The 72089-nt window shown below is 29.4% G+C and overlaps 9 protein-coding genes across 9 annotated transcripts; 5 read left to right on the top strand and 4 right to left on the bottom strand.

The window, feature by feature from the left end:
* The first annotated feature begins 10078 nt into the window (after nucleotides 1–10078).
* Nucleotides 10079–11019, top strand: LOC119668542. The gene has a single exon (XM_038078082.1). The coding sequence runs from the start codon at nucleotides 10254–10256 to the stop codon at nucleotides 10899–10901; it is 648 nt and encodes a 215-aa protein (XP_037934010.1). The 5' UTR covers nucleotides 10079–10253; the 3' UTR covers nucleotides 10902–11019.
* A 4871-nt stretch (nucleotides 11020–15890) lies between these two features.
* Nucleotides 15891–16503, bottom strand: LOC119683900. Its single transcript, XM_038097789.1, has one exon. It carries the CDS (start codon nucleotides 16501–16503, stop codon nucleotides 15907–15909), a length of 597 nt encoding a protein of 198 aa, XP_037953717.1. The 3' UTR covers nucleotides 15891–15906.
* A 4699-nt stretch (nucleotides 16504–21202) lies between these two features.
* On the top strand, nucleotides 21203–22288 carry LOC119673054 (extensin-like). The gene has a single exon (XM_038084265.1). It carries the CDS (start codon nucleotides 21576–21578, stop codon nucleotides 22224–22226), a length of 651 nt encoding a protein of 216 aa, XP_037940193.1. The 5' UTR covers nucleotides 21203–21575; the 3' UTR covers nucleotides 22227–22288.
* A 15385-nt stretch (nucleotides 22289–37673) lies between these two features.
* Nucleotides 37674–38660, bottom strand: LOC119683898 (uncharacterized protein K02A2.6-like). Its single transcript, XM_038097776.1, has one exon. It carries the CDS (start codon nucleotides 38658–38660, stop codon nucleotides 37674–37676), a length of 987 nt encoding a protein of 328 aa, XP_037953704.1.
* Nucleotides 38661–38690: 30 nt separating this feature from the next.
* LOC119683887 (uncharacterized protein K02A2.6-like) lies at nucleotides 38691–41165 on the bottom strand. Its single transcript, XM_038097764.1, has 2 exons — nucleotides 39842–41165; nucleotides 38691–39775 (listed from the first exon to the last, which is right to left on the bottom strand). Exons 1-2 carry the CDS (start codon nucleotides 41163–41165, stop codon nucleotides 38691–38693), a joined length of 2409 nt encoding a protein of 802 aa, XP_037953692.1.
* A 10406-nt stretch (nucleotides 41166–51571) lies between these two features.
* Nucleotides 51572–53128, top strand: LOC119672034 (tubulin alpha-3 chain-like). Its single transcript, XM_038082983.1, has one exon. The coding sequence runs from the start codon at nucleotides 51722–51724 to the stop codon at nucleotides 53060–53062; it is 1341 nt and encodes a 446-aa protein (XP_037938911.1). The 5' UTR covers nucleotides 51572–51721; the 3' UTR covers nucleotides 53063–53128.
* Nucleotides 53129–56361: 3233 nt separating this feature from the next.
* Nucleotides 56362–58072, top strand: LOC119672033 (tubulin alpha-2/alpha-4 chain-like). Its single transcript, XM_038082982.1, has one exon. It carries the CDS (start codon nucleotides 56555–56557, stop codon nucleotides 57896–57898), a length of 1344 nt encoding a protein of 447 aa, XP_037938910.1. The 5' UTR covers nucleotides 56362–56554; the 3' UTR covers nucleotides 57899–58072.
* A 943-nt stretch (nucleotides 58073–59015) lies between these two features.
* LOC119683876 (titin) lies at nucleotides 59016–59998 on the top strand. Its single transcript, XM_038097753.1, has one exon. The coding sequence runs from the start codon at nucleotides 59318–59320 to the stop codon at nucleotides 59996–59998; it is 681 nt and encodes a 226-aa protein (XP_037953681.1). The 5' UTR covers nucleotides 59016–59317.
* A 9978-nt stretch (nucleotides 59999–69976) lies between these two features.
* Nucleotides 69977–70532, bottom strand: LOC119669041 (ELMO domain-containing protein C-like). Its single transcript, XM_038078767.1, has 2 exons — nucleotides 70115–70532; nucleotides 69977–70063 (listed from the first exon to the last, which is right to left on the bottom strand). Exon 1 carries the CDS (start codon nucleotides 70524–70526, stop codon nucleotides 70161–70163), a length of 366 nt encoding a protein of 121 aa, XP_037934695.1. The 5' UTR covers nucleotides 70527–70532; the 3' UTR covers nucleotides 69977–70063; nucleotides 70115–70160.
* Between the last annotated feature and the right edge of the window lie 1557 nt (nucleotides 70533–72089).

The following is a 72089-nucleotide window of genomic DNA, read 5'->3' as shown; positions in this document are numbered from 1 at the left end:
AAACATAAAAGTCAATAGTACTGTATTTAATTATCACATATTTAATAGACTTCTGCGAAACTCGAAAACATATAAAACACCATGTTATAAAAACCATAAATTATCAGATAAGATAATTCGTGTTATATTTGGTTTTAAAAACGAGACCGTGACGACTCTACATAGTCCACCTGCAAATGTCAGTTGCGTTACCGTACGGATTTCACGTTAAAATATTCCCCCTTATACTGATTTAGTTTTCTAGAGAGTTCCTATAATACGTTTACTCCTGAATCAAAAATTATCTGTATTATGTTAACCAATTTATTTTCTTTAAGAATTTCTTGTGATTTCCAATATTAATTTCTGATAACTCTTTGGGCTTCCACGATAAAAGGTTTTTAAAGCATTTTAACCATGTTCCTTTGCTTGACCCTGAAAACTTAACGATTCTTCATCTTCCATGAAGGTCATCAATTTACATTCTAAGTTATAATCCATGGCTGCCTATTTAATTTTTTTCCCAATTCAACTTAGCTAATTTTCTAGATTTAGAAGCCTGAGTTTAGGCAAGTTCAACCATATTTTTAAGTTTTGATACAATACTCACATGTATAATAGTCCTCTAAATCACACTGTCCATTGAAAATCAAAATTTAATAAATTTAATATTGATGCCCATAAGTAATTATTGATCAGGTAATGTATTAGAAACAATATTCTCTTCTAAAAATTTATTAATTGCGTAGTTGATGTTACACTAGGATTGTTATTAGAACAATTTATATTTGTTTTATATCTGTTTTTAAAGAATATTTCGATGTCGAAGAATTGTGCGCGATGGTAGTAGTTGATATAAGTCCAACTTCAATTCAAAATAGGGAGTAAAGTTTAATATACGATTTAATATACAATATATATTAAAAAAAGATTAATTTTCTGTAGTTGAATATATATGTAAGGGCTATCATTCTAAATACTGTGGGTTAGGACTCAAGTTATAAGTTGTTACGTTAAACTTGATGAGATACATGGTTTACATTTCTTGAGAAATTTGAGACCTTGGTTTATTGATAAATTTTCAATGACAAATATTTATTTATTTAATAATGTAATAAAAATCTATTTGATGAGAAATTTTTTTGTAACTTGGAATTTAAATACCATTAACCAATTCAGACAATTATTGCATACTATACTATAAGTCTGATTTAATATTTTCTTCTTCAAATACGATAAAATAAATTTTGTAAGCACCTTATGAGATTCTCCATGGTGTATTATAAATCTAAATTTTTTACTGCTGCTAATCTGCAAAATAGCTGTAAGTTAGTACACTAAAACAATAAACCAAAGGTATTTATTAAATATATAAAACAAATTATTCGTTGCTCATAATTTAATATTAATAATCGCTCATAATTTTTTCCAAGAACTACTACAATTGATCTACTTATTAAATAGGCACTGTCTCTAGTTTTCTATTTTCATTCATTTTTACTTTGTAACCGAAGAAAATCAAACAATTATTACAAACTATAAGTCTGATTTTAATATTTACTTCTTTAAACACGGAAAAGTAAGTTCTGTAAGAACTCCAGAGATTTCTCAACACCCATTTTTATATCTACAATACAAGTTATGGCAAAGATAACTATTGAGAATATAAATGTATTTATTAATTAAGTATAGTATATCTGCATATTAATTATCTTCACAAATCCTCTTCAGATATCTACTAAATATATATATTTTACGATATATTCCTATCGTAAAGCGTTGATTTGTAATAACGTATATTTTTGTAATAGCTGATTTCAACGTTGTAGCTTGAATTTTAATTTCTTAGAAACCATTGTCCAGGTGTAAGCGTGTAAAAAAAGTATTATAATCGTAAAATTACTCTTTTAGCACAAAACAATAAAGCAGGACATATTAATTAGCCCAATAACTGACAATAATTATATATGGTATATTACATATGTGAAGAGGTATAACATTAGTCGTACTCAGAGAGATATGTATACTTAATTAATATCTGTCTTCATTTAGATTACACTTCATTAACTTTTAAGTAACTATAGGCCTTTTCGGTGGCTCGCAAGTACGGCAAAAAATGCATGTTGGCCTATGTTGGCCACGCGAGTCATTGGCATCACTGTTGCAATCTGTCAAATGTTTTGTTTTGACAAACAGCAAATCTTATTTTTATAAAAATATTATAAAATTAAAATAAACAAGGAATTAAAAGGAATGGTAAGAATATTGGAAATTTAAAAATAAAACACTAAGATAAGTAAATTTTTGTAGGTACTGTCGATGTTGGGAGAAGAAAGCAACGTTTTACTTGCGTGTATTTCTATAAAAAAATATTTTATGCATGTAAACTACAAATTAAATGAAATAAAATAAATGTTACTTGGTAATAACTAACATAAAAAAAAAATTCAATGTGCTTAATACTTACGATTTCTACATTCTTATTATTTTTTCGTTACTTTTCAAGATTTTTCAAATTTTTGAATTCTGTTTGAATTTTTATTTCCTCAATTCTTGATATTTGATTGCACTATTCGTTGGAATTTGCAATGAAGGTTCACAATAGTTCGCTTATTGCGTTGGTAACATTTTTTTTTTTACTGGCCGATGTGGTTGGCCAGCATAGCTATGCTGGCCGAGGTAGAGAAAATAGTGTTGTTGTTTTGCGTACATTGCGGCCAGTATAGGCGTGCATAGGCCAGCAACTTGCTGTTTTTTGTCGTACTTGCGAGCCATCGAAAAGGCCTTATGTTATATGGAATTTTTTCATTGATTTAAATATCACTGTAAATGATTTTATTTCACAAGTGAAAGCGTTTACTTATATTTCAAAACTAAAATTAACACAAAAAATTTAAAAATATTACACAAATTTATTTACATATAAAAATGTATATTGTATAAATAATAAAAAAAATAAAAACTTTAATCGAAATTTGCAATTTCTAACAAATTTGCACAAATAAATTTACATATAAAGTATCTGTTAGGTGTTAAAAAATTATTAAAATTTTATTTTCATGGAAATAAAGTTCAAAATTTTTATTTTTTATTTTAAATGAAAGATTTTTGCAACAAATGATTTTGTTTTTAAAGTTATACATTTCACGCTTTGTGGAATAACATTTAAAAACATTTCCAATTTTAAATAAAATTTAATAAAATTTAAAATAAACATAAAATCAGTTTTTGTTAGAGAAAAATTTAAATGCATTTGGTTCGTAATAAATAACGAAAAAACCCATTCATAAATTTCCTATTTGCTATGAAACCATAAAAAAATACGCAAATCTATTGTTTTCATTGATAAAGCGAAATTTGTGTAAAAACTTAAACTGGTTAGGTCATTTATTAGAAAAAATAAATAAAATTTAAAAACATATATATACTAAAGTAGTGTTACTTAACTAGATTTATTACGGTAATAATTAATATACAGATAGCATATACTCTTAATATAATACCATTTCAGTTCTTTAAATCAATCATATATGAATCTTCTATCTCACAACTCAACCGCACAGACAAGTATGTTATACCTAAAGAACTGCTTATAAACCATTCCGCGATCTGTTGTATTGCTAACAAGAATATCATAAAGAAATTATACAATAAGTATTTGGAGAACATCAAACCCGTTAAGACCGATAAATCTGTAATTATTTGAAATTTTTACATATTGGGCTTTTACTAATAAAAATGGTAAATATTAGCATTGATAAGATACATATTTTGGCCATTTACCAAATATGTATTAGGATTTTCCGAAATATATTTTAAATAGGTTCATTTAAATAATTTCATCTGCATTGAAAAAACCGAATATTGAAATAAAAGTACTTCCAATGACGCATTTAAAGAGAAATACAGTAACAGTAAAGCTTCAGATAGTAGAAGATATTGTATTGAAGAACTCGCAAAATATGGTGACCAGATCGAATGCCTGCTAAACCAAACGACTCAAAAAGCAGCATAAAATGAGACAAAAAATGGATAGTAAAAAAAATGTATAGACCATAAGCTTAGACAACCGAAAGATTACATAGCGATGCAAGCGTTGGCATGGAATCTACAAGGTAATAGAAGATCTGGTATGCCAACGAAAACGTAGACGCCCTAATAATTTAATTTTAGACTTTTAATATTAACTATAACGAATTTTGAATATATGTATATATATACATATAAATATAAAAATTATATCTCTTATTGATATTTTTGCTATTTATTAAACTCAGACTGCATTGCTGTAATTGAAATCAAGTCTGGAAAATTATCTTAAACAATTATTCTCGAACTCGAAGAGCATATCTATATTTGATGATGTCCGGTAACGTTGTGTAAAACTAAAAACTACAATTTTTTATTTTTAGACTTATTATATAGACTCCAAAATTATAAATTTCAAAATAAATTTAAAAATATATAAACTTTAATATGTATATAATACGCATATGAGCAATGGAAATATCTGCTTCAATTTTTAACTACTAAATAAGAATATAGGTACAATAGGTTACATTTTAATCATATATTAATCATATTTATGTATATACATATTAGCAAACAAAATATAATCATATGTTATAAACTTTATAGGAAATAAAAATAAACATAAACAAAACACTTTGTATTTCATAGTAAACAAATTTTCCAAAAATGCATGTCTCAAAGAAGGATTCATTATTAAATTGTTTACGTATCTTGTAAGTATGAAACATTGGGAAATAACGCAAAATTTATTTTTCTTAATGCAGTTTGGAAATATTCACATACAAAATAACCACAAATGATTATTTTTAATATATTTTTTGTTTTGATTTTTATGACAAGATTAAGATTAAATAAAATAAATATGACGCGCCAAATTTATTGTTCATCATTTAACTTAAAAATATGCTAAATAAATTAAATAAACGTCATTAAAACTTTTTTGTAGTCTGTCTGATTCATATGGGAATAAATTTAAAAAAAAATCGCTTAAAACTTAACAGACAACGTCATCGATTGAGGTGTCATCATCTTGGAATAAACGGTAGGCGCACGCGTATCTGAAAAAAACTTAACATCGCTACACTTTGAAATATGAATTTCAAATTTTGTAATACAATGAGATAGATACATAAATTTAATATTAGATACATATATTGTATATTTTAATCTTCTTCATTAATTTTGAATTTTTAATCTAATATCACTCATTAAAACTGTTTTTCTAGATTATATGTGAATTAACTTCATCTGGTATGAACTAAATTGTGTTAGATTAATTGACTTTGATATTAAAATTGATTGTATCTGTTAAAACAAGTTTAATTGGAATAAGTATATAACATGTATGCATATAACAATAAGTACGTATATATGGTTTAAGATTTTTTTTTTTGTATTTTTGCAACAAAGTAAAATGAGTACATACCTACTGCTTACTCTAAGCCGATAAGCTAACTTAAAAGTACCCTACAATATGCACACAAATTAATACTACATAGATATAAATTATATATGCTTAATATTTTTCTTTTATTTATTACAATAATAACTATAGTATTACAGTCTTATCACTTTCGTATATTACATTTCATTTATATATATCTATATATCTATATACATATATCTATATTATTTTTATATCTGTATATGTCACTTTTTCAATAGAATTTGAATATAGTAATACAGTCGAATCACTTTCGTATATCACATTTCATTTTATATGTATGTATGTACCTATATATATATATATTTATATATTATATATATATATATATATATATATATATTATTTTTATACCTGTATATGTCACTTTTTTAAGAGAAGTTGAATATGAATAACTCTTCGATGAAATTAAAGCATATAAAAATATTTGATAATCATAAAAATTTGTTTTTTAAGATCATTCATCATGATAGTATTATGTTACAACAATATTATTAAGTTTATCGATTAAAACCTCTAGAGTTAATAAAATATATGACTTGAGTTGCAGTACATAGCATTTCTTACATGATAGTAAACATAATAATTTCACATTAGTAATTAAAAATTTTGTTAATATTTTTGAAGATATTACTTCTTATGAAATCAGACAGACGTAACAAAGAATTTAAAATCTTAGCAACTAAAGTTAGTTAAAATACGAGAAGTCATTGCTCCTAATATGGCAGATTAAAAGTTCTAACCCTGACAACAATTGTATATGGACTTATAAAAGGAATTTATATTTCAATAGATCGCCGATTGTCAATATAAAATAGCTGTATAGTCAACCAAAAATTTGAGCTAATAAAAATTGAATTATCTTGTTATAAATTACTATTATTGAAAAATACTTCTATTAGTAAGATAAGTGTCTTTTGCCATAATAAACTTTCCTTAAAAGTTATTTTAAAAGTGTTGATATTACTTAAAACACAGAATTTCAAGAAGAAACTTTTATAAGTCTTTTATAATATATTTGTATTTTTTTTTTCAAAATAATTGAATAAAGTAAAAGAAACACAATAACTATCAATACAAATCATCTCAAATAAGTATTATATATGGTATAATTTACCTAATTGAAATAATGAATATATTGTGATTATAATATTGTGTAGTTATATATTCAAATATTTAATTTTTGTAAAAATATTTATGTACATAAACAATTATAGGTAAATTCATCTTAATGTAGCGTTCCTAACATTCGCATTTGCCAATATATTTTGACATTAACAGTATTTTGCTTTTAGTTGAGCTCTCTTAACAATACAGAAAAATATTCATATTTGTGGGAATTCCAAAACCGCAACTAAAACCCAAACTAAACCAGTAAACAAAGCAGCCACACTCTGCCTCCGTATTTACTCTTCAGGCTTTAATGCCGCTATTGACTTAATTCTATCAACAAAGTACCTTGTCAAGCCGAACCGGTGGTAGATTTTCTCAAGTTTAATGTGTCATGGTTAAGCAAGCGAATAACTAAAATTACTATTAATTTGCTATTGTAGGCGTACTCACTGACCGCAATATTGTCTTCTTCCCTGGAATAAAAACACGAAATAAAAAGTTGCAAAGTTGGACTTCTCTGAGAATCTCTTTTTTTACTTCCCAACTAAAATGTTTAAATTTGCAAGTCACTTTAAGGTGTTGAAATGATGTTCCTAAACTTTGTCATCAGAATGTCTATAAAATGCTCATTTCGATTTGTTAATTAATTTGAATGTTAATTTAGCCATTATAATAATCTTTATAATTAAAAGTTTTCATATGTAAAAAAGATGCATTATATATAGTTAATAATAGAGGTGGAAGTGACAAACTAACTATATATCTTTTATTAAGTTCTTGTTAGTTCTTACCGGAACATATATAAAACGAAACTGAATTACAATAGATACTCGACCTTACTCAATTTGTTTGCCAAAGAAACTGTTGAATGAAAAATTTTAATAATAGATATTTTATTCTTTTCAATTAGAAATTGTCTTCATTATAAACAATATAAACAAATACAATGCAAATAAAATTAAGAAATAAATAAATTGTTAAGTTTTAAAGTTGAGGAACTTAAATATTAAATACATTGAACGTAGTTCCATTCCATTTATTCAAGTTTTACTCATTGGTCAAAGTTTATTTTAATTTTAAATTTTTATTAATAAAATGAGTATTTAGTTATTTAAATTTATCAAATTAATAATGATAGATAGGAAAAAAGATGCGATCTTAACAATTTCACGCTTTCAATATACAAAGTAATGCATATATATAACTGTAAGTCCCATAATCCACTGATATAAAGACCATTAGAAATTTCATAAGCTATAATACAATGTAATAGAATTTTAATATAAAATTCAAATTTAATTTGCATTACATTTTGCATAATAGTTTTTTTTCCAATCAAACGTTGATATACTTTAAATTAGTTTACGAAATTCCCCCATAAATGAGTCTCCGAATATGCCCCTGAGTTTTATTATATCCACTTAGAATTTCAAATTAAAGTAATTTCTATTAACAATAATTTACATAACAAATAAGCTGATTTCCATTCATTTATATTTTTATTTAGCTTGTTAGTAATATATAAATAGTAGTAAATCATTGAACATGTCTCTTCTCGATTACGAGCAGATGTCTTCCAACTATGCACTCCTCGATTCCGAACGTACTGACCTGCACTCTTTTTACAGCTCAGATATGGGCTGCCGTACTGCTGTTTCAAGTATTCTTTTCACCATTCTTCCAGTGCAAACATGGTATGTTGCGCTACTGCTTATAATATGTAGCATATAAACCACACGATTTCGCTTACAAGAATCTATCAATCAATCTCTGTAAGTTCGTTTGCTTCGATGTAGATTGGGTATACCTACATCGTGATTGTAGCGCCTTTAGAATAGCCGCTACTCCTGTATAGAGGAACGGCATAATCCCTTCATTCAACAGACTGCTTTTTACATAGCACACAAGCTTTGGATCCATATGTTAGTACTGGTAAGACTATTACAGCAATTGAGTAATAAGTTAGACATTATAATAAGGTTTCAGGATTTTTGCCTAACCGTAGTGGGTTTTATTGGATTTAAGTAACCGCGTATTTCTTTATCTATATTTTCTTCAGCTGCTACAATTGTTTCAAAGTTCCAATACTTTAAACATGCACCCTACTAATCTGATAGTTTCAGCAATGATTGTTGAATGAATGCTAATTCTTTAAATAATGATTCTTTCAAACATCCCAAAGATATTAATGTCGCAATATTAAACGTGTATGTCAATATCTGAGTGGAATTGAAGCCATAATCCGTTTTTTTATTAAAAACAATTATCAAAATTTATTACTTATAAGATATTTTAGTTTCGTACATAAAGGGTTAATGATAATAGTTAAGTGATAGTTACTAATCTGATAATTAGAGCAATTATCTGCTCTATACCTATTCTTTCAGCCGTCAGCTTTGATAGGACGAATGATTCTTGAATAAATACTGATGCTTTGAATAATGATTCTTTTGGACATCCCAAAGACATTAATGTCGTCCGCGCATGTCAATATTTGACTGGAATTGAGGCAATTTTTGTTAATAAAAACAATTATCAAAATTTATTATTGGAAAATATTTTAATTTCGCACATGAAGGGTTAATAATACTAGTTAACTGATAGTTACTAATCTGATAATTAGAGCAATTATCTGCTCTATACCTATTTTTTCAGCCGTCAGCTTTATTTGGACGAATGATGAATGCTGATTCTTTGAATAATGATTCTTTTGGACATCCCATAGATATTAATATCGTCCGCATATGTTAATATATGACTGAACTTGGGGACAATAGTGCCCAATAGTACAAAAAATTACCAAAACTTATTATTTATAAAATATTCTAGTTTCTTACATGAAGGGTTAATGGTAATAGTTAACTGAATTTATATAGCTGTGGTTTGCATGTTTTCTCTTATTGTATTATGCGTATTGTTGTTTAGATTAAAACAAGAATAATAATAAGTGTAAGTTGGGTTTATGATTTTAGGGAACTAAAACTTAAATGGAAGCACTTGATCGTTATCTAGTAATTACAATTTTTATCTTATAGTAGAATATATTAATTTACAGTTCTATTTATCAAAAATAATTCTTATTTATTAATTAACTATTGAAATAATAATTTTTTTTTATTCAATTTTTTTCATTTAATTTTTTTTATGGAATTCATTTATATTTGTTGTGAGTCTCTGTTTATAGTTTACAAATTTAAGTTGAACTTGACTTCTGTTTCATGAATTAAAAATAACAACAACAAAAAATAAGATTATAAAAAACTTTTCTGAGTATTCGCGAAAACAATAAAAAGTACAGAAATATGGGAACTCTTGAGCGTACGCGCTGATATGAGTAATTTCTGTCTGGGGAAAGATAATCTGCGACGTGAGTGAGTGTTTATATGAATGAGAATCTCTACGACAATGAATAATTTAGCCAACTATAGTGAGCAGCAGCGGCATTAAAAAAAAGGTTTGTTTTGTTAAAGCCCAAGTCTGGTTATTTTTATAAATAGAAATGCTTTTGGATGAGAAGTAAACAGTCGAAACTCAACCTCCGAGGTGAAAGCAAACGTGAAGTGAATATATTTTAATAATTAAAGACAAAACGTGAATATTAAGCATTTTGTATACAAACTAAGTATATAAAAAAAAGATTACTTTTATTAATTTAAAATAAAAAGCAAAAATTAATTTAAACGAAATGCATAAGCAAGCAAATACAATCGTTTTCGTCGCTATCGCGTTAATAATGTTAAATTCTGTACATGCACAACGTCCTTCTTTTGCGGGCTCTCGTCCTACAGGCGGATTAAATCAGAAAGACAAATATCATAGCACAACCGCTAGTAATGTTGATATTGTTGATCGTTTTGGTGCAGCTGAAACTACAACAGTTAATCAAATTCCATTTGGTGCATCACAACGTCCACCAATTGGCTATCCAGTGATTGTTCCACAAGCTACTTATGTACCTTTAGCAGCACCTGGACCAGTATTTAACATAGATAATCGCCTTGGTGAAATTGATGCACCAACAACTCCTCTGGTTGGTTTCTCAAATACAGCCACAAATACGTTTGCTGGTTCCACTATACCTTTCTCCACTACAACAACAACAGCGACAGCAGCAGCAGCAGCAGCAGCAGCGGGAGCATCATCGACCGCAACAACTCCACAACGTTTACCACATGATGCACTTGGCGATCAGTTACTCATCGAACAATTAAACCGTTTACCCTTGGATCAACGTCCATTCTGGTTTTTAAATTATCAAGCAATTGAGGCATCACGCAATGGCACTGGCACTGGTGCGGCTACGATAAATTCTCGTGGATCTTTCGCTGGTTAAATTTAAGTGACTTCAATTAATATATGCTTTTAGTATTATTTACTCGGTAATATTTACTGTTTAGTTTATAAATCTTAAAAATAACAAAAATAAAAATTAAATTATATGCAAAAACAAATTCATTTCGTTTCGACGATGATGTCAAAAAATAAATTTAATTTAATGTTTATGTGTTGATATAAAACTTGACTTCACCTCATTTTTTAGACAAAATTTTTGTTTTTAAAATTTTATTTTTAATAAAAAAATATTTAACTTGACCTTTGTTTATATAAAAATTTAATCGCCATAAAAAATACAAAATTTAAATGCAATTCACTTGTAAACTTAAAACTGCTTATCAGGCTTAGTAGCTTAATATATATTCTAATGCAAAAATTAATATATTTTATATATTAAATTTAATCGCAAGATTTTCTAGATTGCTTCAGCTTCAAAAGTTTTAAGATTTCAATGCCTTATCAGCAAAAAGTTTTCCTTACATTTAGTTCGTTCTTTTTTCTCTATCAATGAAGTATGTAGCATTCTTCTTTTTTGCCTATTGAAAAATCCAATTTAAAAGTGGTGTCCATCTGTTGACGACGATGATGCTGTTACTGCTCTGCTTGTTGATGCTCCTACAGATAATGTTGTTGGTGTAGTTGAATTGCTGAAATGCTGAAATGCTGATGCTGAACGTGATGCTTATGTTGACGTTGATGCTCATGATGAAGATGAGGACTTTAGTTTTTATCATTACGCTTTCAAGCACAAGCATTAAAAGTGTTTTCTGGAACATAAGTTTGATTTTTATGTTTGAAACCACAAAAGCTTTGCGAGCACACGACCGGCAACATCATCATAAACATCACCAGCAATGTTCCAAATAGCTTCCTTCGCACACTGTCGCCACTGTCCCCTCTGTCCTTTTTGATTTTTATTCGCTTGCCCTGAAGTTTTTGTTAGTGAGCGCTCATCGAGCGTGTAATCTAGCGCTTAAATGGCAAAACTTCAATTAAGTTTTCTACAACATTCACACGCAACTTATTCAACCGCATTTCCGCTGTCCCCCTAACACGCCGTTGCGCAATTTTAGAAGCGTCCTACTTTAATATACTTATGTTATTCCCCTATTTTTTAATTTCTTCACCATTGTGACAATTTTTTACGGTCATCTGGTTTTTATGTTTTTAAGCTTTAATTCCATTTAAAAAAATTTTATGAATCTTTCGTATTATTTGGTTTAATGGTATGATGACTACGCTTCATTATATCGAGGCAATGGCAGTGGTTATGTACGTACTTTTCGACAGTACAAACACAATAGAGGGAAGAAAACATTGCATTAATCCAGCTAAAAAATATATGCGGTTGTTTGTTATCGTAAAGAGCTGGGAAATAAATTGTTAGTTTATTGTTATGGCTTCTTCTAGTGTAAATTACTAAAAATATTTAATTACGGAAAATTTAACGCTGGTCTTTATTAAAAGTTTAAAGAAAGAAGAATTGAGTTGTAAACCGCACTGCCGATAAAAATCTAAAGAAGTATTACATATCAAATTCTCTAATGAATGAAATTTTTATAGCATTTTAAACTCATTTTACAAGATGTAGTAAAAGAAATTCAGAAAATAAATTTGTCTCATTTTTCTTATATGACATATTAAATCAATAATTAATTTAAGGACTTAAAGGCGACAGAGAAAAATTATATTTCCTTCATTAAGTAAATTCCCATAAAAATTAACTCATGGCATGTCTGAATGAGGAAAGACATGATTGAGTATTTTTTATTCGAATACGATTCTATTCATTTCACACCCACACAAAGAGTTAATTTTTTAAGACATTCCCGCTATAAGAAATTCATGGAAGAAGTGGAACTTAATTATAAGAATTATTATTAGGACTGAATAGTTTTATGGAATTGCTTGTGGTAATGATTTCACTACAGTTTATGGAAGTCCGAGTACTTTATATGTTCCCCAATAGTTTATGTGAGGAGACAACCGTAATACAGAAAAAGAATAATATAATATTGAATACAAAAAAGAATAAAATAATATTGAATTTTAGTCTTGTTCTGTATTACGGTTGTCTCCCTACATAAGAAGACATAGCCGGGAACATATAAATTACTGGAACACTGAAAAAACGTCAGAAAGTAGAATCGGGTGTGTTATTCTAATTCATTAAATATTACTAATTATTTTCAGATACAGTTATAAATTTAACACTCATTAATTATAAATATAAGAACAATTTTTTATGTTTCCATAAAATATATATAATTGTGATATATATATAGCGAATATAAATTACAACAATAATCTTAAGAACTTTAAAAATATTTTTTATTTGCAGTAATTATTTTGTATTTATAATACACTAATAGCATTTTCGTTTGGTTAATTGAGTTGATCTTATAATGCACTTTTAGTGCATTTTTATTTTCGATTGGTAAATCCTGGCAAAATGTATAACACTCGAGATTGATTTACAGCACTCTGGATATTGCCAGAGGAGCAAGATTACACTAAAGTTAATAACTGTTTTATATGATTTGACAGATAAGCTTTGATTTAATTCGATATATGTATTTATAAAAAATATAAATATCTACTAACACTACTACAAAAATGTTAGATTACTCTGAAAATGTTCAATTGGGCACCGAAATTTGACAGATCGAGAATATTTAAAATCGAGAAGATCGAGAATATTTATTTATTTATCGTGTGATATTTAAAACGAAGTTTATTGACTATATATTGAAACATATATAAACAAGGGTATTGCTACTAGAGGGTCTGAATAGAGAAATACAACAGAGCTACATTATTATTTGGTAAGGAATAGAGATCGAATGGGATTAGAAATCAAACGAAGATAGAAGTCGAACATATGTCATTAAAAGATTTAGTTTTAATTGTTAAATTGAATTTTTGCAATTCACATCTTTCATTTGCATGGTATTATTAATTGTGCAATTAAGCAAATTTCAAAATTAGTTAACAACTTATATATTCAAATAAATTCTTCATACTCAATTTCGAATATGTATACCCATTAATTTTAATTTTATTAATATCTCCTACATCTCGACTTAAAGAACTTTAATATGACGTTCGTATATATATAGTAAAGTCCTCATTTACCTTGAAATAAAATTTTTTCTTAGTTGTCGATATTAATGAATATAAAATAAATAATAATAATAGCCTCATTTAATCACCCATAATTTGTTTTTTCATAACTATACTTAATTAATATATTCTGACAGTATCTGACGAATAGACATAGAGTAATAAAATTTCTTTATAGAAAAATGAGATACTTATGTCCTTATTGTACTTCCTATAGAAAATATGAAATACTCTGAAGATTAACCTGTAAAGCTTGCATTGTCTTTATCAATGCAGAACAGAGCTACAATAAAGACAACTACTTTTTATATATAGATGTGGTTAACATTCAACACAAAAAAAGGTAAATAAAATATTTTTAAAATGTATTTTTAGTATCATACCCTGGTATGTAAGTATTATACCTACCTTATTTTAGTTTTAAGCCAATACAGATATCACAGCCTGATAGTTAAGGACTAACTTACTGACAATGCAACCATTACACAAAAAAAATTTGACTAAATAAATAAAGCGCCCAAAAATCTGTTCACATTTTATCACATTACATACAGTGACTAATTTTAGTTTAAAGATAATGCATATAACTCGTTTAGCTGATAGTTAAGGACTAAATTACTGGTAGTGCAACCAACACCAAAAAAACTTGATTCAATAAAGAAGCTAAAGCTTATAAAATTTTGATTACTTTTTTATCATATCACGTGTAAACCATACCTACATAATCTTAGTTTAAGGATTATGTATTAAATTCTATAAATATTCAAGTTTTTTTATGAATGTTTCAAGTTCTTTATGTCTTCTATTGAATAAGTAAAATGAAAATATCAATTTTTTTATTAAAATTAAAATACCTAGCACTTTTCTGAAGCATAAATATTATAGCGTTTTTTTATTTTTATTTTACAATTCATAGGAAAAATTCCATTTCCATAAAATTTAATTATTCTCTTAACATTTTACCTGTTGACTTCATCTTCGCAAAAGTGCAACCACCCAATACCCTGACGTATTAAGTGACATTCTTAGCATATTTGTGTTGTTTCTTGTACAATACTTGTATACGTATATAAATCCTTTTCTCCAAGGTCTATAATAAGCCTCATTTCTGCTCCTTATTGTAGTTATGCCATAGCACAAAAAGATGCCAGGACATTTTAAATTCAATTTTGAATTTAAATTGCAACGAGATGGAATTCTTCTATCAAAGCTGGCAGTGCAGTCCTTTTGCAGGAGTTAAAAAGTCAAAAAGAAAAAATGGAAGAGACGAATACTGGGTTGAAGTCCCAGCCCCATAAGGTGACAAGTAGCGAAATATAGTCCACAATCAGTCACAATAAGGACAATGGCTGAGTAAAAATGCATCATGAAAACAGAAAACGGCGTGCAATGAAACAAAACAGTTGAAACAAGGAAAACTCGAGCATATAATAAAAGCGAGCAGAATGTCAGAGAAGTATATTTTGTAGTTATTGTGCTTGTTGTTTTTGTGAAAAGGATATTTATCTGCGGGAATGATTACTGTCATTTGGCTCACTAAAAACAGTTCATGCGAAAAAACTGCAATGGTACGAAGCGGAGAGCACATGAAAGTTCAAAACAAGTTTAATGGCCTTTTTTTAAATTGAGTAGAAAATATTTATGCGTCGCACTGCAAGGATTTCATTGATATTGATATTGACAGGATACTAAATGTACAAAAATATTTCAGCGATTGAAGTCAATTTAATGAAAAATGCTGGCTATCACGGATTGCTTTTTTGTCGTTTGTTATTCGTTTATTTTTTTATTTAATATCACAAAAAAAACAGTTAAAGACGAAATTATTAATTAAAAGCGTAGATTTCCTAGAAGTATTGAAATTTCTTATATAATATTAACTACCAGGATTGGAATTGTGCTGTGTACGCAAATGGATTGTTCACTACAAAGTATTGTTGTCCTTGGAGTGGTAAAGCAACCCCAATTGGTGCAGGTGCAGCAGCTGCAATTGGCGCATTAACGGAGACTAGTCGCTGCGATTTCACAGCAACAGGTTTTTGTAATTTAGCTGAGGAACGCAAAGGTGCAGTCTGTTTATTAACAAGACGTCCCTTGTTGCGTTTGGTGAAACGTGCAGGATCTATGGGTGCCTGCTGTGCTGGTAAAAATTCTTCTGCATCTGGATTTGGTGCAAACTGTTGTGGTGCTTCATCGGATGGTAACTGCTCGACAGATGGTCCCACTTGCGGTGGTCCATATGTTTGATCGGGTGGTCCATAAACTACATCTGGCTGCGCTGCAACTTCCTCGACGAATGGCACTTCTGGCTTCAACTCATCAGCTGATGGGTAAGGTGTTGGTGCTATTTCTTGACGCGCTAAAACGCGGCGACGACCTTGCTGTAACTTTAGTGACCTATAACGTGGTGGTTCAGCACTACAAGCCACCACAGCCAATACTACTAAGAACATAGACAACTTTGAAAATTTTGCCATTGTTACAATTTTTTTAATTATTTATATTTTTAATATTTTGAAATCCTGGTAATGTTGTATTTGCTACTATCGTTTGACGTTAACTGATAACCATTGCGATAAAGTTTACACTTTTATATTATTTGTTTCATATTAATTATTATTTTAATGCATTTATTTGTTTCTTGGTATATTTGACATTTCATACTCCATGGCGCATATAAAATATACATTTCCAACAAATTTGTGCGTATTTTGGTTTAATTGCTACAAAATATTTTGGATTGCTCTACGCCGCATGCATAATGATGAGCTGCTCAGCAAATCCCTTAATATTTTAGTTTTAATTACAGTTTTACAAACAGAAATAAAATGTCATTGGTATGCAAACAAGTATTTTTGGGATTTAAATTTTAATAGTACATAAAGGGTCAATAGGCCACAAAATACAATTTGCATTTTATTGTAAACAAAATTTTATAATTAATTGTGCTTAATGTAATAAATCATATCAGCAATAATTAATAATTTTAAACCTGGAAAAACTATAATATTGTAATAGTATTTCGTATCTCGATGTGACTTTTACATGAATAAATTATTAGAAAATATAATTTAACATACAATTAAGAATGATAAAATATAAAAAAAATAATCAAACTACTTTGACAGGCCTAAGTTCTAAGCCTGGCACTACCATTCCAAACAAATTATATACGGACTGTAAACTAATTAAAAAATTCGGATATTTTCTAAGACCACTGATGATGAGTACTTGGCAGTATTGGAAACAGCGTTGTATGGTTAGACAATTTTCAATAAATTAACTAAAAATTTTTGTTGTGTTTTTTGTTTCCATTCGAACTCTTCTAACTTTTAAATAGTTTTTTTTCAACATATGACATGTCACTTTTAACAAAAAAATTAATATATAATCAAATTCTGTTAGACATAATTCACTTTAGATTTTGTAAAAACAAAAACCATATAAACTTAATGAAAATAATCCTTTTACAGATTAAAAATACTTGGACAAAAGTTCTTAAAACTTTTTACTCACAACTTTAAAAGCGGTAAAATTAAACAATATGGTGATATCTAAATTATTGAAAAAAACATGGCGAACTGTAGGAATAAAAGTCAAAAATTGGAAAAGATTTTTTTCTAAACTGACACAATTTTCAATAGGAAACTATAGTTTATACTAGGAGCATTGCTAGTCTTGACATCCAAAGTAGTCAAGACAAAGAGTATCATTATTCTTGTCTTATAAAGTAGTCAAGACAAGGAATATCACTAGCCTTGACTTCCAAAATAGTCAAGAAAAGAAACATCTTTAGTCTTGATTTCCAAAGCAGTCAGTGATGTTCCTTCTCACATACGTTTTACGTATATTAACTTGGAGCTCGGAATAAGATAAGTCTTTATTTCGGGTTACAGGGGAGCTTTGATAAATGAACAAGATGATGAGCTAGCCAGATCTGCATCAAAAACTGTTTTTACAGGCCCTCTACCATTTTGTGGATTAAACTGAGAACTGAGACAGTACAAAAAAAATAATCAAGGAGAGGGAGAATCATTTACGGCTGGTGTACTGGAAAGAGTTCGCACCAATTCAGATAATGCAAAGCACTAAACCATTCTCCTATAAAAACATTCTTAAATACTCAAAAAGTTATTTATGGTTGATAACGACTTTCACGTCATTACGGTCTGAAAAGATGAACGATATAATATTTACAAAATTAGTATTAGTATTAATTAGTTGATATATGAGCCGGCAATATTAAAACAAATGGTAATAAAATAAATTAGTGACCACGACAAGGTGTACGTTTTCGGGACTGTTATTTAACATCAAGTATAATTACAAGTTTTTCGAGAGGCTATTCGTGATATAAATAAGAGAATACAAGTTAGCGGATAATACATAAATAATAAAGAGTTTACAGTTGATATAGTGTTTTTAACTGATCTTTTGAGTGACTTGGAATATGTAATACATATGGTATATCAATATATATTGAAATATTTTTAAACATATATGTATACCATATGTAATAAACAGGTTTTTCCAAAAGTAGTGAACTACAACAGCAAAAATTCTTTTTATATACATAATACATAATACATAAATAATAAAGAGTTTACAGTTGATATAGTGTTTTTAACTGATCATTTGAGTGACTTGGAATATGCAGTACATATGGTATATCAATATGTATTGAAATATTTTTAAACATATATATGTAACAAACAGGTTTTTCCAAAAGTAGTGAACTACAACAACAAAAATTGTTCTTATATTATTTTAATTAATTAAATTTGTGACGGAACATACAGCTGTTTCGAGTATTGCTAAATACCCGTCATCAGTGGTCTTGTAAATAATTCTTGTATTTAATTATTTCTACATAATTTTTTTGAGACTGCAAGTACCAGGACTCGAAATCGAACCCTGCCAAATTTTGATGCTCAGAGTCAGCGTTCATTAGCCAATTGACCCAAAGCCGTACTTGACTAACCGTGAATTGAAAATAAAACTACGATATCATGATATAATATCAGCAAAATAAAACATTTGGTCAATACTATTATATCGAATAGAAGCATGAACACTTAAAATTGCGATAATGAATAAAATCAAAGCGTTTGTGATGCTACCATCCTTCACTATTGATTACACAGTTCGATCATGTAACATTTGAAGAAGTTTTAAAACGTTGTTAAAAAGGAGCTCTGTTTCCAACCACCTCAACACAGCTCACTTAGAACATAACCTTCATAGCACTTAATTCAATATGAGCAACAATTCTACAAGAAAGAATAAAATGACTATATAATATATAATTCTTTATATATAAAAATATAAACAATAACAACTAACATCAAATATGTTAAAAAGTCACTAATACTAGAGCTAGCAAACAGTACCAAAAATGTCAACTAAATTAAGAAACTTTGGCTAAAAAACTTATGCAGAATGTTTTTAAATATTAAATATCGTAAGCTTAACTATTAAGCTCAACTATTATTATTTTAAAATGAAATAACTGTAACTTCTTTTGAACAAGTCATTATCAACGCCCACCAATCTCTCTTTTAACAACTCTGTTTTTAACTTTAACCAAATACTGGATTTTATATACAATTTCATGAAAAAATTCTGTGCATGAACGACGAAGTGAAAATAGATTACTAAAAGTTCTTCAATAGTTCTATTATCTAAGAATATCATGTAATAAAATACGAATGGGTGGTTATAAAACTTTAAAAGTTTCTGCAGTTTTGAGAAAGCTTATTCGTTATCTTAAAAGCTAGAAAATCACTGTAATTGAAACTTATTAAAAACAATTCAACGCTTTCAAGAGTTTGGAAATATATATATATTTCAATTTCAGAGATTAGTTAATTTAGTTAACTAATAAGTTTAAATACCTACGAGATTCATTTTTCGCACAACATAACTTTATTAAGTGTTTCCTTGAAAGCCAAATGTGATTCTCGATTTCAAATCAAGCTAATCGAGAAATGTGGCGAATATAACTAAGAAGGACTTGGCTTCTTGTTCTATCACCGTACGATCTATCGGCACGTACCTACATAACAATCATCAAGCTCATCATTACCCTTGAGCTTCTCGCCTGGTGGCAGTTGATGTATAAGGGTTTTTTTTTTTATCAGTCTCCTATTGATAAAGTTCAGATACTGGCTAGCATGGGTATCTCAAAAGTCTTAGGTAGTGTTTTAATACGATTCATCATCTCTTATCATATTCTCTTTCTTTGATATTCCAAGAATCGAAGGTACGGAAATAGGCCAACTATAGACACAGTACAATTATGGATAAAGTTAGCAAGTAAAATTAGTAAGGTGGCTTACTCAAAGTTGATTTCGGATCAGCAACACACTACATGACACAATTCAAAACATTAGCATGGACTACTAAACAGAACTAGTCCATGAAAAATTAACATACTCGCTACTCCACCAAGAAAAGGTGGAAATCCAAATGTATGACAGATTCCTGCATTGTTTTTCAAGCTGATAAATACACGATCGAAAAAGCAGCTGAGTAATACAAACGAGAACTATTCGACCTTCAAATATCGCTTTATTTAGATAAAAAGGAAATAACATTAACGGGACTGACACCTTAATAAACACCCGATTTGTAAACTGTTTAGGAATATAGATAAACTAACCACAATTATGACGAATAAATAATTGATTATCCGTGCAGAGTATGAGGAGCCTAGTATTCTATAGTCTTAATCAGATATAAGAACAATAAAAGGTATTCTGGGTATCTACAAAACTACAGCTCGTGCGGAGCATGCAGAAATTGTCATAATGAAAAACAAGTGGAAGCTATGAACGACTTTCAATGTCTTTTCCCAGCGTTACAAATGAAGCTCGGTCCATTTCGTCACATTGGTCAATTTTTCTTTTAACGCACCAACACGCGCCTTTAAAACCTAACCTAACTTATTGCCAAAAATCCGTATTTAAGGATGTTTACGAACACAACTGAAAACTATGTAAAGAAACTATCGAAGAACTAGATTAAAATCAAACAAAAATCGTTAGAATTAATTATGATAAATTTGATAAAAAATAAAAGGAAAAAAAATTATTTGAAGGAATGTAACTAAATTTACAAATATTCAAATATAAATTATTCATATTTCAATTAATAAATCATAATAAATTCTCTACTACAATATCAAACAATTGTTTACCTTTTTTTATCAATGTACTAAAATAATTGTGTACCCAACAAAAGCCCTTGGCATAGTAAAAGTAAGCACAACAGAATGAAGAGTCACGTAACATCCATGAAGAGTTCAACACTTTTCGTATTTAAATTGCCTATATTGTGCCTTATAAGGCTGATGCTTAAAAATATGAAAAGACATTGAAGTAAGTCATAAACATATTATAAAACAAATGGCAAAGAAGACTAAACAACTAAACCAATCAAATCAAATATAAAAGACAACTTGTCAACAGCAGTCAACATTGTTCTACAAACATTCACTAAGTCAGCACATAACATAATCCAAACAGTATCACTAAAACCGAAAAACAAAATGGCAAAGTTCTACACAATCCTGGCTGTGCTCGCAGTATCACTAGCATTGGTCAACGCTGAACCACCACGTTTCCGCAACGCACGTCGTAACGGACAATTACGCTTCAACAATGGCAGACGATTCTTCGCAAGACAAGAAGTTGCACCAGCACCAGCAGACGCAGCACCAGCAGCTGCACCTTATCCACCAGCTGGAGTTACACCCGAAACACCATTTGATTTACCAACCGAAACTGAAGCGCCAATTGTGCAACCTGATGATACCTATGGTCCACCAGACCAAACATATGGTCCACCAGATCAAACTTATGGACCACCAGATCAAACTTACGGTCCACCAGATCAAACTTATGGCCCACCACCAGCTGAACAAGAAATTTTACCCGAACCCGATAATACTTATGGGCCACCTGATGCTGTTGATGCTCAAGATGCCGCACCAGCTATAGATGAACCTGCTCCAGTGGACCCAGCGCCAGCTGATAATGGTGGTGATTTAGTTTCTCAGAATTTAATACAACCACGTAATAGAAATTTGCGTAGTCGCGCCCGTTCAGCTCCATTACGTTTAAGGGCAGTTCCCGCTAAACGGGGTAGTATTGTCGAAATTGTGCGTGCTGAACCAATTATTGTTTATACTTTGCAGTAACGTAAAGTTAGATTAATAATTATAATAAATTTGTTGTAGTGGGATTTGTTAATTTTTATAAAACCGTGTTGTTAAAGTTTAAATAAAATGTACGATTTATTATATATTTTAAATATTTTTTAATTTTTCAACACACTTTTACCTTAATAAGCTTGCTAACAAAAATGGAATCTTAAGTTAGTTGTCTTAAATTTCCAAGGCAGTTGTGTCATTGTCAGGACTATATCTGAACTAGTCTACACATTTCGTATGTGCTTGCCAAATTACTTGAACACCTTCGAAAATTGTATTAATTTATAAATGTTATTACAACACCAAAACAATTTAATAATACTATATCACACTGTTAAATATAATATGCATAATTTAATAAACAATAATCCAATTTAATTCATGGCCCACTAGTATCAAGGAAAGGAAATTCCATATAATGACACCATATGATAAAACTAATAATTTTATTATTTGAACCCAAAGGTCAAATGATTGAGTGCCCTGGCAAAGTGCTCTAAGCAAACAGAAACAATTATACTCACAAATAAAATGTGTTTTAAAAGTATTAATGAATAAATTCTTAAAGAGAAGTTATTATTTTTCAAGATAGTCTGAAAACTATTAAGTAAATCCGCTGTATTTACAATACAGAAATCGATAGTCATTCTAGTTCAGAATTAGCGAATTAGCAAAAGTTTCAAATGAATTGAAAAGATTTAAGTCAATTTAACTAATAGCCAGAAATATATAATCCTATAATTGTGAAAATCATCGCAGTCAATTGCATCTAATATTTCAGCTTAACAAAATTAAGGGACATAAAACCAGGGATGGTTTTGTTGCATTATTTCTTGGAAGAACTTCAGCAAATGTAATAGCCACATCAAGAATAATTGATGGTGATGGTATTATACCACATAAATTTTTTATTCCTGAATTCCGTCTCTGCCCAACGTACATAATAATATATATCTACTGACTGAAAACTTTAGAACACCTTTTAGGAATACAAAATACACTACTTTCAACCATACGTTGAAGGTCATATGCTGACACCTCATTTCATTCATGGAAAGGTAGACATTTCAAATTATACGAGCATACCTCCCTTCCTTATAGCTAAGAAGTTATAATTGTCTAAGAGAAAACTCAAAACTCGATTATTGTAACCACAATTATAGAGTAAGATTACAGAAAGACGCAGACGATGTCGTCCAGATAAAGGCTCAGGAATCAGAAATGCTTATTAAGCAGGTTAATGGAAAATTGAACAGACTGAAGTACATCAAAAGGAAAATAATGAAAGTATATTAAAAAATAATATTAATATGAGAGTATAAAAAAAATAAAAAATTATCTATGTAATATACTCATGTTGGATGTCAGAGTTCGGTTATGTGTGCCATCGGATCTGTGCTTTTAATCAATGCAGTTTCTTTCAAATGCTTCAAGGCGTTCCATTTGAGCAGATTTCGAACCAAATACACAAAGCTGTTTAAGTTTAAAAAATCTCAACTTGTCCAATTGCCTTAACCAAGTTAAATAAAACCTAACTATATTTTCGTGAGCACGATCTAATCTTACAATAACTCGCTCACAAAAATTGAACTGTGCATTCTTCAATACTTGTTTCAAAGTTAATAATAAAAAAGTAATTTTCGAAATATCCATCTTTGACATAAATAATGTTCTTAAGACGATACGTATAATGTGATATATAAGATGTGAGATGCAATGTTTTTCATTTTTCAATGAATTCTATTTTGACAAAGCAAAAAAAAATTTGGAAAATCTTTCGAAATTTAAATTATATTAATTATTTTCAATATATACTTCTTTTACATTTGGAAAACCTTTGGAAATTTAAATTATATTAGTAATTTTCGGTATATCCATCTTTGACATAAATAATGATCTTAAGACTATCCAAAGAACATCACCTGCTACCCGAGAGTGAATATGTGGTATTTTAGCTCAAAAGTACAATACGAATAAAGCTTATTTTGTGTACTATATGACAGTACCAAAGACAATTAACTGTGGAACAAACTTTGAAGAAGTCAGTGGTATATATATGTTTATTTGCTATTGCAATAAATATCTTGCTTATTATGAATTCTTTAACAAATTTTGCTTTCTCCAACATCTTAAAGTGAGTTCTTCGACTTTGTTACTTATAAATCTCACAGTTTTACTAACAATTTCTACTAATATAAACTTGATTATGGAAAGCATTCGCAAAACTATTGTAAACTTCACTAACAAAGTAAGACAAAATCTTAATTAAAAATTTAGTGGTAATAGTGAAGTTTGCGAAGTTAACTTTAAATCCAAAATTTATCGCATAAGTTTGAAATTACATAAATGTTACTTAAAAACATTTTCCAACAAAGTTTATTGGGTAAATACTTTAAATATATGCTCTTAACTAAAGTTATAACAAAAAACCAACATTTGAAACGAGTAACACGTTGGCGTATGAGTGACATTTTACAAGTACTAGTTTTGTTACCCGGAAAACTTAACTCAAAGCAACACCAAATCTTCTTCACAATTTTTTTTTATTAAAATTTAATTAAATTTTTCAACTTCAAAATATTTAGCAACAAATTTAAGAAAAACTGCAGCATATTAAAATCAATTTAAAAGTAGCTAGATACTTCCTTGCTTATTCGTTCTTTCGGCAGTTTGGACAGCAATAACAGAATAGCAAAATAACAGAATAACAAAATACAACAATCTAACAATCTAACAACAACAAGAACTGTAACAACAATGATAGAAGCAATAACAACAAAAATTATTGACCAAATACACACTGAAACCAAAACTTTTAATATTTGAAAAAGAAAAACTTTGTACATATTTTTTAATAATAAAATTCAATGATAAAACAGTAGCAGTAACAATGGTAAACAATAATAACAACTGCAACAGCGAACAAATTGCTACGTTAGTGTTGCCACCTCTATGCAAAGTTGTAAAACTTTTTTTATTGATGGCACTTCATATTTTCTGACCTCAAAAAGTGCTTTTTGTCATACGCTTGACTTGTTTTTATAGTTCTCGAAACATTTTGTGCTGTTATTAATTGTTAATCAAATTTTGATTTCCAGGCTTTGACCCGAAGTGGCAGCACTACCGTTTGCACATACCGGCAAACGAAATCCGTACATGACTGCATACACAGTTGCTGCGAAAGAATGTTTAGCGAATTTTCAGAAGCTTCAAATGATAAAATTCAAACAATGGTAAAAGTCATCCAAATGTGCTGCGAAAATGTGTTCCATACCATGGAAACTGAACATCGTGTAGAAAATGTTTGCTTTTGTTTTCTGCTCGTATTTTCCGGTTTGCTTTTAGCCAAAAAATTTCAGAACAAAAAAAAAAAAATTAAAATTTTAAAGAATTTAATAGAAAAGTTTGCCTTGTTGTGGCAAATGGAAAATTCGATGACAGCTTAAGTGATTTTAACTTTTTTATGCATTTGAAATGTGCATATGCATGCGGTTATGTTCTCCAGCAGCAGCAACATATGCAGATATGCATGGATGCATAGATTCGTTTATGGTATGTCGATATGTGAATGTCTCGATGTGTGGATGTATCGATGTATGGATGTCTCGGTGTGTGGATGTGTCGATGTGTGGATGTGTGGATGCATATGCGTGAGTCTAGTGCGTTTACTTCCGCTTGTGTGGAAAACTGTTTGCAGGATTTTTAATTGAGTGCGTAATTAAAAAATTATACGATGCAGTGAAGTAAATTGTTGCGGTGCAAACGGAGTTTGAAACTTTTAAACAAAAAATACAACAAAAACAAAAACAATGTGAAATGCATTTAGTTGGTATGTACGTTTGAAAATGAAAATAATTTTCTGCACTAAATTTTAAACAAATCTCTCATTCAAATGTAATTACGTTCTTTAACGATATTGTGTTGTGTTTCTAAAGTTTCGAGTTTATGTCTTCAGTTTCTTAAATTTATTTAAATATTCATAGCATTTCATATTATCTTCAAGAATGATTTTAGTTTCAATTACAGCTTAACTGAAGAATATGAAACTATTGGTCTGCATAAGCAAAACTATATTTTATGTATACTTCTTCCGGGATTTAGAATAATTTGTCATGCTATTAAACTAGAATTAGAAAAAAAGAAACTTTTGGATCTTTAGAAATGATTTATGCTATACTAGCCATTGGATTATTAGGATTTATTGTCTGAGCTCAGCATATATTTACAGTAGGAATAGATATAGTTACTCCAGCTTATTCTAAATCAGTAACAATAATTATTGCCGTTCCAATTGGAAAATTTTTAGGTGATTAGTAACATTTCATAGAACTCAATTAAATTATTCGCATACTACTAAATGAACTTTGAGATTTGTATTTTTTTATTTACAGTACGATCATTACTGATGATTAACAAGTGTAGTATTAGCTAATTCTTCTGTTGGTATTATTCTACATGATACTTATTATGTTGTAGCTCACTTTCATTACGCACTACCAACAGGAGCTGTATTTGCTATTGTAGCAAGATTTATTCATTGGTAAACTCTTTTTACACAATTATACATAAATGCAAAACTTTTAAAAAGCCAATTTTTAGTTATATTTATTAGAGTTAATTAAATATTTTTTTCTTAAAATTTTTTAAGGTTAGCAGAAATATCACGACGATACTCTGACTACCCTGATGCTTATACTATATGAAATTATTTATTATTATTTCAAATATTGGAACTACAATTTCATTATTAAGAATTATTTTATTTTTGTATATTATTTGAGTAAGTATAATTATAAATTGTCAAAAAATTTATGCAATTTAATTAAACTCTTCAATTGAATGATTCCAAAATTCACCTCATTCCGAGCACAGTCATTCAGAATTAATTTTTTAATCTAATTTCTAATATGCAATGGATTTAAGCTTCATATATATAAAGTATTTTACTTTTATTAGAAATCTCAACATGAAATTTGCAAAACTATTTATATACTATAATTTATAGTTTTAATATTTATACTATAAATAGTACGCAGTTCACGATAAGTGCCTCAGACTATTTGTTTCACTATATACTTCATTAGGGTTATTAACAATAAAACCCGTCTAAACTGACCTAAGCTCAGACTAACCACACGTTTTTAAACTGCTTACACTCGTGTTAATTAATCTTTTTAAATAATAAACAAATCCAAAAAATCCACCTTTCTTAACTGATCGTATTCTATATATATTAAAAAAATCGAGTCTAGTATCATGACTTGGGATTTAATGAACCAAATAATGTTAGGGAGCCATGAATTTTGGATTCAATAAACCAAATAACGTCTGTAGCAATATATTAAATATGTTTTTAGGTTTATTAATTAACTTTATTTGTCTGATTTAGACTACCCTTGATTGGATAGATAAATTAAATAAATTTTGTTACAGGTTAATATGTAAACATTAGTTAATTAAAGTTTGTTCTGAGAACATAAGCATTACATAAAGACTTAAAATATACTATAAATTCTTTTTCTTAGTTCTTAGAACGTAGAATTAGCCCTGTTCAGTCTCCTAGCGCACTTTCGCATTCCACAGTGTGCACAGCCAGAAATGATGTGTCGCAAATTGTGATGTACACAAAGTTACCAGGAAAAAGAGATTACACTAACTATTATTGTCTACATTTTACCATTTTATCTTTCAAATAAAGCTGAGCAGACAACATGAGTCAATTTTAGTTTTCTCTGTTAGAACAGTGAAAAAAGATCTCCAACACATAGAAATCACTTCATCAAAGATAAGGATATATGTCCAGGATAAGGACATGATAAAATTATATGGGCGATCAACTCATTTTCTCCTTTCAAAGCCCCTGGAGCAGACGGAATATTTCCAGCACTCCTACAAAAGGGACTAACTCACCTTATGCCCTACCTAATTAATATCTTTAGAGCTAGGCTGGCGAATACTTATGCTGAACAGAAGTGGCATCCGACTTGTCACAGGATTTCTAACTAGACACTGCGGAGTTAAAAAACATTTATTGAATCTTGGTATTACTGGAGACGACAGCTGTAGACTTTGTTACGAAGAAGAGGAAACAGCAGAACACATTTTATGTCACTGTGATAGTCTTGCAAGACTCAGACTTCGCTACTTATCCATTGCCTATCCGCTTATAACGGAATTAGGCAACATCTCTCCAAAGGACATATTGGCATTCTTAACTGCTACTCGTCTATGGAACTGAAGTGGGATGCAGTGACGCGGTGACTACGTCCCAACCCTTTTCTTTCCAAAAAAAAAAAAAAAAAAAGGACATGAAAAATGTTTTATGAAGTCTATCTCTTGTTTATAGTGACAACTGTAGTGACAATCCACTTGTCGGAATACGCCACCTTTAAAGCATCGGTGTAATAGCATAGCATTAGTATATATTAGATGTAGTCTAATAAGACTAAGATATCAGATATAGTCTATTCGTTATTATCACACTATATTTATTCTATACTGCTATTTATTATATTATTATAGAATAGAAATATTAGATATTATTGAGTGATTACTGTTGATTACAGGATGAAAATAGACCGTTGGAACATCGGTGCAGTGGCGCTCTAACCTGTTAGTACTGCAGTGTATATACTAACTGCAGTTTGCTGAAACCCAAAAGACTTTCCGAACATACTCCCAATATAACTCAAATTTAAAACGAAATTTTATATCTTTACAATAAAATTAATGTATATTGCTGAAAACGTACTGCTGATTAAAAGTAAATTGCAGGCATTAAAGTATTAAAATATTCATGGTTAAAAGCAAAATAAAATTAACTTACATTTTAATGAAACAAATTACAAATATAATGAAATTATATAAAGTTAATGAAATTCTTAATTCGAAATAATATTTATGTCTTTGCAATTACAATTAATTTTAATATTGATAAAAATATTTTTATTCCACGTACAATTCATTATACAATATACGATGGGAAAATTATTGTATTTTACATATTAAAATATTTCAATAAGAAATTTTAAATAAATATCGAACTGCAAATGAAGTTACATTTTAACTGAGCTACAATCACGAAATCTGATTCATTTGCCAAATAAAAAATGGAATACAAATATTTTTACACATTATTTTTAAAATTATTATTTTAATTTTTTTTTTTATTTTTTTAAATCAATCTTTTTACGAGTAATTTTATATTACAGCATGTCAAATCAATATTTAATCAACATGACAGTAATGCGTGTATGACATTCATATGACATTCGTATGACATATGAAGACAACACATTACCCATTATAAAATGTGCCTGTCATGGATAAGCGTACAAACTGCGTTGGCGTTGACTTGGCCATGGTTGATAGACATAAATACTGCCCGATTAAGTACCAGCAAAAATTAAAATGCAAAAAACTGCCTTAAACGGAAAATGTTAGCAACATTGCTAGAATTCTAAATAAAATTTAAATAGACGACACACTGACATTTAACTGAAGTGGGATATATTTGGCTAAAAAGTACTTATAAGACATTAAGTGTTATAATTTAATTATCATTAACATAGACACAAACAAAGACAAAAGACATAACCGTGGTAGAAAAAAAAAACTTTAAAATAATGTTGAAGATTATTTTATTTTTTTTAATTGCAACTTTATGTGGACCAACTACTGTAGTATCTTTAAAATTAAGAAATAATGACAAACTCGCAATGCTAACAGTTTCAGCACGTACACCTATAACACCTTATCCAGCTGCAGGCTTTAAACCGGACATTGCCTTTGAATTACCAAATACACAAAGTTTAACAACAGAACAAACTAAAAATGTATATTTACCACCGTTTAATAAAGAGCAACCGGATGAAGTTTATGGACCACCAGATGATGCATCTGGATCAGGTGCAGAAGATTTAGATCCAATTGCAGCTGATGCTGAGGAGGGTAATACTTTTGCTTTAGACGAAGTACAAATTAAAGTAGTTAGTGATGAAAAATTAAAAGTTACTGAAGTCGATGAAAATGCGGATATCATACCCTCACCACAGAATAGTCACTATGTACAAATGATAAAAAAATTAAAAGAGAAACCATTAAAATAAAATATATAAATTAACTATAAAAAAGTAGAAATGATTTTTATTTAACTTTTTTCATAAATATAGCTCATTTTATTTACTTTCAATTAAATTTTTATTTACACAAATTTAGACAAATTTGAATGAATATCAACTAATCGATATAAATTTATTGCTATGATAAAATGCATTTTAGTTTTCGATTTCCCATTGCCACCTGTTTGGCAACTCCACTATGATAACCCGAACTATCATCAACCGTTTGAAGTCTTTCATGCCCACTCATATGTGAACAAAATCCAATATTGCGGTAGTCAGACTCATGCCACAAATTTTAATTGAAAATTCAGTTTGGTTGATCGAGCAAAATTCCATTTTAAACCAACTAAAAACACAATGCAGAATATTGGGCAACAGTTGAAATATTAAATTTAAAAGCTATACAAAAAAAATGGGAACCGAATATATATTAGCCGGAAATAAATATAGGCCGCAGCTATATTCCCAAGTGTAGCGTAGCCTAAAACGCATCCGACCGCAAAATTTTGCTATTTTATTTAATTTTCTGCTTTTCCCATTCAACCTATTGTGGAATGTAAATATTTTGTTAGATACATTTTATTTTGTCCGTAACTATATTAAATGAAATACTCGCACTTCTGTGACATGTATGAAAGGAATACCATACCATTCATATATAATACATTTAAGTATGTTAAAATGACCAGAGTATTAATTTAGTTGTATTAGAAAATTCCATAAATCCGTATTTATGCACAAAAGCTAATGCAAACATATTTACGCACAAACTAATTTAATATTGTCCCTAATTTACATTTCACTGGCATGTGAAATGCCATAAAATGAAAATATTTATTTTAATGAACTTAAATCAACTCAAATTGGTAACAACTTCAGTTACGTACTCCATCCGTATACCGAATGCATGATAAATCTTCCCATAATAACTAAATTTCATTAAACGGAATAATAAAATTGGCAAAAGCTCAAAATCAGATAGCCGCTAAAGTTGGATTTTTATTAAAATACATTATGGAAAGGATTATTAAATAGATAAAATAAATCCTTTTAATACAATATTGTTTGCGCTAGTAAAAGCTTTTATTAGGGATCAATACTACTAAAATCTAAGCCTGAAATGCTAATTGGATTGCCAATCGATTTTGAACTTAAATTGCGTATTACATTTCTATTGCTAATGTTTATTACAATGACAAGTTGGGGTTTTCTAAAGTCTATCTTTAAAACATTTAAAATATAGTTTCAATATTATGTTATTATTATGTTTATAACGCGTAAGTGGAGACAAAATCCTTTGAGAGTGAGAGTGGGTGCCAAAATTCTTCATTACCTCCAACCGGTATTTAGAAATGAACATCTCAATGCTAAGAACAGGAAACTGATATATAGCCAAATAATTCGTCCGTCACCTCTATATGGTTGTGTAGCGTTTAGAAAAGCTTCAAACACTACTGTTCATTAGCTAGAAATTGCACAAAGCCAGGTTCTGAAAAGACTTTTCAAGGTACCATGGTACATTAGAATGAATGACATCCTCACGGACATCAAGATTGATCCCATCAAAAAATACTTAAAGAATAGAGCCCTTAAATTATTTATAAAAACTGACAGACTTACCAACACCGCATTATCAAATCTCAGAATGGTTACAGGCTTCTCGGAGAGGTATGCAGATCTGAGGTCAATTATTGCTTATTCTGATGAAGTGATAAACAATAATCTAGTCAAGGCGCAAAATGGGATTTTGAAGAAATCTCGCAGTTAATAGAGAGTAAAAGTGCTCAGGTGCACTGACTCAACTAGCCTCAACATAATAATATATATAATTATTATATTAAATTATATTAAACTACATGGTCTACTCATGGTCTACATGGCCACTTTCCTTTAAGATTGGTGGGCTAGTTGCTTGCAGTGGCAGGCCATAAGATAACTTTCCATGTACATCAATAAGATATTTTCGCCATTTTGATACCGTGAAAACTAAAGTCCCGTCGAGTTTAGATAACTTAATAGGTCTTTCGTATTTACCTATGCACCGATTTACATTCTGATAAGCTGTCAAAGAAATATCTTCCTAAGAATAAATTTTTTCTGAATGTGAAGATATAAAAATAGAGACTAAATCCATCCAATCGAATTTAGATAACTTAATAGGTATTTCATCTTTATCTATGTACCAATTTACAGTCCGATAAACTGTCAAAGAAATATCTTCCTAAGAACATATTTCTTATGGACACTAAAATAGAACTAAATCCATCCCGTCGAATTTAGATAACTTAATAGGTCTTTCATCTTTACCTATGTACCGATTAACAGTCTGATAAGCTGTCAAAGAAATATCCTTTTTCGAACCTTCTTCTTCTGAAAGCTAAAGCCGAAAGAAAGTATTTAATGGTTTCTTCTTTCTGCATGTACAGTTTCTCTGCATGGGTTCCTATACACCAATGAACAGAGAGAACTGCAGTAAGCCTTGCAATGTTCACACGATCCCATTTCATGGATTCCCAAGATCTAGTTTTAGTATATCTTCACCTACATACCTATTTACAGTCTGAAATATCTTTTTAGGAATCTATTTCTTTTGGACACTAAAATAGAACTAAATACATCCCGTCGAATTTAGATAACTTAATAGGTCTTTCATCTTTACCTATGTATCGATTACCAGTCTGATAAGCTGTCAAAGAAATATCCTTTTTCGAAATCTTCTTCTTCTGGACGCCAAAGCCGAAAGAAAGTATTTAATGGTTTCTTCTTTCTGTATGCATAGTTTCTCTGCATGAGTTCCTATACACCAATGAACAGAGAGAACTGCAGTAAGCCTTGCAATGTTCACACGATCCCATTTGATGGGTTCCCAAGATCTAGTTTTAGTATAGGTGAGCCATGTTAATCGGGAAATTGCACATGACTTAAGTGTTGTGTGTCTGTTATTAGCAAGCTAAAAAAAATAGAGAGTAGTAAGTATTTCTCTTAATAGTCACCAGAGTAACATAAACCGGTACCGCTAAGGACGCATACAGAAAAGCCAAGCAAGGGGCTAAACTGTTAACTTTCTTGTTTCCTTCGATGTTCCTATGTTTATAGACACATACAAGGATGATGTCAACCAACCGGTTTGGCTCGTCGATTGCCTCTCTATATTCTTTTACTATCTTTGATTTATGTGACAAAGGGTTAAAGGGCTTTGATTGCTGCCTTGCTGCCAATGAAAATGGCAACAATACATCTGTCCTTGATGTGAGTTACAATTTTCGAACATGCTTCCCTAATCGCTAAAATTTCAGTCAGAAAAACCGTGATCTTATTAGGTAGCCTAAGAAAATTGTTTATGTGTGTAGATGATGCGAAAATGCCTACTCATTTTTAAACCATTTGTATAGATTGAAATATCGTAATTTACTTTAAAGTTTCTAATGTTCTATTCGTTTCTTAAAGGGAATATTGTCTAAAAATTTCTTTCAAAGCCAATATATAAATTCAAATAATCCGATGTCATTCCATGCAGACAGTTTGGAACTATAACTAGTATCTGGCTATATTGATATGTACCTTCTGACCAGACCTCTGCCATTTTCAGTCTAACAGCGCGGTTGCAAATGATTTTTGTAATAGGAGGTCGTCCTAAAAACTTCTGTAACGACTTGAATGATATTCAATATATAAAGAAAAAACAAAAAAATATTGAACGCAGACAGGGGAAAGTCAAACATATTTTTTTATTTCGTTTTGTTTTTAACTTATAATTAACAATTTATAATATTTTTTATTTATAAGTTATACCTATACTTATGATATGTTCAGACAACCAAATTTCCTCAATTCCTTAAAAATGAAATTAAGTTAATTTCGAAAGTGTTCATACTGCCCCAAATGAAGGAAATCATATGATTTTGGTTTACAAATCGAATGTTAAATATTATATGCTCCAAACAACATTTGTATCTCGGAAATTTTAAAAATTGGTTATTATAACTATAAATAATGACATTGAGTAGTTTTATTAGTATTAGTGGATTTCAGGTGTGTGAATTATTATTTTTCACTCTATTTTAAATTAATAGCAGTTACAGTTCTTTCTCTATATTCAATTTTAAAAATTAATTGATTTTATTAAAGTCAACTGTCACTGACATTTATTCCAAAAAAAATTTCACTTTATCGTTATCCCAACTTTATCTTTTACTTAAAATTTATCTTTCACATAGTTGCATTTGAATTGTCTCTTAATTTCAGCCTTCGTTTCAACGAAATTAATGTCATTTTACTTCATTTCGTTCTAACATCAAAACTGAATCTTGTATGGAAAAAACAAATTAATTTCGCTAAAACGAAGATCAAATTAAGATTTTTGTGAAATTAAGGTGTATCTGAACATAGTATTAGAATTGGTAGTTAATAATTTATCATTTAAAATATACTATTTTTAATTTATAATTCTAAAATAATTTGTACTTTTTATGTAGTACAAAAAGTTTTCTACTCAGGCAAGGTTTTTTAATGCATATTTTTTTAGTAGTAATTTGATAAACATAAAAATAATTCATGTTGAAGTACATAAGAATATTGTTATTATTTACCGGAAAAATAATATTTTTTATTTAATATTATGTATTTTTTGTATTATGTATTTTTTTTTCAGAGAACGATATTAAAATCCTAACTATAATGTAAGGAAGAATTATTTGTCGTAAACTTAACGACAGTAGAAACGTAAACGGAAAAAGGCAAGAATATAATTGATTATAACATAGTATACACAATGAAAATCAATATAATAGCACAAACAACAGAACTTTAATCTGATCACTAAATACTTCGCACATAAAGAAATACAAAGAGAAATAAAGAAATACAACATCAGTTTATTTTTTCTTACGTTTCGTTTTGTTTTCACTTCAGCACTAATAACCAAATGCATTGCTTTTCTTAACGTAAAACGGGTCGGCTGATTACTTACAGTATAACTAATTCATCCTTTAAAAAGCATAAACACTATACCATAATATGGGACCCTCAACTCCATTCGGTATTTGTCTACACTTATGTACTATTTTGCCATCATGTAACAGACATATATCCACATCTTTTGCAGATGATACTACTTTCCTAGAAGTCAGCAAAAGAACTACTACTGATCTGTTAATTTGAAAAATATGTATTGATGAAAGGAATAATAAAATATTAATTCTCATATAATCGGATTAAATACTGTAAGTCAAGATCTTAATTTAAACTTAGAACTTCTTAATTGCTATCGGTGCAGTTTTATTAATTTTATGCAGCAGAAAAGTGTTTTTTTTAATACATAAGTATTCTTTTTATAAATAAATAAACAATAATTATATATTTTTGTTTATACCATAATTTTATAACAAAAGTGGTAAACAGATGATGTGTGTCATTTAAATAAGAATTTTTTATATTATCCATTGATTTATAAAAACTACATAACCTGTTAATTTTTAGTTAATTTTTTTTTTAATTTTATCACTTAGAATTTCAAGTATTAAATTTATATTCTTCGGTCTTTGTGTCGCTGAAACCAGTTCCTTATCAAGATCAGCAATATAAAGGAAAGAGTATAATGGAAGCAGTAAGAAGATCTGATAAATTCCGGTTTAATAACAATAAAAGTGATATTATTATTTTAGTAAATGTTATTTTGCCTTAATAATACTTCACTATACGATTAAAAAATATCATTTAACTTTTTTCATTGACGATGAAGAGGATAGGTTATTTTTAAATAAACAAACACTATCATATACGATATTGGAATTTATTCAGAAGAGAAGAAGAGAAGAACAATATTTGTTATATCGTTATTAAAATATATAACTATGGAGTGTAATATAAGTGTAAATATAAGTGTAAAAAGTATCCAAGTATCCAATATAAAATAGTATTTTTTATTATTAAATGAAATACCATAACATTTTGCAATAAAACAAAATTAATTTTGTTATTTTTAAAGTAGACCCCATTGAGTGGAATACAACAATGATATCACTCGACCCAATCATCCCCATACCAACGCTTCTCCTAATATGTCAGCAATTAAATAATCCAAATTAATCGTATTACGTTTTAAGGTATCCCACATTCCTCGATTTCTTTAAATTTTAGATTTCTTTAACATAACATCTTTATATATAAAAGAATGCTAAATAATAAGTATTTTCAGGACCTTGTAGAATCCAATTTTTCTAAAAGTATACGATTAAAAAAATGTTCTTATTATTCCAGAATAAAGCTCAAAGATGGCTTTACTAAAAAAATAATTAAAAATTAAAAAAGAATATGAACTCTTAATTTATCGCTGACTTATCGAACTTTTTGAACTCTCCTCTTCTAAACATTGAAAGAACAGATGTGTTTTAATAAACGATAATCCAATCCAAGAATACAGAAAACATTAACAGCTCAACAACTTAAAAAATATTGCTATATCACAACAACAGCGCCACCTACTGGATCCAAAACTATTTAATCTTTCAAGCTGTTTTAGAAATTAGCGTGTACATACATGGTAACGCGAGATTTTTATCTGAAAAATAAGCGACACACATTTATGAAATTCTATACCAGAAAACTGCCAAATCTACTAAATAATATAAAAAGCTTATGGAGCTTGAAATTTTATTTTATATAGAATCACTATTTGGACACACAATTAGACTTAAAAGCTGAAGGCAAACAATCGGATATAACCGCACCAAAGATTTATTTTGTTGTAAAGAAGGGTACTTTGTGATAAGTCACTCCTGCAGATCATGGACATAGGCAGTAAGTGGGTCAATGATGGCTACATTTGATGCAGTCTTCGTTTATATAAATTGTTAAATAAAATAAAAATGTTATTGTATTCAACTTATTGATATCTCACTTATCTCATTGTTAAAAAATATCATCAAATAATTAAACTAATATATCAAAAACTATCTATAAATACAATATAAAATATTATCCAATGCATTGCTATTGATACATCACACTTTCGGCGTTTTTGATTGGTAAATCTGAATTCAATCTAGATTTACTAACGAATTTGTCAAATTTTGTTGTCAAATCGAACATTTTTAGTGTTATATTTCTGTGTTTAGATAATTCTATTTTATTTATTCACAATTATTTATTCAATTATCAATTAATTATTCAATTATCAATTAATTATTACATGTGCACGCGCTTTTTCCTATCTCTCTTTTTTCCATGTTCCAAAACAGCTGATCACCTTAGTGATGCCATCTCGTTACGATAATTGATTTCATATCGTAACACCTTCCCTTTTCGAAATGTTTTACTGTGGTTGAAACCTAGTGACTGCTTTGCGATTACGTGTTGTCCTACGAAGAACAGGTGATGTAGGTGTTGAAATTGTTGTAGGCATTATGGGTAACTCGGTTGGCGATGTCGATAGTGGTAGAATATTAGGCAGTGTCTGATTGTTGAGTGCTTTTATAAACTGATTTGATTGTTGCGGTAAGTCATACACATCTAGTGCAGCTTCCCAAAACCTGTGGTTATTATTTTGGTCGTGGTAGCGCTTTCGTAATTGATTACAATGAATTCGAATTAATTTTCCATTGTTCAGAATAACATTGTACATTACTTTTCCTTTTTTCTCAATGACTTCCCCAGGCATCCATTTGAAACGGTTAACTCCATTTGGAATGTTGGCGTAAATTTTATCTGATGGAAAGTATTTTATTTCCTTGGCACCGTACCTTTTGTTAAATTGCTTTTCCATTTTGAATTTATTTGGACTTAACTTTGCATTGTGTAGCTTTTTTGGCTGCAGCAAATCTAAATTTATTCTCATTTTCCTTCCGAACATGACTTCTGCTGGAGATCGCTTCTCTGGTGAGTTTACATTCGGTGTTGAACGATATGTCTGAAGAAATGTGCATAAATTTTGTGTGATCGTCCCCTCTCCTTCTAATTTTTTTAAAGATCTTTTGAAAGTGTCTACAAACCTTTCAGCTTGACCATTCGACATTGGATAGTAAGGGCTGGAATATAGATGTTCAACGCCGTTATGTTTTAAGAATTGTTCAAAATGTTCACTACGAAACTGTGTTCCATTATCTGATGCGATTGTTTTTGGCAGACCAAATCGGGCAAAAATATCATTTAAAATATTCACGGTTGCTTGTGATGACATTGCTTTTGTTTGAACAATGACCAAAAAATACCATCCTTCTATCGGTCCAGCATAGTCTATATGCACCCGCTCCCACTGTTCGCTTGGTGTGGGCCAAGAATGAAGTAATGTTTTCGTAGGCATCTTTGCTGCATTTGCACATTGATTGCAATTTTAAATAAATGTTTTTATATCAGTATCAATGTTTGGCCAATATACAAAACTCCGTGCTAATGCCTTGGTACGCTCAATACCTTGATGACCACGATGTAATTGTTTAAGTACACGTTTTTTGTAGACTTGTGGAATAACAATACGTTCACCGTACACAACACATTCATTTATTAATGATAACTCATTTTTCCTGTGTAAAAATGCTTGTAATTCTCTATTATTTATTGTTTTGTTAGGCCAACCATTTGTAATATAATATATTATTTGTTTTAGAATTGGATCTTTTGCTGTTTCATATGTGATCATTTTATGTGTTACTGGTAAAGTATTTATAGTGTTAACTATAATTTCATTTACACTTCTTTCTAATTTGATTGATGCTACAACGTAATTTTCAGAAATATTTTCGTTGTTGTTTATAAGTCTAGATAATACATCAGCGTATCCGAAACTGTTTGTTGAAATGAATCTTATTTCAAAATCGTATGCTAAAAGCTGAATTGCCCATCTTTGAAGACGATTAGCTTGATGTATAGCAATGCCTGTTTTTCTACCGAAAATAGTCAGTAAAGGCTTATGGTCGGTATGCAATATAAATCTTCTTCCATACAACATTTTATGAAATTTGGTAACTGCAAATATGAGTGCAAGTCCTTCTTTTTCTATCTGGCTATATTTTTGTTCTGCCGGAGTGAGAGAACGTGAAGCATGGCAAATAGGTTTAATGGATCCATCTGAATATTCATGCATGATGCATGCGCCTAACCCATAGTTTGATGCGTCAGCAGCTACAATTAGCTTCTGATTTGGATCATAATGGCATAATAATAAATTTGATGACATTATAGCTTTAAGATGATGGAAAGACTTCTGATGTATCGCGTCCCATTTCCATTTTACATTTAACTTAAGTAAATTATCAAGTGGTCCTCTTAACTCACGCATCTTCGGAACAAATTTTCCGTAAAAATTTATTGCGCCAAGAAAAGAACGTAATTCTGTAATATTTGATGGTTCTGGCATTTGCTTGATAGCGGCAATACGTTCTGGATCAGGTTTTAACCCTTCTTGATTAATGATGTACCCTAAATACTTAATTTCAGTTTTAAAGAAATTACATTTTTCGTATTTTAATTTAAACCCATAATCACGTAGCCTTGTAAGAACTGCATATAAATTGTCTGTATGTTCAGATGCTGTTTTACCGGAAACAAATATGTCATCAATATATGATGCAGTGCAATTTAGTCCTGCTAACATTTGGTCCATAATTTGTTGAAAAATTGCTGGAAATGTTTTTATTCCAAAAACCATTCTGTTATACTGGAATAGCCCGATGTGTGTATTTATTGTTAGTAGATGTTTCGATGCGTCATCAACCTCGATTTGTAAGAATGCATCCGATAAATCTATATGGCTAAATATTTTTGAATTTGCCAATTTTGAGAATATATCTTCTGGTAATGGTAATGGGTATTGATGTGATTCGAGGCAGTTGTTTAGACCAGTTGAGAAATCAGCACATATGCGTACGTTTCCGTTTGTTTTTTTCACAACAACTATAGGTGCTGCCCATGCGGAGAAGTTTACTGGTGAAATAACCTTTAATTCTTGGAGTCTTTTGAGTTCATCTTCAACTAGTTGTTGTACCGGATATGCAACTGGACGCTTTGGCCTAAATACTGGCTGAACGTTTGGTTTCGTTGTGATTACTGCTTTTGTTTTAGTGCATAACCCCATTTTGCCATCGAATACATCTGAAAAAAAATGTTTCAGGTGAGTATCTTTATTCGGATTTGAACACAATTGAATACTATCCTGATTTTGACAAATACTATTACAAATAGAATTGATTGACATATTACATAAGTTCAATTCTTGTATCCAATCTAATCCCATTACGTTGAGATTTTGTATAGGAGTAACAAAACAAGTTAAACTTTGGTGTTGATTTCGAAATTCTACATTGCATTTAAATTTTGCTGACAATGGTAACTCATCTGTTGCGCTGCGTGCTGTATGTTCTGATTCGCTAACATTATCGGCTTGGATTTTTTTGAAATTGTCTTCAGAAATTATTGTTATATCTGATGCTGTGTCAAGTTGCAAATTTAATGGTGTGCCATTAATTTTGACTAATATGTATTTACGTTTATTCATATTGACTTTGTTTGTAGTAAAGATGCTTTTTGAATTGAATTGACGGCCCTTATCAATTTTATGGTATTTTTGATTTTCATTTTGAGTTTTTCGGTATTTGCAATATCCTTCTTTATGCCCGACAAGTTTGCATCTGTCGCATTTGTGATTTTTGAATGGACAGTGCCGCGAGTAATGAAATTCACCACAAAACCAACAAGGTGTTTTCGGTAAACTTGAAGGTTCTTTTGACTTGCCATTATTTTTGATTTGTTTTTCAGTTTTATGGTTATTGACACGTAAACGATTTACCTGTGCATTGCTTTCTATGAGCATTGTATCGACTTTTAAATTTAGTATCTTTTGGCATTCTGTTGATAAGGTCTCCAACGTGACTTTCGTGCTTTCATTTTCCAATTTATTTAACATTTTTGTGCGTTTTTGAATAATTCACATTGCTTATTAACCATGCTCGCATATGTAACGAAATCTTGTGTGGGCTGCTTTGTTATCTGTAAGCAATTGAATCTAGTATTGAATAGTGAAATCTGATTTCCAAAAAGTTTCTTGAGTTTTTCTACTGTGTCTTTGAAAGTAAAATCACGACTATGATTTGGTAGAATATAATTGATGTATTTATTATGAACAATGGTGTTCAATTTACGTAAAAGCAATCGTGTTTTTGCGGCATCGTCCGCTACTTCTGATTTTCCTTCTTTAAACAATTTTGCGATAAGATTCTGCATTGCAAGATTGTCTTGATGATTTTGATTCTGAATTTGTTTCAGAATATCAGCAAGTTGCTCTGCCATCTTGCTATATTTTTACACTTTAAAAGTTTTCCTCGTCGCCACTGTTATATTTCTGTGTTTAGATAATTCTATTTTATTTATTCACAATTATTTATTCAATTATCAATTAATTATTCAATTATCAATTAATTATTACATGTGCACGCGCTTTTTCCTATCTCTCTTTTTTCCATGTTCCAAAACAGCTGATCACCTTAGTGATGCCATCTCGTTACGATAATTGATTTCATATCGTAACATTTAGTATATCTGAATTCAATCTAGATTTACTAACGAATTTGTCAAATTTTGTTGTCAAATCAAACATTTTTAGAGTAATGCAATATTTTTGTAGTAGTGTTAGTAGTATAATTTTTTCCATTAATATTAGTACATTTATATTTTTATACATACATACAAATATCAGATCAAATCACACTTTGTATGTCAAATCATATAAAACAGCTGTGAATTTCAGGCTAATCTGGCTAGACTGGCAAAATATCTAGAGTGTTAAAAATCAATCTCGAGTGTTATGATATACACATACCCCGTGTCTCAATAAAACAATAATCTCTAACTTTAACTATGTTTCGGCGTCAGGACTATCAAGAGTTAATATCTTCTGACAGGAACATCTAATTTAATTAAAATATTATTATATTAAAATATATATCATATCGAATAAATATTGACATGTATATAAATTAAATAAACTCTGGTGAATGTATATAAAAAATTTCAATTAAATGAATTCATAAATTAACTATTTCAAATTAAATTGAATAAAATTCAGCCAATTTAGTTATATGCGAATTTTGTCGCCATTTGTCATTTGCGTTTCATAAAGTAATAAACTAGAATATTTGTGATATACCATTTAATGTATTAGTTATTTATGTATATTGGCTTTGTCTGAGCGATTATTAATAATTTATAGATAAATAATAAGTAATACAATAAATTGTTAAATGGCATTTCAATTTTAAATACAATTAAACTGCATATGACAAGCTTAAGTACGTTAAAGTGTAATTTTATTCAACGAAGAGGATATGTGCGCGGATTTACGGAGTCGATATTTTTAACGAATTACTACGTTAAATGAAATAATATAACCGTTTAAACTTTAAAAAACATAAGGAAATGATACTTCTATTCTATCCAAAATTCTATCCAAATTCTATTAAAATAGAATAGAATAGCTATCAAAAGGTATAAATTGAAAACTTATTAAAATTAAATTTATTGGAAGCTTCCTGCGAAACATATCATTTAGAATTAAAACTATACAGCTCTACAAAGTTTCCTACTGATATATTTAATAATATATTATATAATATAAATATAATACATTTGTTGCTATTATTCTTCAGTTCCAGCCCTCAGAACTCTCTCTATATTCACACATCACCTGCTGATAAAATTGTCAATAACACAACAAATATTATTTACACTCACATTAATTTATTGATTAAACATTTCCAAAAATGGAAACCTTGGGTCGAATGAAGCACTCCGTCGATATATTGTATTCTATATAATTCCTCAGCTCCTATAGAACATATTTCAACAATTAATAAAATAAAATATATAAAAAACAGTGGATCCAAACATTTATTAAAAACTCTGTGCTACATCAGGGTCTTGAACATATTGAATATATTTTCGTTATTAAGATGTATATAAAAGATAAATCAAATACGAAATAACATATGTATGTAAGTATGGCTCCTGAAATCAATTATAATACCTATAATACTAAGTTCACACTTAGACTTATCGAACCTATTATATATAGCATATTTTATATGGTTTTTACATGAATTTTGTATCTATAATACTAAGTTCACACTTAGACTTATCGAACCTATTATATATAGCATATTTTATATGGTTTTTACATGAATTTTGTATCTATAATACTAAGTTCACACTTAGACTTATCGAACCTATTATATATAGCATATTTTATATGGTTTTTACATGAATTTTGTAAGAAAAATTGCACAATTGCTGCATATTTTTCGAATTAAGGACAATAGTCTAAGTTGTACGACAGTTTCAAGCCAGTCTCTGATTTGCTGTATTGAATTGACGCGATTAGCGAAAATGTTCTGGTATGGGCTACGTTGTTTTATGTTCCAGGACTCTTTCATAAATTTATTTCATTATGATTGCATTTTTGACTTAACAATTGTATTTTAATAAAGAGGATGCAAGCAAACAAAAACTATATATAGAATATATATATATTCTAATATATATGATTCTAATATATATATCACAATTAAAATTTTGTAAATTAATTTGTGTTTCTAACGTTCATTATTATACTCGTAACATGGAGGGTATAGCAATATGACTTTAAAATTATTTATATCCCTTCATGGATTTAAAGTAAATCTCCCAGTCATACAACCAACAAATATCAGTAAAATTCATTATTTTTCAGTTTAAAACCACGATTATAGATTACACATTTCCGTCTATGCATCAGTGCACTTTCCTAATATGGACTTCACGATCTGCGTCCCCTCCTTGCAAAACCTGCAGTTTTCATTAAAAACTACTTTCTGTTAAGTATATTGATCGTAAATTAAACCATCACGTATATAGTTCAATCTACAATCAATCTGTTTAAGATTCTACTTTGTTTCTTTAGTTCTTCCTCTTCTTGGTATGTAAGAAACCCGATAGATTGCTTTAATATAACCTTCCTTTTTATTTTTCTTCTAGCCCACTAAGTAGGTATGCACTTTTATTTTCCAGATCGAAAAAGCCTGCATCTACTTTTCTTGTAAATTTATGTGCCTTAGCATTACTATTAATCGTAGAATCCATACTTAATTTTTCAAGTCAAACACCTTCAACTTTTCGCAACACTTCATCATAAATTTTGAAGTTACCTACTGAGATATAAGTACTTTGATAGTAGCGTAGCTGTCAGTTAAGATGGGTGCACTTTTGGTTTTATAAATATGTTTTAAATTACATTAGACACACCCATCGATGGCGTATATTTCCGCTTGAGAGATGATAGTGGTTTTGTTAAAGAGTTTTAAGTGCCTAGCCCCTTCAGATATACCTTCCTACTCATTCTCATACTAATTAACGTAATAAGTAATCATTTATTTTAAATGTTGAAAAACAGACTGATGTGAATAGAAAATAAAAGTTCATAGATCAGTTTTTTTTTTGTTTTTGTTATTATATAGTAGTCTATATAAATATCGCCGACGATACGAAATTTTAAAAAAACGTGAACTCACAAAAACTTTAAATTAATAATTAAGTTTTTTACAGGTTCGTATTTAATTTTTGGTTTTAAATAAAATTGGTAAATAAAGTGGTAAGTAGTTTTCTAAATAATATATTATCAGATTACTATTACAGATTACAATTACGTTCAAGATCTAACAATTTATTTCAAATTATTTATTTAATTCTAGGATTATGCACCTTTCTAATATCAATATAAACATATGTAAATATAATTCAAAAAGTAGTATACAGTATACAATACAGTAGTAAGTAGTTTTCTAAATATTATCACATTACTATAACAAATTATCAAATAGTACATATTTCTGTATGATAAAGGAGAATTTTTAACCTACAATATGTATATAAGGGATAAGAAATAAGAAAGTCATCTCTTTACTCATTGAACTATTGAGTGAAAAAGTGATCTAATTCATTCAGATAGCAACTGCTGACCTGTTTCATAATATGCGCTACACAATGTATATTATGAAGTGCTATGAACTGATCTAGTTCATTCAGATAGGAACTGATGACCTCTTTCATAAAATGCGCTACACAATGTATACTATTAAGTGCTTTCGGTTTTCATTTTATTTGTTTAAAGCACTTTTTAATTTAATATTTAAATATTAAATAATCGTGAGTTTAGTTTTTCCCCTATCAATATATATATATATATATATTAGGGTGGCCGTAATATGTATGGGGGCAAAAAAATGTGTTCGAATTCTAGATGCTACGCCCTAAATTTATTCGAATACTCAAAAAACTACTAAATGTAAAGTTTTAGACTAATCGGATAATGTTTAGAGGTCGCTCATCGACCTTAAACTTCGGAAAAATGCCATTTTTTCACTTTTTTCAAATTTCTTCGCTCCCATCTCGCGTATTTTTCACCTTTGACTATTTGTACCAAATTAATATTATTCTTTAACATATTAGCTTTCAAATAAGGTAAAAATCAATCAATTTCGTCCACAATTAACTAAATTATTACTAAAATAAGAAATCATAGTCGACGTTTATTGAAGCTTTCAAGAGCAGCATAAATATGGGAGTAAATACGAGTACGTATGAGCGAAAGCACAGTTTCTAGGACACAAAATGGTACAATATAATATTTGAAGACAATCAAATACTTTCTCACTATATATAATTGTCCACACTTGATTTGAATAATATGCACAAAATAGATTAATAAATATAATAAAAGGAAAGGAGTCCTATATATACATATATGCCTATATATATATTATATATTTATATATATATTTATATATATATAATTTATTTTATTTGTTTTTGATACTTTTTAATTAAATATTTAATAAAAAGGAGTTTAGCTAGACGTTTTTCTATCAGAAAATACTTTTTTTTGTATTTTATTTATTTTTAATAGTTTTTCAATATTTAATAATAGTCAGTTTAGCTACGCTTTTCTCATATGTACGGAGTATTCAGTATATATTTTTAATTCTGTTTAAATTAATTGGAAATGCTTCAAATGTTTTAATGAAGTGATTTATTTAACTTAACATAAACAAATTTATTGGATAAACGGACTTCCGTTGTATTTAACTCTTTTGTGGATATAAATGATTTTATTTATGTCATTGAATTTGTTTGAAATTTCTGTTTGCAGCCTCAAAACATGTGCGGTTTTCTGCTCAATTTTAATTAAATTTTTATTCAAACAATTTTCCATGAAGCCAAAGTTAAAATTATTAAAAATTATAAAAATGCATAATTAATTTACATACATTAACAGCAGCCATATAGTTGCTCCCATCAAAGCATATACCTACATATTGGTATAATAGTATAATATATATTTACATGTATATACTTTATTAATATATATATATATATACATATAATTGTGTACATATGTATAGACATTTGTTTATATATGAAATTGGAATTTATTACATTTAAGTTACTTTTTGCGATATTGTTTAAAAGTTTTACTTCAATTAGCGGTTAAAGCAGTGGCGGTTGTCATGGACGCCATTATTCTGTCATGCCTTGTCACAAGGTGTGAATAATTATGAGCTCATTAATTCAAAGTCTACGCATTGTTGTTGCGGTCGTTAATGTTCTGTTTGTTTTTGTTGTTGTAGCTTTTGTTTTAATTAAACTGTAGCTTTTGGACAATTTTTTGATTGATGCCATTTTGATTTAACCCTTGGGCGCACACACAACTTGGCTGCGACACAAAATGTTCCAAATAAAACAAACAGCAATTATTTTGCCATAAGTCCAACTTATGCGGTTTCATTTCTGGACTTAAACACCAATTAAAACTTTTACTTTGAGTAATTAACTTTTTCTAATTTGATCATATCGAGGTGATGTGGTAAACTTTAACCAAAATTAACTCAATATGGGATAGGTATGGTATTAAAAAACTTAATACAATATGAACTTGATATATATTAATAAAATATAAATCAATTATTAAGGAAAAATTTAGATTAAATTTTACAACTATTAATTAACATTCTAATTTCTATTCTCACATAATTGCCCAATTAATGAATCCTTCGTACCCTGAGGTGTACTTGCTGATGTAAACAGTTTCATAAGATTACCTTTCGATTTTAGTATGTTTTTTGATTCATTCATTAAAAAAAAATTTTAAGATTACTATCTTAATTAATTAAAAAAAATTTTAAGATTACTATCTTAATTAATTAATTTAATTAACTTACGCTAATCTATTTACTATTTGATTCGTTTTAGTGGAAATTGAGCTTTCTGTTCTGTTTAAATACCACATTGGTGCCAATTTGTTACTACACACCCAGTCCTAAAATTCTAAGTTTTGAAACCAACCTTGGTGGTTAAAAATGGAGATTAGTTAAAAAAAATCTAAGTTAAGTACATCCACCAAACTGGTATTTTTGTTAATTTTTTAAAATAATTTATATCCAATAAAAGTACAAATATCAAGAGGTGACATTTTTGGCTGATTTTGTCCAAATATCAAAATTTTATATATTTATATGGAGCTTAATATCTTGGGATAATGTAAATAAATTGGAGAATTAAAAAAAATTAAATGTTTTATTTTTTTTCCTGCAGGTCATTTATTTTTGGTAGAGAAATGCCTCAAATGGGTGTCCATTAGCCAGCTGCAAGTTTGATACTTCGGTCTTAATTCTGCCCAGTAAAATTTTAGCTCACTGTAAATCATAGCTTGGGTATGTGAGTTTGGACTTTTCGCAGACCATCGAAATTCTTAATTTTAATGTTCTGTTACTTTACTCGTAGTAGCCGAGGTCAGTACCTACAAATGTTATAAATTAAGTTAATCGAATGAATTTCTGCGTACGATAAACCGCACTGCGTACGATAAACCGTCAGCCATTGACTACTATATTCCATATAATTGGGCTACAGTCATCAGCTACTGAAGCCAACGGCTGTAGTTTAATCGAGTGTTGGACATTATACATTGTGACCGAAAAGCTTCCGGAAATTTTAAATAAAACGCAAAATTCTTAATCTTCATCAATATTTATTTTATCTCCTTCAAAATATTGCTCCATTAGAAGCGATACACAATGCCAACGTTTCTTCCAATCATCAAAACATTTTTATAGGCGCTTTCCGGTATGGCTTTGAGTTCCCTCTGCGAATTCTGTTTTACGTCTTCTATGGATTCAAAACGCGTTCCTCTGAGTGGTAATTTGAGGTTGGGAAACAGGAAAAAGTCACACGGTGCAAGATCAGGTGAATACGGTGGCTGTTCGATGGTATTTATTGAATGTTTGGCCTTAAAATCGTTGATAATGTTGAACAAATTGAGGTGAATCGGAACAAGCCGGGCGTTGACACGTCGCATACACAAATTGTCCACCAAAATCAAACGAGCCATCTCACGACCGATGCCTAGCTCTCGTGCTATCTCTCTAACACTCACATGAGGATTTTTGAACACGATTTCCTTTGCCTTTTCAATGTTTTCGTCGGTGGTAGAGGTCGAAGGTCGTCCAGAACGCGGCATGTCTTCGACGGTCGTACGACAGTCCTGAAAGGCTTTGTACCACTCATAAACTTGAGTTTTCGATAAAACTGATTCCCCATAAGCCTTTTGTAGCATTCGCAACGATTCTGCACACGAAATTTCGTTCGAAAAACAAAATTTGATGCAAACTCTTTGTTCAATATTTTTTTCCATTGTTTTTTTCGCAACGCACTACTGAGGTGAACTGGTTTCAACAGCTGCCGTAAACGAACTGTCCGACAGATCCGCGCTCATTTTTGGCATAGTAATTGTCCTTAATTGCTGCCAAACTACATAAACTTAAAATATCGAAAAATATACAGCGCGCGAATTTTAAATGAGAACCTCCGAAAACCTTTCGGTCACAATGTACATAATATTCGATTTAAGTAACTAGTGCCCTCTCTACACTTATACTGTAGCTTTTGTTTTCATACTTCACCATTCTTTTATTTACGTTCCCATTTTGGTGAAATTATTTTATTTGTGGTTATATTGTTATAAGCATTAAATAATACGTGAAATAATATTTTGTTAGGATTTATGCGAATGTTTTACCGGTTACTGTATTTGATAATCGAGTATATTTGAGCCTACAGTCCTGATGAAACATACATTGTTTTGGTTTCTGTGGTTTGTAGTCGAAGTGTTTAAGTATACGACTTTTGATGCTTAAAAGCCCTTTGAAATGCGAGCTTTAGTTTGTCTGTCAATAATTATTAAATACTAAAAGATGTATTCTGAAATTGAGATAAGTCCCTTTACCAGACCTACTTGTCTATACAATTAACATAGTACTTGATTCTACTAATCGCAAATAAAATAATTTAACATCTTTATAACATACTCTTAGTTATCACACACCATATATGAAGAATATATCAGTGAATTTCATATAAAACAGATTTTGAATATTTTTAATTTTATTTAAGTCCTAAATGAATACATTTATGTTGATTATTTTGCAATAGTAAAACGTATTAGGGTTTTACCATATACCGGTTGTTATTCAAGCCCCTCATTATAATTCACATCCAGTTGTTACATATTCTCGCAAATCTTCCCGGAAATCTTCCCGCATCTTATGTCGGTTATTCGTGGCCTTCTTTATAACATTCATACATTTTTCACATCTCTAAGTCGTCTCAGAACAGTTCGTACCTATCTGTTGTGCTTTTAAGTTATACATTTACAAAAAATAATAAAAGATTCCTTTTTTCGTTGAAAATACTAATCTAATGATGAAATTCTATTACGTTCAAAATCTAACAATTTTTTATTTCAGATTATTTATACACTTCTAAGATTATGTACTTTTCTAACATCAATATAAACATATAAATATATATTTTTAAATGTTTATAAATATGTATATGAAAACAATAAATTATAGTCGGTCAAAAAATACGAATAAAATTTATAAAAATTTTTAGCAGGGTAAGAGTTCAATGCATGGTACTTGCAGTTTGAAAAAATTATTTACGAATAATTAAATACAAGAATTATTTCCAAGACCACTGATGACGGTAATTTGGCAATACTCGAAACAGCTGTATGGTTAACCAAAAATTCAATCAATTAAAATAATACAGAAAATAATTTCTGTTGTTGTAGTTCACTACTGTTCAAAACCTCTCAATTTTTAAGATTTGAAAATTTTTTGACTGTTATCACTTTTTCTACTCTAGATGAATTTTATGTCATAGTATTTATAACTATAATTATTTATTGGCCATAATTAAATTATGAACTAAAGTTGGAATAGATATCATGGATCTATGAATTTAATTCTACTTAAAGTATTACTCACAACACTTCGTCTACGAAGCGAATTCTACTCAATGCAGATATATATATAAACTTTGATGTATTTGAGGACAGGAACGGGTTAAATATTTATGTATGAGTAAGCAGAATATATTTAAGTAATTATTAGTTTTAATTTATAATGTCAGCAATTTTAATTTTATTGCTTTATTCAACATTTTTGTTTTAAATTTTTATGTTGCAACAAACCACCAAAGTTGATTGTTAAGTGATTTTTGCAATGTGTTTTTATGAATAAATGTTAGATATTAAATATTACAGCAATGTTAAGACATTTAAATACCAAAAGTGTAAATATTTAATATCTATAATTTTTCGAAAATTTATTTAGAAACAATTTTGAATTATAAATGTATCAAAATCAGTAACACCAATGGATGAAGCTGAAGAAGCCTAAGCAATCTTAACCCCGAGCGTTTGCTATCTTTTAGAAAATTCTGACAAATATTGCTCTCAAGTAAGCAAACAAACTGCATACTTAATTATAAACCTAAATAAATATATTTTAATATATTTGAGTTGAAATTAAGAGTGTATCTGAATAAATTTGAAATAACATGAGGTAGTATGCCTTTTTATTTAATTGTAGAAAATGAAATATGTGAAGTGATGATATACGAGTATAAATAATGAAAAGACTATTTGTTATATTCAAATAAAAATAATTTATTTTATTTAAATTTATCATTTATCAATAAATTCTATTTTGTTTCGATACATTTAATATGCATAAAGCATTCAAAACTATAACTTTATCAAATAGAAACAAATTTTTTAATCAAACTACCAATGCCTGGAAATAAGCTATACAATTATTCTTTTTCATTTTTAACTTTTATTCTTTTTTTTTCTTAAGCTTTTAATTTCCTTTTTATTTTTTGTATTTTTTTTTTTACTTTTTATACCCTTTTACATAAGCGTAATCTGCATTTGAGCATCTTCAGTATATTTTGCGAAATTCTAAAATATATTTAAAGATATTTTATCACTCATCAATAATGCGGGAATGTATTTCAATTCACATTGGACAAGCTGGCGTTCAAATGGGCAATGCCTGCTGGGAGTTGTACTGTTTGGAACATGGAATACAACCTGATGGCCAGATGCCAACTGATAATTGCGATGAAGCATATACTACTTTCTTTTCCACAAATAACAACGGTAAGCATGTGCCACGATCTATTCTTGTTGATTTAGAACCGACAGTAGTGGATGAAGTCCGTACAGGTACATATCGGAGCTTATTTCATCCTGATGCTTTGATAACTGGTAAAGAAGATGCAGCTAATAATTACGCTTTTGGTCATTATACAGTTGGTAAGGCAATTGTAGATATCGTACTCGATCGCATACGAAAACTAGCTGACCTATGTGAAAACATACAAGGATTTTTATTATTCCATGCTACAGGTGGCGGCACAGGCTCTGGTTTCACTGCTCTACTTATGGAACGCTTATCTGTAGATTATGGTAAAAAAGCAAAATTTGAATTCGGTATTTATCCCGCACCACAGGTATCAACAGCTGTTGTAGAACCTTACAACGCTGTACTAGCTACACATATCACTTTAGAACATTCAGATTGCTCTTTTATGGTTGATAATGAGGCTATCTATGATATATGCAGACGTAACTTGGATATTGAACGACCAACCTATACTAATTTAAATCGTTTGATAGCACAAATTGTATCTTCAATAACAGCTTCCTTGCGCTTTGAGGGTGCTCTAAACATCGATTTATCTGAATTTCAAACAAATTTAGTGCCATATCCTCGTATACATTTTCCATTGGCCACTTATGCTCCACTTATCTCACCTGAAAAAGCCTATCATGAGCAATTGTCAGTTGCAGAAATCACTAACGCTTGCTTTGAACCAGCAAATCAAATGGTTAAATGTGATCCACGTAATGGAAAATATATTGCTTGCTGTATGCTTTATAGAGGTGATGTTGCTCCAAAAGATGTCAATTCAGCTGTTGGTGCTATTAAAACAAAACGTGCTGTTAAATTTGTAGATTGGTGTCCAACTGGTTTCAAAGTCGGTGTTAGCTATCAGCCACCAACACATGTGCCTGGCGGAGATTTACCTAAAGTGCAACGTGCAGTGTGTATGACATCCAATTCAACGGCAATAGCCGAAGCTTGGGCGCGTTTGGATCGAAAATTTGATCTATTGTATTCGAAACGAGCTTTTGTACATTGGTATGTAGGTCAGGGTATGGACGAAAACGAATTCTCAGAAGCTCGAGAAGATTTGGCTGCTTTGGAGAAAGATTACGAAGAAGTGGGTATGGACTCCGAAGGAATGGAAGTTGAAACTATGGAGGAAGATTAAAAAAATTGGAAACAGTTTAAAATTGGTGACAAACACGCTAAATGCAATAAAAATTTAGCAATAAAACATAAATTCATCAATGAAATTTATTTTGTTTTATTTCATTTACATTGATAGAAGTAAGTTGTTCACCTAATTTAGGTACAACGATTAACGAAAAGCAGTAAAATAATATTACTAAAAAATTCGAATTTCTCTAGAAAAGATTTAAAGCCTTTAATTATATATAAAAAATGCATTTAAGAATGATTATTGTGTAGCATCAGCTATGCATAAATATCAATATCTTTTAATTATCGGAAGGAAATTGATAGAATCTTAAAATCAATGAACTAGAATGAATTAGAAGAGATATTATATATATACTATACTATATACTACTACTATATAATACTATATATATACTATACTACTACTTAAGCTATAAAAGCAATCCCTTCCTTCGAAAATGTTGTGAAAAGCAGGGAAGCCATCAAAAAATTAGCTACGAACAGGTTGTTGCATATTTTTTGGACACCAGACCTCAAAGAAAACAAAGTAGTAAATGCATAACATTAAAAAAGATATGAGAAAGGTGCTACTGAATAGGTAGAGTAGTTAGACTAATTGTGAAACTACAAAAGTCATTACCAAATCAGACAAAGGAAGGAATATTTTTTTATCGACACGCAGTGACTTTAATACAATGTTCCACAACCTTTATTTTAATACGTTTTACTTAAGAGTTTTGGAAATTACAATATTCCCGCTACATAACATATGTATACAAGGAGCATTCGAAAAAAACAAGAAGTTTTGTCGAATAATTATCCCTTTCCAAATGACAAGACTATATTCTTCAGTACTCCCAAAAACAATCTATTTTCCTTATGATATTAGTTCGTGATGTTCATAAGCAGCAAGAAAATTCAGTCATGATTGTTCCAAAGTCAACAAATCTATTCAAGTATAATTTGAAATTAGTCCACTTCAAAAACTAAATCCCCTCTGCGAGAGTACGCCCCATGTAGAGAAATACTTCTTCAAAACACTTCTTTGTTCTGCATTATCACATGCCGAAAATAATTGGAATTCTCACAATTTGGGAAATTTTAAAACGTCTTAAGAATAGAACTTTATGAGTTTCAATAGGTCAATTTGTAGTCTAACCTACAACTAAAAACTAAAGACTTGTTGTCCAAAGGATATATACTTAATAACAGAACTAGAATTATTATTATAAAATTGTTGTAAAAAAATGTATTACAGATATAATTAAAATGCAATGTTTCTATTAGCTCTAGTATTAGCTCTATTTTGAACTATAGAAGTTTAATATATATGGTTGTCCCAAATGTATCTATTGAATCACAGACATTATTATGTCATTATAATATATTAGGTCAATTTCACGAATAACGGTTTCTTGGCATTTTAGCGTCCTTAGTTTGCGAATATAAACTTCGGACTTTAAGTAACGCAAGAGGAAAAAATCCAGTAGTGTACAACCGAAGACATGCTAAAAACGCCATTTTTTGATATCAAACAACTGGAAAACAATGACTGTAAAAATTGATTGTGGCAGAAGTTTTATGAATTAGTGTTCAATCTTGTTGAAATCAAAAATTCTGCACTCCATATTCATAAACAATCAGAAATTGATTTTCATAACCCAATAATGCATCTGATGGACGGTTGTTGCCTTGCCATTGACATCTGCGAAAAAGTATGATCTGATGATCATATCAGCATAAAACCTCCTCCACACTTTTTGGCAGTAACAAAGTGCTTTGTTAATAATATAAATATTTTCCATTTTTTGTTTACATTTTCACATTTTCATTGAACATAAAAAGTATCTGATCACTCATAATGATGAAATGAAGGAATATAATAAGCGACGAGGCTTATTGAATTTTATACGAGAATAGCTTCAAATCATAATAGATCATGAGCCGCAAAACAGGTGTAACCAATATGACAAATATTTCTTACAATTACGTTCAAGTAACCATCTTAAGAAACTTCTACTTTCATCTCATTTTATTATTTCATCTCATAAAGCAAAACCATTAAAGCACCTTAGCAAATGGTCTTGACACATCCTCTTTAATTCATAGCACAGAAAATGTTACCGGAACCTTTTTTGATTATACTAAACAGACCCATATATTTAGAATGTATGAGTAGCCATTTTCGACAATTCGAAAGCTATTTGTAGAATATTAATGTCATCCATTAACCAAGTTTATCATCTCTTACCAGTATCAAATATTTTTTGATATTGTCGTGAGTAATATTAAATTGAATATAAAATATTGAAATTTATAAATATTTATTGAAAAATTCATTGAAATAATTATTTTGTATTCTTTGTAAGAATTTGAAAGCCTGTCTACATAAAAAGGGATCATAAGAGTAGTGTCTTCATTTATTTAATGCGAAATATAATTTCACTTCAAGTGTAAATAATTATAGTAACCATTGTCTTTTATTAAAATTTTTTTAGCTGTCAAAAAAAATTTTTTTCCCATATTCGCTTCGTTAGTCTTTTTCGGAACTTATGGATATTATATGTATTTGTAAGGCCCGCCAACATTTTTTATTGATTCTCCTACATAAATAAAAACTATCATGAGCATGTTATCGCCATTTTACATCTATTTAAGAAAACTTAAGCTATTAAGTCTCTAATTCGTTTATAAAATTTTTGCAACACTGTTTTTGATTGCTTACCTACGTCACTTCCAGAAGCATCATATTACTTCCTAATTTTTAGGGGAGTAAAAGGTTTAACTACAGAAACATTGTAATGATTTTGTAAGAACTCATGAGATAAACTTTGTACAACAAATTTAAGTGAATTATCTTTTCCATCGACGTCTCTTTAAGTTAGAACATGCCATATGAATATCGGAAATAGGAACTTCAACTAAAAGCCAAAAATGCATATATTTGGAATTTAACATTAACTAAAAGAGATAAATTCAATGGAACTACATTTAAATCGAATTTTTTTATTAAAACAATTGATAATACACTTCCGCAAGAATTACACGTTAAAATGTAAGAGAAATATTAAATAAAGCACTTTGAAACGCTAATAAGCACTAAATTCGAAATACCATTAAACTTAAAATGTATTCTTACGGCATTAAGACCTCATATCTGTTGCCAGTATGTCAAAACTCTTCAATATTTATCGATTCAATTTTTTTCACAGTCAAATTTACTTTGCTTTTAAATATTTTTGATCTAAGATAGCTTTGATTTTTGAAAAAAAATGATACCCCAAATCTAAATTATTAGAAATTTGTTCACAGTTACAAATTTGTATAGTTTTCAACTCTTGAAAATTTTCCAAATTCATATATTTTTGGATATATTTTTCGATTATAATTTCGGAAAATTTGATTTTGCTTAAATTGTTGAAGATTTGAGGTTTTCCCCTGGAAACTAAATTGCTACTGCGAAATTCTTTAATTAGTTAAGTGCTAAAAAAAAAAATTCAATATGCGTGAATGTATATCGATTCATATTGGCCAAGCTGGAGTTCAAATGGGCAATGCCTGCTGGGAGCTTTACTGCTTGGAACATGGTATTCAACCTGATGGCCAGATGCCTTCAGATGGTGGCTGCGATGAATCTTTTACATCATTCTTTAGTGAAACCGGTTGTGGTAAGCATGTTCCGCGGGCTATTATTGTTGACTTGGAACCAACTGTTGTGGATGAAGTTCGCACAGGTACGTATCGTTGTTTATTCCATCCAGAACAATTGATAACTGGCAAAGAAGACGCTGCTAATAACTATGCACGTGGGCACTATACAGTAGGTAAAGAAATTGTTGACTTGGTGCTTGATCGCATACGTAAGTTAGCGGAACAATGCATTAGCTTACAAGGTTTTCTAATGTTTCACTCAGTTGGTGGTGGAACTGGATCCGGTTTCGCATCATTGCTAATGGAACGTTTATCTGCAGATTATGGTAAAAAAGCAAAATTAGAATTTGCTATTTATCCAGCTCCACAAATATCGACAGCTGTTGTAGAACCTTACAACGCTGTGCTGACAACTCACACTACCTTGGAGCATGCAGACTGTTCATTTATGATTGATAACGAAGCTATCTATGATATATGCAGACGAAATCTGGATATTGAACGACCAACCTATACCAACTTAAATCGTTTAATAGCACAAATTGTTTCATCAGTTACAGCTTCCTTGCGTTTTGATGGTGCTCTGAATGTTGACTTAACCGAATTCCAAACCAATTTAGTGCCATATCCTCGTATACATTTTCCATTGGCCACTTATGCACCTATTATATCTGCAGAGAAGGCCTATCATGAGCAGCTAACAGTAGCAGAAATCACAAGTGCTTGCTTTGAACCAGCTAATCAGCTGATTAAATGTGATCCACGTAATGGTAAATATATTGCTTGCTGCATGTTGTATCGTGGTGATGTTGTGCCAAAAGACATTAACTCAGCTCTGGGTACAATTAAAACAAAACGTTCTATACAATTTGTGGATTGGTGCCCAACGGGTTTCAAAGTGGGTATAAATTATCAGCCACCAACAGTTGTGCCTGGCGGCGATTTAGCCAAGGTACAGCGTGCAATTTGTATGACATCTAATACAACAGCTATTGCTGAAGCTTGGGCACGTCTGGATCGTAAGTTTGATCTGATGTTCGCAAAGCGTGCCTTCGTGCATTGGTATATTGGTCAAGGTATGGAAGAAAGTGAATTTAGTGATGCTCGTGAGGATTTGGCTGCACTTGAGAAAGACTATGAAGAAGTTGGTATGGATTCTAATGAAGGTGAGCTAGGTGACGAAGACGAGTACTAACACTGAACATGTATAGAATCGAATATTGTTGCATCGTGTTCTATTTAAGAGTCTTTGATCAAAAGTAAATTGTGTAGATACAATGTAACTTAATATATCATCGCATATGTATTTATCTTAAAAATTCGCCTATCAAGGCTTACAAAATTATAAATTATAAAAATTAACAAAAAATTGGAAAAATTAAAAATAAAAACCAAATTCATGTGAAAAAAATACAACACGGTTGCTTTATTGTGATATATATAATAGTTTATATATATATTATATTTTAGATATGAAAAAATTTTTAATAATACAAATTTCAGTGAAGGTTTTGCATAGTAATTGGATAAGGAGAAGTTTTCAGAAATGATGGGTATGTTTTCTTAGTATTTAGTCAACATAACTTACAAACCCTACTCTGCAAATGAAGATAAATAATGAGATATTTTTATTAACTTCATAAAGTGGTATTAGTAGTAATATTATAAGAAAGATTCTTATGTTACACTACTCAAATTTAGTCATTGATTAAAGACACCCCGAGGTATGTATAAGTGATTCAGTTGGGACTCGATAATCCTCAAGTAGACAATCGTCTGTTTTTCACTTCACCGTTCGTTACACATATAGTATATAATATTAGTATCATGAACTACTCAAAGAGCTGGATATCTATCCAAATCCAATCTATTCTGTTTTGAAAAAATCAGCTATTATTTAAACGGAAAATCATTGATGCAATATCTAATCTCAGAGTAATCACTAACCGCACGAAGCGCTACGCAGATCTTAGATCTATCATTGAATAATCACGAAGATTTACAGGAAGATTTAAATTAGTCAGTGAGATTAGCAGGACTCTGCAGAATCCCCCCACATATCATAGAGTAATAGTGCCCAAATGCACTAACTCGGAAATGACTTAACATAACATAACTAATATTTATATATGTAAATTATAAGACATTGTTTTTTAAATTAATTTAAATATTTCATTTTTTAATTTTTGAAAAATAATTACCCATTCAAAAAGTCTATTTATTCTGCATATATTATAATTTTATATATTTGTATTATGTTCAAAATGTTTATGCTACTTATTGTGCTTATCGATAAGTAATTTTATAATTATTTTCATTGTGTTAAACATTAAAATTAAACAAATTCAAAAACACAATTAGGAAAAGGGTCACGTATAGTAAAAACTGTCAACGACCACGTTAAGAAGCTTCAACTAATTTTATAGGCCTAAGTCGGCAAGACTAAGGCCGCTGAAGATACAATAAATGTGAAAAAAATTAAAAATGGAAATTATTCTACAATTTGTAGCTTCTTGCAAGTATAAAAGCCTTCACGTGAAATATGTTTGGCAGCAGACGTTTCGAGGCACTGATTTAAAGAACAATACCCAACAATCAAGCTACAAAATTAAAAATGTTCAAAAAAACATTTCTAATAATATTGGCCGTAGCAATTTGTGCAGCTGAACCACCACGTTTCCGCACAGTTCAACGTTTCCGCAATGGACGATTTTTAGCGCGACAAGTAGCAGTTCCAAGTCCTGCACCAACTGGTTATCCTGAAGCGGGTGTAACGCCTGAAGTACCATTTGATTTACCAACATCTACCGTTAAGCCAGACTCCACGTACTTGCCACCAGATAATACATATGGCCCACCACAACAACCTGATGAAGTATATGGACCACCTGAAGCAGATATAAATCAACCAGATAATACATATGGACCACCAGATGTTACAGCTATAGAAGAAGAAGAGGATGTACCTTCAATTGAAGAAGCTCCACAACCCGAAATTAAAGATAAACAACCAGAAAATCCAGTACCGGCAAATGAGGACGATGTGCTCGTTGCTGTTGCAGAAGATGGTACTGTAATTGCGGTCTCCACTTCTTTTGATCAGGATAAAGTAGATACAGTTGAACAACAATCTGCTCGCTTACGTCAATTTTATCAACGGTTCCCACAGTCACGTCGTGCACCTGCACCTGTACCAGCACGATTAATACGTGCACGTAAAATAGCTGTGCCAGCAAAATTGCAAGTTCAACAACCTCAGACTTTTACCTACACTGCTAAATTTCAGGAATGGTAATAATTAATTTAATTTTAAGAAGCTTAATTTTAAGTAGATAGTGTCTCAAACATATAAAATTTTAATAGAAGAAATTGACAAAGATTTGAAAGCAAGTTTTTTTGTACATTGTATATAAAGAAAATATGTCGGACATATATAGATGCCATAAAAATTCTATAATTATATGCATTTGAATAAAAAAGTTTCATAATTAATATAAACATATGTTATTTTGAATATTAAAGTTATTTTAAAATATTATTAATGAATAGGAATAGCAACAGGAACTATCTATTGGTATCCAGGTAAAAAATACCTACCTTCACTTTCTGCTAAGGAAAAAATAGATTTTTTTTTATTTTGATAGTAGTAACCATTTTAATGATAATCCCGTCATTCAAACACTGATACGATACCGGTAATTGATTCATCAAGTTTATATGATGTTTGTTAATCGAAGAAAATGCATAAATAAGCTGTCCCCATAGTCATCTTACAAAAAACAGTATCGATTGATCCCACAAATCAAATATCGTAATCAAGGTTGAAGCCGTTTTAAACAATAATTCATAAGGCATTCAGATAAACTTGAATCTGTCACTATAACTATATATAGTACGCCATAGCGAAAACGACAAAGTTTATTTTACCAGTTGGCAACGTTATACGTACAGGTCTTTGTGCTATAGATTCCTTGTTTATCGATGAACAGCAAATTTAGACATTATTTACAAACTTGTTACAATTGGTGTATAAAGAAATACCTGAAAAGTGAACAAGGGTGTATTAATTAAAAACTCTACCAATTGCTTCATCATACTTACCACTTTTGAGTTCTTCCGATTATTATTTCCTCTCATTCACAAGAAAAGTTTTCTATTATCCCTTTACGTGAACACCTTTTTATATATAGATTAAAAATTGTCATTCTTAAAAGATCTGCTTTTTAACTTTTATAATACACTTTGGAACTCGCAAGGAATTAAGTATGTCTCTTGGTCAAGAGTAAGTAATTAGTCTAGTAAATGTGAATGTGACCTTAAGCGAATCATAACCCATGTTCTGGAATTATTGTATTGATCTATGGTATTGAAAACAAGCTTATATTTATATGTTAATATGTGTTATTATTGTATTGAATATTATTAAATATTACTACTCGACAGCTTCGAATGATATTAAAAATAATATTAAAAACAAAAAAATCGAAAATAAAGTTGAATAAGAAAGAATTTAAAAAATAAATATAAAAAAATAGAAAAAAAAATTAGAATAACTAAAATTAAATAAAATATAATATAATAAGTAAAACTATATAAGGCAGCTGACAAGGCAATGCGTTGAACGTACACTAATTGGGTGCTCTTGCAATACCGTTTGGATGTTAATTTTTTTGTATCGAATTTTATTCAGTTTTTGTTTGGTGGATATGATCATATATTGCACCTTTTTAACACCAAATACATGATACACTACATTTGCTAGCCTCACAATTGATTCTCATGGTATAAACCGCAAGTTGAGAATTTTAGTAGGAATGCTTTATCCTTATTATAGTTAGTTTTAAAGACAATCTCTAAAATGTCAATAAAGATCATTTCTACAGGTGGTATCTGGAGCAATGAAAATCCATAAGTAACTGTCGAAATACCATTTCATCCGCGCATCCACAAAAAAATTATTCTATGATGTTGTTTACAGCAATTCACAATTCTGGATGTGGAGATATGGTTTTAACGATTTGTGATTCGACAAATATGTGTCACGTTGTAAATAAGTGATTTGACGACCTAGATCATGTGATTTGTCAATACTGGATTTTTTGTCGAGATACACAAGCGATGGTACTTATGCGGACAATCATTACACTCCCAATTCTTTGAAAATAGATCAAACTTTTGTCAGCTATATGTCCACAAGTCATCAACAATTTTCTCCAAAGCATCTATTAATATAAGACATCCAGTGAATAACGTTTGAATGATATTGTATATAACTTCTAATGGCAAGGTCCAAGGGGTGTCTAAAAATAAAACTTTTATTAAAATATTAAGTACAATTAATTTTAAACAACTATTGCAGAAGTACTTATAAAAGGAGAGGAGTTTATTATAAAAAATATTATGCTTTGCCAATTAATAAGTAAACTATTTTTGTTCTTATTTTATATCTTCTCTGTTGAAAAGGTAGTGTCTAAAGCACTTTTGCTCCATAATGCCTTTGATCATTTGGATGATCCAGTGTAATATGTTTTCCGATAAAATAAAATATTGAATCATTTAGATCAGTTTATAAAACTGTATTTTAAAATCCATCATATTTTTATAAAGGAATTATTATTACTAATAGCTGTCGAACTGTCGAAAGGCCATTTCACCCGCGGAACCACAAAAAATCACTTTATGATGTGGTTTACGACAATCAACAATTCTGGATGTGGGAGAGATATGGTAATACGTGTACTATTAAGGTCTAGTACTTAAGGAGTAGTTAACAAACAACAAAATCCGGATACTTTTTGAGCAGAAGGTATAGTGTAATACGTGTTCCATTAAAATAAAATATTGAATCCTTTAGATGAGTTTATAAAACTGTATTTTGAAATCCACCATATATTTTTAAATAAATTATTATTACTAATAACTGTCGAAAGGTCATTTCATCCGCGCTGCCACAAAAAATCACTTTATGATGTGGTTTACAGCAATTAACAATTCTGGATGTGGGAGAGATATGGGAATACGTGTATAGTGTAATACGTGTTCCATTAAAATAAAATATTGAATACTTTAGATGAGTTTTGAATTCAACCATATCTTTCTAAAGCAATTTCTATTACTAATGCAAGGTCCAAACAATATCTAAAAATAAAAATTTTATAAAAATTTTAATTATAAGTTTTTTTTAGTTACGAAATATAAAGTAGAATGCATAAAATTAAACAAAATAAAATGAGACAAAAATCAGAATGAAATAAATGGTATGAATGAAATAAAATCAATATGAAATTTACATAAAAAACTTTTACATCTACAAGTTTATTGTTTTAATGAGTCATTATAGGATTTGGCTAACATATTTGCCTGCTGCCATGGAATGAACATTACCGCAAATAATAATCATAATAAAAGAGAAAAGTACTAAAAGTTCTTTTATTAACACGAAAACTTTATGCCGGCATAAAAAAAATTATACCTTTTTTCCGTTTTGTTGGTTCTTCATCAAAAATTAATGCGGAACACATATTTCACGAAACAATTTGCAAAATCTGCGTCACATTTATATCGAAATAATTAGATTTCACGGAAGTTAATGTTTTTGCATAGCTGAGGAACGTACGCTGGGCTCATCATACTCATCATAGGAAAAGCCAAATAATGAAGCGGATTCACAAATACGAACTGACACAGCAGCAGCAGCAGCAGTAGTAGTAGTAGCAGCCGGCGTGAGTTGGACGCAGTTGGAATGTACGCTTTACAAGAGTCCGAGTTCGAGTCCGAAGATTAAACCAAAAATAATTATTGCCAAATACAGATATTAAGAAGAAAGATATAAAAACCACAAGGACTAAGGAAGTGAAAAGCACAAAGAAGCCTCACGTATTGAAGTGTGTAATACCACATTGAATACGTGACGGACTACGCAGCTGCTGCTTCAATGGAAAACCTAAATTTTCACATAAGAAATGGTCAAGTTGCTATTCAATTAAAAAGATATAAAAGATACAATAATATAATTTTACGAAATGGTAAAGTTTTTAAGAAATCTGTGCTAAAATTTTTATAAATATGTACTTTAATGCTACAAGGACGCAGAATAATTACAGATGACCTTTCTTAAACCATAGACCACTAGAAGTTTAGCAACAGTAATGCAAAAGACAATAGGACATCTATGAACTCCCCTATTAAAAAATTATATATATATTTATGTAATTAATTAGAGATATATATCGTCTTATCAACATTTAAAATTTAAGTACATAACATGTAAAAAGAAATCTTGAGAACCATACTGAGAAAACCTTTCTTCAATGAATATTAGGTAATTAATTACCCAAAGTATTTAAAACTATCTATATTCCCTCAGTTCCCCAATTGCTTTATATAAGTTAAACATAATTTTTATTAGAAATCATTCGATAATTCGCTCAGTGCAAGCGGTACTCTAATATTACTTTTTTAGATAAATGTATTAAACTTTTTGTGTGTTACATCCCACTTAAGGCTTTCAAAATTTGTAATAGTTTCGTTTTCTGCATAGTTATGCAAAAAGTCACACATGTTGTTGTGAAATAAGGACCAATCTTAAAATGTGCTCAATTTTATAGACACATTTCTATAGAAGACAGTTGTCTTGCTCTTCATGACTTTAGACTATTTAATGGAAGATTTCGAAAATCATTATGAGAGATTTTAAACAATCTTTTAGGGATGATACAGATATTTAGACAATGATTATGGTCCATTGTACTATAAGCTTCATTGTTATAACTTACAAAAATTATCGGTTATTTTTTAGGAAGCGGAAGAGAAGAGATAATGAGCTGAAATTTAACTTACTTACAACGTGAGCAGCCATCGCACTAATATATAGTAGTATGCAGTTTTTGTGATATAGTCACAAGAAAACCTAATGTATTTTCGTTATTTTTAAGTTAAGACAACCAATTTGATATGCTACGGTCATCGAGATTTCGCCATTTATTGTTTATTTGAGATTGAATCCAACCATTAATATTCGTTTTGGAACAGATTTAGACTGTTAGGTAACGTGAAATAGTATAAATAAAGTTTTTCATAAATAAAGTTTAGTTTATATTCTAAAGTCGAGTAGTACTTATAATTATAATACATAATTATATTATATTATGTAAATTATACAATGTATAATATAGAATGCATTTACATATTATAAATCATAATACATAAATTTATATTATAACATAGACAAATCTTGAAAAAGTTGACAATGTTTAGCCATACACTTATCCTTTTTATATGGAGATATGTGGTTCATTTTACTCATGAATTTGTACTGAGGTCGCCATAACATATAACATCGGACTACACTTAAACTGGTCTGTGTAGAACAGTTAGCGGACAGTGAGGAGCTATAATATGTATATATGTATTATTGATTGAACGAACATATTAAACACGATTTTATCTAATGCAAGGAATAATTTTCAATTGTCCGGAATTGGAAAAATAGTTATGTTCCATTGTAACAATCCCAAGCCACAAATATTTATGATAAGTCGAAACAAATTAAAAGAACTTGTTTAAGAGGCTCATATCTTGCACAATCTTCTATTTATTTCGATCCTACTAAAGTTCTTTTAACATAATAGTAAAAAATTGAATGACCTAAGAGTCGCTGAAAATTACCTAACCAAATTTTGCGCCTATTAACCACAGAAGTTCTACACTGATGAAATTATGAAGCTATCCGAAAAATGGCAAGAAATCACAAATAATAATAACCAATATGTAACTCATTTAAATTGATGTTCAATTAACAAAATGTTTGTTCAAAAATGTACCAAAAAAATGCGGAGACTTTTTATACAGCCTATTATGTATATATTTTTAGATTTTAATCATTTCATTCACATTAAAGAGAACTGTTTGCACTCTAACTAGTCTGTGTAGATCAGTTAATGAACAGTGAATAGCTTAACTAACGACGATCTTACTAAATTCTAACTGGTTTACACGGATTAGTTAGAGTACAATCAGTTATTAAATAGAAATTTTAGATAAATCATTCTATATAAACAATATACCCATAATATAATATATTTAATAATAATAAATATATAATATAAATTAAATAACACCTTCAAAAGATAAATGTAAAAGTTTACATTATATACATTAGCTTAATTTATACTTTCAGTTTAATTACTTGGTAAACTATCCTAAAAAATTATAAATTAATAAGAAAAAAGATATGAACGGATAAGACAATAGTATAAACGTTTCATCCATTAATAGAAATGAAATTCTTTTATACATTAAAGTAATCCTATTTGCACTGGTCTTAAACTTGTCTCTTTGGGACAATTGTCCCAAATTTTTTTAATACAATTAAAAAAACTATTCTAAAAAAAATTATTCTATGCTTGAATTGAAAAATTAAACAATTTTTAATATTATTTTCTTTTTTGCATTAGTGCATAATAAAACTACCTAAACTATTAGTATTTAACGTAGAAATTTATATTAATTAACTACAATATTTTTCTTTGTAATATACCATATATAGAGGGTATATATTACGTATACTATAATTACGTATACCAATGCAGTTTTTAATAATTATCTTAATAGCTAAGTTATTTTATTTTTAATTTTAAATTTTTTGAATTTGCAATCAAGAAAGGCAATAAGATACATTCCACTTAATGAACTTAGAAATTTAGTTTGGTGTCTGATAAGCTAAAAAAAAACAACTTTTAAACATTCTTTATTTAATTTCAAAATAAAAAGAATTCAGTGTTAAAATTATTTTACAATATTCTTGGGTTTTTTAATTATAATTTTACATATTCACTTAAATTTTTTGTTTTATTATTACCACATTTATTTCGAATTATAATAAATCATCATTAGTTATACTTTTTTTTAAGCTATATTTATTACTTTTATTCCCGCTGTTAAAATAATAATAATATAAATTTAGTAGATATTAGAAGAAGAATTCTTAAATGCAAAGATATATTCACTGTGGTATTTTAAACTTCTAAAGTTTAACAATTTATTGTTCAGGGCTGATTTCATGATCATATCTTATCTCTTAAGACTGACTTAAGTCTGAATTAGAAAAACAAAGTTAATAATTTAAGCAATACTTAAGACCACATTGAGACTTAAAATATGATTGTGGACTCGACCATCTGAATTTGGTCCAATAAACTTTCAGCCTTGTAAAGATTTTTCAGAATGACCTTAAATTCCAAGCAAACGCTTTGTGATAGGAATATATTCGTTTGTAATCGAAAACTTTTCTTGGAGCTTTTTTTACTACGTATTTTCCTAGAAGAAACTCGAGGTCCCAGTGAAAATAGCTACATTACAATATTTGGAATATTGGCCATTGATCATTACCAAGAAGAGTTGAACATTTCTTCTAAAGCCTTAGAGTATGTTCTTTGAAGTAATTTAATGTTGCCCCCTATTACTGAATGTCATAGAACCGCTATTAATTAAGTACAATTTATTCAAAAGTAGCTCATTTACCAAGAACAAAGAGTTTTCCATTCTACAAAACTGAATTTCTTAGGGTTTTTTTTATAAGAGTTGGGAATTTTCCATGCCACTTCTATCCAAATGCATACATGGGTATATTGTAGCGTTTGTGGATAATATAATTCATCAAATTCTTTCTATAATAGAAAGATTGTCAAATTTTTTGATAAATTTTTACACAAACTTTAGGCCTTATATTCGAACTATTTTACTTATAAAGACAGATTTATTAATAAAAGAATATATAATGAACTAAGTAGCCAATACCAAAGACTTGAGTTTTTCCTTCAGGTATGTGGTAACAAAACAATGCCTACGCATTACTCGGAAAGAAGGAAAAAACAGTTGAAGCAAAAGAAAACCTTATTAAGTTTTTCTGATTTGCACCAAAATAAATTGAAATAATTTATTACTATGGGGTCGTACAGATATTAACGAAGTCAAAGGCTTTATTTCAGCAAATTAAGCTGCTACTATGACATAAAAAATTTCATAAAATAACCTAATATTGAAGATTCAAAAGATTATTCCCTTAATGAAAACAACAAATTAAAACATGTGTGCCATATTATAGATATATTAGTATATATTATATATGTATATATTTTTTGTCACAGCAGAAATAGCAATGAGTTTCACCTTGTTCAACAGATACTGTAATGGACAGCTACCTTCAAAGGATGGTAACAAAAGATGATGCAAGTTGAAAGGAAACATATTCCATAAAAATATTTAATAATGATTGCAAAATAATAATGCATAATAATATAAATTTAAAAAAAATATAATATTAACCAAAAGAAAATAAATATTAAATAAATAAAAACAAAATATTTTACAAGAAAAAAAAAATAAATAAATAAATTATTGCCTCTACAAACAAAATAGTATTGAAATTTGACAATTGTAAGGCCCAAATTTTATTCTAAAAATTTAACCCCACAAATTAAATGAACAGTATAATGAGTTTTTTTTTATAATGAGTTTTAAATCCACTTAATAAAACATATTTCTATATTCAATAAAATTTTTCTGCGGTAACACCTATTTTTGACCCTTTAAATTACATATCAAAGACAAACATTTTTTATAAACGAATGACCCTGTAAAGTAAAATATGTTTTTATTAATTTTTTGCCGCTAATAAAAGTTAGTTAAATTTGTTGTAACTATTTCACTTGTTTGTCTGCATAAACAAATTTAAGAAAAATATTGTGCACGCATTTTTTATGTGATGCAGTTATTTTTGTTGAATTTGATTGCAATGCGTACAACAATAAGAAATTTGTTTTGACAAATTTACGGGACTTTGTTTATTTGAAAATAATTATTGTTTTTGTATGTAATGGAAGGAATTTCAAATAAAAGGGCAGCGAAATTGCCAAATCGTTATATTTGGAATTTCTTTCACTACAGGTAAGAACTATTTTGTTAGGGACGATAGTGGGAGCTCGGACTAGTTGGTCCAGGCACATGTTGATTCGTTTGGCCATTGCTGACGATCACCGTGTGAATGGATGGACTGGTTTGGGCGAAGTGATGGTGGTTGAATTACCTTCTGCTTGGCTTATGCTGGCGTAGGGTAGTTTAACCAGTTGAGTTACCTGCTGCTTGGCTTATGCTGGCGTAGGGTAATTTAACTAGTCATCCAGACTTCCATTTGGCCATAGCTGATGGAGGAATGGGCGACGAGTCACCAACGCTGTCAGAAGGCGTGTGGACAACGAGCGTTTGGCAATTGCTGACGGACGTGGCCAGGCGTAATAGCAGGAAGGGACCCTTGTCTGGTTTTTACTGACAAAGGTATTGATTTATATTTTTTTTTGGAATTTCTTTCACTACAGATTTCACGATTCTAATGACAGCAACTTGCGCACCACTGACATCAACATCATACAACATTCTATACCGTTTACAACATCGCTACAACAGTGTTACAACATTAACAACATCCACATCATTGACAACATTTTCAACATCGCTGTCTATTACTTTCCACAACTTAATTTATATTTTTTTTGGTTAATTAATAAACGCTACTTTAATCAGAAGTGTCTCTATTATTTCACATTTATAAATTTCTTATAACGAACCCTGGTATACTCGCTGAGTATACCCCAGCTATAGATAGGGCCGGGAAAAAGGTCGTTACACAATTGAAAATAAAAATATATTTAATTAATTCAATTATTCTACAGCTGGTTTATGATTTCGTTCTAATATAATCACAGCAAGTTAATTTGTTAATAAAACCTTCACAGCAAATTAACAAAAACTCAATTAACAAAAAAAGCGCGAACATAAAAATCAAGTACGGTTTTGAATCAGTTGGTTAAGGAGCGCTAACTCTGAGCTTCAAATTTGGCAGAACACGAGTTCGATTCCTGGTACTTTCAGTCTCAAAAAAATTATTTATGAATAATTAAATACAAGAATTATTTCCAAGATCACTGATGATTGGTGTTTAGAAATTCTCGAAACAGCTGTATGGTCAGCCATAAATTCAATTAATTAAAATAATATAAAATGAATTTTTGTTGTTGTAGTGCAACATTTCGAAAAAACTTCAAAAAAATAAAAAATTTAAAAAATAAAAAATATTATAAGCAAAAAAAATAAAAATCTTTTTTTTTGTTTCAAGTTTTTAATCAAAATAAGAATCATAAAAAATTGTTGACCATACAAACAAAATTGTATCGTAAACCAATTTTCAATAAATTAACTAAAATTTTTGTTGTTGTGTTTTCATTTCTATTCGAATCGTTCTAACTTTTTGTCATAACACGCGTCATTTTCAGTAAGAAAAAATTAACATTAAAATAAATGTAATTTGCAAACATTTTATTAACGAATTATAGGAATGTTGAAATAATATATTCATTTGACATACAACAATAATTTTAATTTTTTTTTTATTTTTTTCATCTTTAGTTAACATCCTCTTTTGAGCTCATATCTCCTTGATTAACAACGCCAATATCATTATGATTAAAGTTACTCACTGATCCTGATATAGATTGTGACTTATTATTTTGGTGTTCTGATTGACTTGACGAATTTGAACTGAAATATTGTTGAAGAATAGTAATCATTTGTTGAGTAAGTGCTTTCATAGGATCGGTTGTTGAGGATGTGTCCTGTGAATTTGGAGTGGTAGTAGTAGGTGTAGTCATTGTTGTAGTAGTGGTAGTAGCAATCGTAGTCGTGTCAACATTCCATCTTTGAGGAACAGCAATTGACATTTTCCCACACAAAGTGTACAATAATAAACTGAGTAAACTTATTTTGAACATTTTACTAAGACTAAAATTTTTCTACAGGTCCATTCTTTATATACCATTTAACTCAAATAATTTCTAAAGATAATATAGTATTTTTAATTATAAACAAACAATTTTTTAAACGTTTACAGATAAATTATCAGCAAACTTTTGATTTATTTATTTTCAAAAGTAGTAAGTCATAAATTATGAAAATATAATAAATTGAATTCTTCAAAATAACTTTATAAAAATTATGATAATATATACATATTTCATATTAAATTTCCTTAAAAGAAACTATGGTATTTTTAATAGAGAGGTTTTCGTGCAGTAGTGAATTGCAACAACAAAATTGACAATATTTGGCAATACGAGAGTTGTAAAATGACCATTATCAGCAGCATTTTTTGATGTATTATATTATATTACCAAGGTTTGAACTTGTACCCTGCCATATTTCAAACTCAGAGTCAGTGCTAATTACACAACTAACCCAAAGCCGTACCTGAGTTGTGTGTTCTAAATTGGAATTTTGTTATTCCGTTGTAAAAGTCCATTAACAAGTTTACTTACTGTATTTTATTAAAACGGAATTATAAATCAGCTATAGAATAATTGAATTAATTAATTACAGTTATTTTTAATTGTAAGATTTCAGTACTGTTCTTTTTTGTTGAATTATTAAAATATATTTGACTTTATTTGCAATTTCTTTTTGCAACAAATATATACATTTTTATTTTTATTATATATTTACATTTACTTATAATACCCTATTTTAATTAAAGATAATATTTACATTTTAGTTAGGTACGAATGGAATAATGATATATATCACTTTTAGATTCGTTTTAGACTTGTTTTAGATTCGTGTCTTTTCAATAATCCTACATTAGAGCCCATATGTGACAGAACGTATGACGGGACTTAGTTCTACATAAGTTTGGAAAACAAAAGATTATTTTTAATCTCCACTAAGAACTAGTATATTTTTGTTTTAAATATTTTTAAAATAAAAAAATTCTAAATCCTATCGACATACTTAACTAGATATATTAATCATCTAGCATTATATTAAATTTTTTTCAAAGCATCATTAGAAATATTTCCCTGGGAAAGAAAAATACGGTTTAATAAAATCATCGTTTTGTGACGGTCTTCTGTGCATCAGTTCTAAACTGTTTTCACGAGAGTCTGGTGCCACAGATAGTACTCTAACTGAATAAGGCAAGGATGAGACAATATAAGAGCGGTAACACATAACACCTTTCTATTCATTTAACATGTATTCTATATGTTTTTAATGTTTTTTTAAGTTTCCCAATTTACCTTAATTAGGAGGGACTTGCAAATGGGCTACTTTTAATCTCCATTTTCAACACTATTATTTAAAATTTTTACGCCCACGCTTAAGCTCTATTTCCACTTACATCTTTAGACACTTGGTTCTCTCTTTTTATGTTTTAAATATTATTAACTCTTCTTTAAAGATTTCGACTAATCCCGAGCTAAAAAAGTTTACTAATGTGTAAAGCGTAGTGCTGATATAAAACTATATATATAAAAAAACTTATTCAACAGTGTCCATTTTTT

This window comes from Teleopsis dalmanni, chromosome 1, assembly GCF_002237135.1.
Source record: "Teleopsis dalmanni isolate 2A chromosome 1, ASM223713v2, whole genome shotgun sequence".
NCBI classification, from domain to species: Eukaryota; Metazoa; Arthropoda; class Insecta; order Diptera; family Diopsidae; genus Teleopsis; species Teleopsis dalmanni.
The sequence above is the reverse complement of the archived record's forward strand: the minus strand, read 5'-3'. Positions and strand labels throughout refer to the sequence as shown.

What these genes read in the sequence shown, in the direction of transcription:
- LOC119672034 (XM_038082983.1), top strand. Translation starts at nt 51,722, where the DNA reads ATGCGGGAATGTATTTCAATTCACATTGGACAAGCTGGCGTTCAAATG.
- LOC119683900 (XM_038097789.1), bottom strand. Translation starts at nt 16,503, where the DNA reads ATGGCAAAATTTTCAAAGTTGTCTATGTTCTTAGTAGTATTGGCTGTG.
- LOC119669041 (XM_038078767.1), bottom strand. Translation starts at nt 70,526, where the DNA reads ATGTTCAAAATAAGTTTACTCAGTTTATTATTGTACACTTTGTGTGGG.
- LOC119668542 (XM_038078082.1), top strand. Translation starts at nt 10,254, where the DNA reads ATGCATAAGCAAGCAAATACAATCGTTTTCGTCGCTATCGCGTTAATA.
- LOC119683887 (XM_038097764.1), bottom strand. Translation starts at nt 41,165, where the DNA reads ATGCTCATAGAAAGCAATGCACAGGTAAATCGTTTACGTGTCAATAAC. An exon ending in TGCAGTTCTTACAAGGCTAC is followed by an intron (nt 39,776 to 39,841) that starts GTGATTATGGGT and finishes TTAAGTATTTAG; the next exon opens with GGTACATCATTAATCAAGAA.
- LOC119683876 (XM_038097753.1), top strand. Translation starts at nt 59,318, where the DNA reads ATGTTCAAAAAAACATTTCTAATAATATTGGCCGTAGCAATTTGTGCA.
- LOC119672033 (XM_038082982.1), top strand. Translation starts at nt 56,555, where the DNA reads ATGCGTGAATGTATATCGATTCATATTGGCCAAGCTGGAGTTCAAATG.
- LOC119683898 (XM_038097776.1), bottom strand. Translation starts at nt 38,660, where the DNA reads ATGCCTACGAAAACATTACTTCATTCTTGGCCCACACCAAGCGAACAG.
- LOC119673054 (XM_038084265.1), top strand. Translation starts at nt 21,576, where the DNA reads ATGGCAAAGTTCTACACAATCCTGGCTGTGCTCGCAGTATCACTAGCA.